General features: G+C 46.6%; 1 protein-coding gene across 1 annotated transcript; it reads right to left on the bottom strand.

Moving 5' to 3' along the window:
- Positions 1–54,795: 54,795 nt before the first annotated feature.
- On the bottom strand, positions 54,796–66,541 carry LOC123135213 (disease resistance protein Pik-2-like). Its single transcript, XM_044554287.1, has 3 exons — positions 65,480–66,541; positions 58,176–58,934; positions 54,796–57,099 (listed from the first exon to the last, which is right to left on the bottom strand). The coding sequence occupies exons 1-3, from the start codon at positions 66,524–66,526 to the stop codon at positions 55,252–55,254; spliced, it is 3,654 nt and encodes a 1,217-aa protein (XP_044410222.1). The 5' UTR covers positions 66,527–66,541; the 3' UTR covers positions 54,796–55,251.
- Between the last annotated feature and the right edge of the window lie 5,548 nt (positions 66,542–72,089).

Genomic DNA, 72,089 nt, shown 5'->3' with positions numbered 1-72,089 from the left:
GCGCAAGGTACCGACAACCAAGAGAAGAAGAGAAGAAACAATGAGCACAAGGTGCACGAGGAGCAAAGTGATGACAAGAAGCTCAAGGAACAGACAGAAGCCCCAACGCTATCTATGAACAATTATGAAACATTATGAATAAGGAATGATGTTGTATTATGAAACATTTATCACTTGACATGTTGTATTTCTGTTGGATGATGTTGGACCTATGTTAGAAGTATGTTTGACATGATGTTTAAATATCTGTTGGATGATGTTTGAATGAGCACATGGTTTTTCCTTTTTTTGATTTTTTTGAATTTTATTTTGCTCATTTAAATTCTGGTCAAACCTAACTTTGACCAAGATTTAAGCAAGTCTAAAACATCAAAATGAAAAACTAAGCCTGGATACTTCTTAGTCAATCCAAAATGAAGTTGTGGTGAGGTTTTTGAAATTTTCATGAAAAATGTGCTAAAAAGAGGGGTCCAAAGGTAGGGTAAACGGCCTCATTTCTAAGCAAGGTTTTTTTCGACCTTATCTAAATCAGTCAAATAACTTTCCTACACATATATTCTATATGTACAGACTATGTGCGCTGGTTTTTCCATTTTTTGATTTTTTTTAAATTTGTTTTGCTCATTTGAATTCTGGTCAAACTTAACTTTGACCAAGATTTAAACAAGTGTAAAACATCAAAATGAAAAACTAAGCCTGGATCCTTCTTAGTCACTCCAAAATGAAGCTGTGGTGAGTTTTTTGAAATTTTCATGTTCATTTCCCCAAAACACTTCTCTTCACTTCATACAAGGGAGTTTGAGATACTCGAGATATCATACAATACACATGAACTTATCATTTAAATGTATGTAAAGCTTGTTTATCAACTTAAATCGTTAGTATATGACATAAGAAGACTATGTGCGCAGGTTTTTCATTTTTCTGATTTTTATTTAATTTGTTATGCTCATTTGAAATCTGGTCAAACATAGCTTTGACTGCTCCAAACCCCTCCCAAACCCCGCTAACCCTAGCGCTGAATAAGGACCGTTCATCTAACCCTAGCGGTGATCAAGGGCCGTCGATCTAACCCTTCTAGAAGGAATCTGCGGGGAGGAGAGGGGCGATCCGCGAGATGCAATCTGATTGGCTGGGAGATTGTTTTTTAACAAATATCGGGCGCGCTGGATGGACCGTTGGGCCGTCTCGTTGTCTGGGCCTGAGACTGCAGTAAATAGCCCGTCTCAGCCTTTCCAGGCCTTGCATGCATGGAGGCGGCTACGTGGGTTTGCGCATGCGCGGGAGGCGGCGACGTGCATGCATGCGAGTGAGGCGAGCGAGGCGCGCTAGGCGAGCTAGGCTAGCGAGGCGAGCTAGGTGGTTCAGGGCAGTGGTTCAGGGCAGCGGTTCACATGCACTGCCCGGTCAAAGATGCATCGTTTTCGTGCAAAAATTTAAGTGTGCAAAACGTAACGGATACACACACGCGTCCGGATTCACACACGCACCGTTCTCATCCTTTCTCTCTTCCTGTCCCACCCACAGGCCTATAAATGGGGTGCCTCTCTTCCTCTCCCACCCACAAGCCAGATCCGATCCTCTCCAACTTCAAACACCCAAGCGACCGAGCCCTCCCCAAGCGAGACCAAGTGAAGAAGATGCAGTTCAACGGGCCGACCTTCAGCCGTCCGCCTGTGGTGCCGGAGCTGCGCTACCCACCGGGCGTGCTCGTGGAGAGGGAGCTCCGTGTGTGGGCTATTTCAAGGTGGAGGGGTTCCGTCGAACTCACCCGCGCCTTCCTCAGAGCCGGCTATGCCCACCTCCCACGGGGCTCGCCGAGGATGTTCACCCTCAACGAGGTTCGTGACCGCGGCGGCATCCTCCTACTGCTCACGGTCACCTTCACCAACCCATTTGACGCGCGCGAGCTCCTCGGCCAAGTCTTTTGGTGCGGCTGCGAGGCCATCTTCTTCACCGTCTACAACATCTACACCAACTACGAGCGCATCTTCCCCGCTCCAGGCCAGATGCACTCCCTTCCCTACGACGAGGAGGAGGAGGTGTGAAGATGAAGACGGTGTTGAAGGGGCGCGCGCGGCCAAGGTGGAAGAAGGAGGTCAAGATGAAGATGTTCAAGCCCGGAGTCAAGCTCGTCATGTTTGGTTTTTTATTTTGTTGCTTTTCTATGTCGTGTCGTGTCGTGTCATGTTTCATCATGTGTCCGTGAACTGTCCGTGAACTTATCTAAGTTATTGTAATGGTACGGTGTGTTCCATCTTATTATGTGTGTTAAAAAATGTCCGTGCCCAAACTTATCATTTCTTCCCTAAACAAGTCATGAAGTTCGAGAACATGTGGTTTTCGGAGGGGGTGAGAAGCCCTCTGTTTCATTCAAACAAAAAGTCATGAACTAACATGCAAATTTATTCCCTTTAAATCCTAAACCAAGTGCCACTCTAACCCTAAACCAAGTGCCACTCTGACCAAAATCATGTGGTAGTGCAACATACATTTTCAACCTTCCAACCCTCCAAAATTTAAGTGCAAAACAAAGGAAAACCACTCTCACGCGTGTGCAACATTCACGGTCTCACTATTTTTTTAAAAAAAGAAAATTCACAGTCTCACTATGTATACCTTCTTTCCCTACCCATGTCAAAGTCTTGCCATCTGTCCTAGCGGTTACCGGCGTAGCCCTAAACACCACAAACCCACGCGGTCCTGGGTTCGAGTCCCCAGGCGCACCAATTTTTTGTGCATTTTCCACCCTTCATTTTTTAGACATATTATGTTTTTCTCAATGTAATGCCCTTAAAAAATGTTCATTTATTTTGACACCTGGCGTAAACCTCTACCAGAGCTGAGGCACATTTTTCATGACATTTTGGTCTTTCATTTAAATCACGGTGTATTTGAATTGGATTAATTAACAGCTCCAAATTTTTTTAACATTAATTGTTTGGCTCCGGAATAATTCAATTAGCTTCCACAAAAAGTTTCAGCATTATGATTTACTGCCTAAATTAAATCAGAATAGAAAACAGAAAAATACGCAAGAAAACCCCTGAATGGGCCTAATTGGATGCAGTTGGCCCATTAGTCTAGCCTGCACTTGGATCTACGCTCTGAATTTGGCCCAAGAGCAACCTTTTTTTGGACAGAAAGGCAGAGCAGAGAGCTGCATTTCATTGATCAAAAGTTTCTGAATTCCTAATTTCTTCTCTTTTTTTCCAACATATTTAAATGTTGGTCACTTCTTCTCTTTTTGTTTCAACATTTAAACAACTTTAACCAACATTTAAACTAGGTGAATTTCTCAAACAATTTCAAGATTACAAATTCCTTCATAATTCATGCTTTTCCATACATTTTCAACATTACAACCAGTGCGATTACCATACCTACAAATGTCCAAAAGTATTTGCAAATGGGTATTGGTAGTGCTTGATCTTCAAGCTTCCTAACCTTCTTCTTCAACATCCTAAGCTCAATAGCTAGCTCTCTGTCAGTGCGTGCTTCGCCATCCATCTCTTCTTCCGGAGCTCGTGGTGTGGCCACTGCCGTTCGTGGCAACATGCGCAACCATTCTTCATGCTCTTCTTGCAGTTCATTCATCAGAGTCTTGGCCAGAGCATCGACCCAAAGAAAGAAGCATGTCACCTGCATGAACACTAAACAGATCAACCCATTGCTCAAACATCCCGACGACGAAAATGGTGCAATTGCCCCGATTCTTACCCCATTCTCGCTGCACACGTAGAACGGACGATTCTGGTTCCTCGGTGTCTGAGAAACCCTTCGATCAACGCCCGCCCGGCACCACGGACAGACGAAGACAGGCATGTCCACACGCGCCCGGCTCTGCATCCGCGAGGTGGCGCGGGAGCTTGAGGAAGACATGGAGCTCGGAGCCGAAGGGGATCTCAACGCCGCCGCGCCCTCCACTGCCAGCTTCCCACCGCCGCGCCCTCCACAGCTAGCTTCCCGCCGCCGTGCTCTCTCTCTCGCCGTGGTCACCGCCGTGCTCTCTGTCGCCGTGGTCACCACCGCTGTCGCCCGCTTATATAGCACACCCGCCAACGGCTCTCTGCTCAACGGCTCTTTGCTGGTCCCACAAGCCACGCGTGCAACGGTCTGAATAAAATTGGCCGTTTCTGCCGCCTGGTCCCACCTGTAAGGGCCGAGTCAAAAGGTTGACCTGACGGAGACGGCAGAGTTCACGGAACGAGTCGGTGCGCACGGACTAGGGGCAAAACTGAGCACAATTCGCATCTGAGGGCAAAACTGAGCACATGGACACCACTGAGGGCAAAACGTATTGGGATACCGACGATCGAATCTCGGGCAAGTAACGTACCGATTGACAAAGGGGAATTGTATACGGGGTTGCTTGAATCCTCGACATCGTGGTTCATCCGATGAGATCATCGAGGAGCATGTGGGAGCGAACATGGGTATCCAGACCCCGCTGTTGGTTATTGACCGGAGAGCAGTCTCGGTCATGTCTGCGTGTCTCCCGAACCCGTAGGGTATACAAACTTAAGGTTAGGTGACGCTAGGGTTGTAAAGATATTAGTATGCAGCAAACCGAAAGTTGTTCGGAGTCTCGGATGAGATCCCGGACGTCACGAGGAGTTCCGGAATGGTCCGGAGGTAAAGAATTATATATGGGAAGTCGATTTTCGGCTATCGGGAAAGTTTCGGGGGTTACAGTATTGTACCGGGACCACCGGAAGGGTCCCGGGGGTCCACCGGGTGGGGCCACCTATCCCGGAGGGCCCCATGGGCTGAAGTGGGGAGGGAACCAGCCCCTGGTGGGCTGGTGCGACCCCCCTTTGCCCCCCCTGCGCCTAGGGTTGGAAACCCTAGGGGTGGGGGCGCCTCCACTTGCCTTGGGGGGCAAGTTTCCCCCCTTGGCCGCCGCCCCCCCTAGGAGATCCCATCTCCTAGGGCCGGCGCCCCCCCGGGGTCCCTATATAAAGAGGGGGGTGGGAGGGCAGCCACACCCTGACACCTGGCGCCTCCCTTCCCCCCTTGCTACACCTCTCCCTCCCGTAGTCGCTTGGCGAAGCCCTGCCGGATCCCTGCTGCATCCACCACCACGCCGTCGTGCTGCTGCATCTTCATCAACCTCTCCTTCCCCCTTGCTGGATCAAGAAGGAGGAGACGTCACACTGACCGTACGTGTGTTGAACGCGGAGGTGCCGTCCATTCGGCGCTAGGATCTCCGGTGATTTGGATCACGACGAGTACGACTCCCTCAACCCCGTTCTCTTGAATGCTTCCGCTCGCGATCTACAAGGGTATGTAGATGCAGTCCTCTCTCTCGTTGCAAGATGAACTCATAGATTGATCTTGGTGAACGTAGAATTTTTTATATTTTATGCAACGTTCCCCAGCAGTGGTATCATGAGCTAGGTCTATGCGTAGTTCTCTATTGCATGAGTAGAACACAAATCTGTTGTGGGCGTAGATGTTGTCAACTTTATTGCCACTACTAGTCTTATTTTGCTTCAGCGGTATTGTGGGATGAAGCGGCCCAGACCGACCTTACACGTACGCTTATGTGAGACAGGTTCCACCGACTGGCATGCACTAGTTGCACAAGGTGGCTAGCGGGTGTCTGTCTCTCCCATTTTAGTTGGAGCGGATTCGATGAAAAGGGTCCTTATGAAGGGTAAATAGAAGTTGACAAATCACGTTGTGGTTATTCGTAGGTAAGAAAACGTTCTTGCTAGAACCCTATTGCAGCCACGTAAAAGATGCAACAACAATTAGAGGACGTCTAACTTGTTTTTGCAGCAATTGCTTTGTGATGTGATATGGCCAAAAGTTGTGATGAATGATGAATGATATATTGTGATGTATGAGATCATGTTCTTGTAATAGGAATCACGACTTGCATGTCGATGAGTATGACAACCGGCAGGAGCCATAGGAGTTGTCTTAATTATTGTATGACCTGCGTGTCAATGATTTAACGCCATGTAATTACTTTACTTTATTGCTAAACGTTAGCCATAGTAGTAGAAGTAATAGTTGGCGAGCAACTTCATGGAGACACGATGATGGAGATCATATGATGGAGATCATGGTGTCATGCCGGTGACGAAGATGATCATGGAGCACCAAAGATGGAGATCAAAAGAGCTATATGATATTGGCCATATCATGTCACTACTATTTAATTGCATATGATGTTTATTATGTTTATGCATCTTGTTTACTTAGAACGACGGTAGTAAATAAGACGATCCCTCATAATAATTTTAAGAAAGTGTTCCCCCTAACTGTGAGCCGTTGCTAAAGTTCGTCATTTCAAAGCACCACGTGATGATCGGGTGTGATAGATTCCTACGTTCATATACAACGGATGTAAGACAGTTTTACACATGCAAAAACACTTACGTTAACTTGACGAGCCTAGCATGTACAGACATGGCCTCGGAACATAGAGACCGAAAGGTCGAACATGAGTCGTATGAAAGATACGATCAACATGGAGATGTTCACCGATGATGACTAGTCCGTCTCACGTGATGATCGGACACGGCCTAGTCGACTCGGATCATGTAACACTTAGATGACTAGAGGGATGTCAAATCTGAGTGGGAGTTCATTAAATAATTTGATTAGATGAACTTAATTATCATGAACTTAGTCTAAAATCTTTGCAAAATATGTCTTGTAGATCAAATGGCCAACGCTCATGTCAACATGAACTTCAACGCGTTCCTAGAGAAAACCAAGCTGAAAGATGATGGCAGCAACTATACGGACTGGGTCCGGAACCTGAGGATCATCCTCATAGCTGCCAAGAAAGCGTTTTGAGCAACACGGTGCATATGAGATGTTCGAGGAGCTGAAAATGGTTTTTCAAGCTCACACCCGGGTCGAGAGATATGAAGTCTCCGACAAGTTCTATAGTTGTAAGATGGAGGAAAATAGTTCTGTTAGTGAGCACATACTCAAAATGTCTGGGTTGCACAACGGCCTGTCCCAGCTGGACATTAACCTCCTGGACGAGGCGGTCATTGACAGAATCCTTCAGTCGCTCCCACCGAGCTACAAGAGCTTTGTGATGAACTACAATATGCAGGGGATGATGAAAACTATTCCTGAAGTATTTTCAATGCTGAAGTCGGCAGAGGTAGAAATCAAGAAAGAACATCAAGTGTTGATGGTCAATAAAACCACCAAGTTCAAGAAGGGCAAGGGTAAGAAGAACTTCAAGAAGGACGGCAAGGATGCCGCGCCCGGTAAGCCAGCTGCCGGGAAGAAGTCAAAGAATGGACCCAAGTCTGAGATTGAGTGCTTTTATTGCAAAGGGAAGGGTCACTGGAAGCGGAACTTCCCCAAATACTTAGCGGACAAGAAGGCCGGCAACACTAAAGGTATATGTGATATACATGTAATTGATGTGTACCTTACCAGTACTCGTAGTAACTCCTGGGTATTTGATACCGGTGCCGTTGCTCATATATGTAACTCACAGCAGGAGCTGTGGAATAAGCGGAGACTGGCGAAGGACGAGGTGACGATGCACGTCGGGAATGGTTCCAAGGTCGATGTGATCGCCGTCGGCACGCTGCCTCTACATATACCCACAGGATTAGTTTTAAACCTCAATAATTGTTATTTAGTGCCAAGTTTGAGCATGAACATTGTATCTGCATCTCGTTTAATACGAGATGGCTACTCATTTAAATCCGAGAATAATGGTTGTTCTTTTTATATGAGAGATATGTTTTATGGTCATGCCCCGATAGTCAATGATTTATTCTTAATGAATCTCGAACGTAATGTTACACATATTCATAGTGTGAATACCAAAAGATGTAAAATTGATAACGATAGTCCCACATACTTGTGGCACTGCCGCCTTGGTCACATTGGTGTCAAGCGCATGAAGAAGCTCCATGCTGATGGACTTTTAGAGTCTCTCGATTATGAATCATTTGACACATGCGAACCATGCCTCATGGGCAAAATGACCAAGACTCCGTTCTCCGGAACAATGGAGCGAGCAGCCAACTTATTGGAAATCATACATACTGATGTGTGTGGTCCAATGAGCGTTGAGGCTCGCGGAGGATATCGTTATGTTCTCACTCTCACTGATGACTTAAGTAGATATGGGTATGTCTACTTGATGAAACACAAGTCTGAGACCTTTGAAAAGTTCAAGGAATTTCAGAATGAAGTAGAAAATCAACGTGACCGAAAGATAAAATTCTTACGATCAGATCGTGGAGGAGAATATTTAAGTCACGAATTCGATACGCACTTAAGGAAATGTGGAATCGTTTCACAACTCACGCCGCCTGGAACACCTCAGTGTAATGGTGTGTCCGAACGTCATAATCGCACTCTATTGGATATGGTGCGATCTATGATGTCTCTTACCGATTTACCGCTATCATTTTGGGGATACGCTCTACAGACAGCTACATTCACTTTAAATAGGGCACCGTCTAAATCCGTTGAGACGATACCGTATGAATTATGGTTTGGGAAGAAACCTAAGCTATCGTTTCTAAAAGTTTGGGGATGCGATGCTTATGTCAAGAAACTACAACCTGAAAAGCTCGAACCCAAGTCGGAAAAATGCGTCTTCATAGGATACCCTAAGGAAACCATTGGGTATACCTTCTACTTTAGATCCGAAGGCAAGATCTTTGTTGCTAAGAACGGATCCTTTCTGCAAAAAGAGTTTCTCTCGAAAGGAGTAAGTGGGAGGAAAGTAGAACTCGATGAAGTACTACCTCTTGAACCGGAAAGTAGTGCAGCTCAGGAAAACGTTCCTGTGGTGCCTACACCAACTGGAGAGGAAATTAATGATGATGATCAAGGTACTTCGGATCAAGTTGCTACTGAACTTCGTAGGTCCACAAGGACACGTTCCACACTAGAGTGGTATAGCAACCCTGTCCTGGAAATCATGTTGTTAGACAACGGTGAACCTTCGAACTATGAAGAAGCGATGGCGGGCCCAGATTCCAACAAATGGCTTGAAGCCATGCAATCCGAGATAGAATCCATGTATGAAAACAAAGTATGGACTTTGACGGACTTGCCCGATGATCGGCGAGCGATAAAAAACAAATGGATCTTTAAGAAGAAGATGGACGCGGTTGGTAATATTACCATTTAAAAAGCTCGACTTGTTGCTAAGGGTTATCGGCAAGTTCAAGGGGTTGACTATGATGAGACTTTCTCTCCCGTAGCGAAGCTGAAGTCCGTCCGAATCATGTTAGCAATTGCCGCATACTATGATTATGAGATATGGCAGATGGACGTCAAAACGGCATTCCTTAACGGCTATCTTAAGGAAGAACTGTATATGATGCACCCGGAAGGTTTTGTCGATCCTAAGATTGCTAACAAGGTATGCAAGCTCCAGCGATCCATTTATGGGCTGGTGCAAGCATCTCGGAGTTGGAACATTCGCTTTGATGAGATGATCAAAGCGTTTGGGTTTATGCAGACTTATGGAGAAGCCTGCGTTTACAAGAAAGTGAATGGAAGCTCTGTAGCATTTCTCATATTATATGTAGATGACATACTTTTGATGGGAAATGATATAGAACTTTTGGACAGCATTAAGGCCTACTTGAATAAGTGTTTTTCAATGAAGGACCTTGGAGAAGTTGCTTACATATTAGGCATCAAGATCTATAGGGATAGATCGAGACGCCTCATAGGTCTTTCACAAAGCACATACCTTGATAAGATATTGAAGAAGTTCAATATGGATCAGTCCAAGAAAGGGTTCTTGCCTGTATTGCAAGGTGTGAGATTGAGCTCGGCTCAATGCCCGACCACGGCAGAAGATAAAGAAGAGATGAGTGTCATCCCTTATGCCTCAGCCATAGGATCTATTATGTATGCCATGCTGTGTACCAGACCTGATGTAAACCTTGCCGTAAGTTTGGTAGGAAGGTACCAAAGTAATCCCGGCAAGGAACACTGGATAGCGGTCGAGAATATCCTTAAGTACCTGAAAAGGACAAAGGACTTGTTTCTCGTTTATGGAGGTGACGAAGAGCTCGTCGTAAAGGGTTACGTCGACGCTAGCTTTGACACAGATCTGGATGACTCTAAGTCACAAACTGGATACGTGTATATGTTGAATCGTGGAGCAGTAAGCTGGTGCAGTTGCAAGCAGAGCGTCGTGGCAGGATCTACATGTGAAGCGGAGTAAATGGCAGCCTCGGAGGCAGCGCATGAAGCAATATGGATGAAGGAGTTCATCACCGACCTAGGAGTCATACCCAATGCGTCGGGGCCAATCACTCTCTTCTTTGACAACACTGGAGCTATTGCCCTTGCCAAGGAGCCCAGGTTTCACAAGAAGACCAGACACATCAAGCGTCGTTTCAACTCCATCAGTGAAAATGTTCAAGATGGAGACATAGATATTTGCAAAGTACATACAGATCTCAATGTCGTAGATCCGTTGACTAAACCTCTTCCGCGAGCAAAACATGATCAACACCAGAACTCTATGGGTGTTCGATTCATCACAATGTAACTAGATTATTGACTCTAGTGCAAGTGGGAGACTGTTGGAAATATGCCCTAGAGGCAATAATAAAAGGATTATTATTATATTTCCTTGTTCATGATAATTGTCTTTTATTCATGCTATAATTGTATTATCCGGAAATCGTAATACGCGTGTGAATACATAGACCACAATATGTCCCTAGTGAGCCTCTAGTTGATTAGCTCGTTGATCAACAGATAGTCATGGTTTCCTGACTATGGACATTGGATGTCATTGATAACGGGATCACATCATTAGGAGAATGATGTGATGGACAAGACCCAATCCTAAGCGTGGCACAAGATCGTGTAGTTCGTTTGCTAGGATTTTCCAATGTCAAGTATCTTTTCCTTAGACCATGAGATCGTGTAACTCCCGGACACCGTAGGAGTGCTTTGGGTGTACCAAACGTCACAACGTAACTGGGTGACTATAAATATGCACTACAGGTATCTCCGAAAGTGTCTGTTGGGTTGACACGGATCGAGACTGGAATTTGTCACTCCGTATGACGGAGAGGTATCTTTGGGCCCAGTCGGTAATGCATCATCATAATGATCTCAAAGTGACCAAGTGTCTGGTCACGGGATCATGCATTACGGTACGAGTAAAGTGACTTGCCGGTAACGAGATTGAACGAGGTATTGAGATACCGACGATCGAATCTCGGGCAAGTAACGTACCGATTGACAAAGGGGAATTGTATACGGAGTTGCTTGAATCCTCGACATCGTGGTTCATCCGATGAGATCATCGAGGAGCATGTGGGAGCCAACATGGGTATCCAGACCCCGCTGTTGGTTATTGACCGGAGAGCAGTCTCGGTCATGTCTGCGTGTCTCCCGAACTCGTAGGGTCTACACACTTAAGGTTAGGTGACGCTAGGGTTGTAAAGATATTAGTATGCAGCAAATGGAAAGTTGTTCGGAGTCCCGGATGAGATCCCGGACGTCACGAGGAGTTCCGGAATGGTCCGGAGGTAAAGAATTATATATGGGAAGTCGAGTTTCGGCCATCGGGAAATTTTCGGGGGTCACCGGTATTGTACCGGGACCACCGAAAGGGTCCCGGGGGTCCACCGGGTGGGGCCACCCATCCCGGGGGGCCCCATGGGCTGAAGTGGGAGGGGAACCAGCCCCTGGTGGGCTGGTGCGCCCCCCCTGGGCCCCCCTCTGCGCCTAGGGTTGGGAACCCTAGGGGAGGGGGCGCCTCCACTTGCCTTGGGGGGCAAGTTTCCCCCCTTGGCCGCCCCCCCCCCTAGGAGATCCCATCTCCTAGGGCCGGCGCCCCCTGGGTTCCCTATATAAATAGGGGGGTGGGAGGGCAGCCGCACCCTGACACCTGGCGCCTCCCTTCCCCCCTTGCTACACCTCTCCCTCCCGTGGTCGCTTGGCGAAGCCCTGCCGGATCCCTGCTGCATCCACCACCACGCCGTCGTGCTGCTGCATCTTCATCAACCTCTCCTTCCCCCTTGCTGGATCAAGAAGGAGGAGACGTCACGCTGACCGTACGTGTGTTGAACGCGGAGGTGCCGTCCGTTCGGCGCTAGGATCTCCGGTGATTTGGATCACGACGAGTACGACTCCCTCAACCCCGTTCTCTTGAACGCTTCCGCTCGCGATCTACAAGGGTATGTAGATGCACTCCTCTCTCTCGCTGCTAGATGAACTCATAGATTGATCTTGATGAACGTAGGAAATTTTTTATTTTATGCAATGTTCCCAACAAACCCCTACAGTATAATTGGTGCAACAAACCCAAATTGCAAGTACCGTGCCTTGAACCTTGGTGGGTGGGAAGGCATCAGCCCCTTCCTAGCACTAGGCTATGTCTTAGTCTGCACCTTCTCCTAGCTTTCGAGGCTTCGTCATCAGGATATCTAGATGATGCATTCTGAAGCTCAGTTCGAGCTCCAGTTTGAGTATTGTAGGCATCTCGTAGACCTTCCTGTGGGGCTGCGTGACTTCCCTTCCCTCAAGAGGTTGAAGATCTGAAGTTGTAACCACATCTCAGAGCTTCCGAAGGAGGGTCTCCCACCTTCGCTGGAAGAACTGGTGCTCCGCCATTGCAGCGTCGAGTTATCAAAACGGTGCAGGTTGCTAGCAACTAGCAAGCTAGAGGTTGAAATTGGTCGGCAGTGTGTGGATTGATTACCGAGTATCTTTCTACAGTATACCCGGTTATCTTTCACCTAAACACCAAAATTGTACAGTTATATACTATTGAGGGATTGCCCGGGCCATCCATGTCCTGGCTCACCTGTTGCGGCACTTATATTTGAAGGGAGGGAAATTGCTTAACACATTTTTTCTTGTGATGTCAATAGGTTTGGTTTCACTTCCGAACCTTATTCTCGCGTGGTCATGATTACGGTGTCGGCAAAGACTAGTGTTTTCTCTGTCATATCGAAAACCAAAAGTCACGAGGTAAATCATGTCTTTCTGTTGTCTATACACTCCCTTCGTCCCGAATTATTTGTCGCAGAAATGGATAAAAATGGATGTATCTAGAGCCACAATACATCTAGATATATCCATTTGTACGACAAGTAATTTCATCTCATGTTCTGAATCAAAAGAGATGATTGTTTCTCGGGTCCTTGACTAGATGCAGAAGTTCGGTCCACATATGCTGGGAGTTCACTTTGATAATCAGACCACATGACACGGCCCCGCCAGCAGACCGCAAATTTGAATTTAGGCATTTACATGTGTGGTGCTGAAACCCGACCAGGGGTATTTTGCTTCAGCCGGTGATGGTGGTGGTTGCCAGCGATGGTGGCGGTGGCTGAGTATAAGTTGCTGTTATTTTCGATTTTGTTTTTTTGCTGGAAGCATGTTATATTTTTGCAGGAACTGCTTGCTTTTCTGTTGCAACGGGCAGATGATGTGCTCGGCGGCGAACGACATGGCCGCCATGATGTTTGTTCTTTTTTATTTTCTTGCTGCAACTAGCAAACTCTTTTGCTGGAACCAACATTTTATTTTGCTACATCGGAGAAGACTACATGCTGGGAATAAGCTGCATCCAGGGAATTTTTTTGCTACATCCGACCTCAGTTTTTGTTGGAACCAACACGAGCGTCGGCTACTACCCGTCGACGCGGCGGAGCTACAACCAGAGCGGGAAAATACTACAAAGGGTGTATCAAATTGTTACGGCCGGCATTTTTTTTGCTGGAACCACTCGAGAGTCGTAGCGGAGGAGCTGCATCTAGCGGCATAATTTGCCACATCCGGCACTGATTTTTACTGGAACCAGCACGATCGCCGGACGGCCACACGACGCCACCAGACTTGCTTCCACGGGCATCTCGGATGCTGCAACCGGCGACCTAGGTTGTGATGACCACACCGGCGGCACTACGACGTCAGGCGATGCTCGGGGACGGCGATGTTTTTTGTATTGCATTGGATGCAGCAGGGGATGCTAGTAACGACGGAGACATGTTGAAGGGCGAGAGCGGACGGGGCCTGACCGCCGGTGGCGGGAGCGACGAGCGTGGGAGGCGCCATTGGCCGGCAAGCGTAGGCCGTAGGCTGCAAAGGACGAGCGCGGGCGGCCGCGAGAAGGAGTCAGCCATGTTTCCAAGATTTTGGTCAACGCGAGATGAGACGTGGCCTTGGGTTCCTCCATTTGACAACCCCCTGCTCCCCCGCTCTAGGGTTCCTCCCTCCCTCCCCCCACCACCGCCGGCCTTCCTAGGCCCCGCCACCACTGCCGGCCGCCGGCCATACCCGCCCCCCTTCCCCCCCCCCTCTCCCTTCCCCTGGATCCGCTCAGCGCCGCCTCCCCGGGAGGTGGCCGGGGCGGCGCGAGCCCCGCCCCCTCCTTCGGCCGCCTCGTTTCTCCTCCCCTTCCTACCACCGTCGACGGGCGCCCCCGGCGCTGGCCCGGTGGTGTTGGCGGCGGCGGGGCCTGCCTGTCCCCGCGTGTGCGGCTCCCTGCCCGGGGCATGGGGGCGGCGGCGGTGCTCCTCGACTTGATGACGGCCCGGCGTCCCTGCTGCGGTGACCGGCGGCACGCGCGGTGGTGGTGCGGCTCCTTGGCGGCGTGACGGCGGGGTAGCGCAGGTTGGCCGGTGGCGCGCCCCCGGCCCAGATCGGGGCCCGCGGGGCCCATCTGGGTCCTTGCGGGCCAGCCCCCGGCGTGGCTTCGTCGTCGTCTATGTGGTGAGGAGGAGGAGCAGCTCGGACGGGGTGCAGCAACGCCGACGGCTTGCCAACTGCGGCGCAGAGGTGGGAGTTGTCCGGGCCTGTGGGGCCACGGGCCCGGTAGGCTCCTGCTTTGACGTCTGGTCGGCTACCGTCGTGGACGGTGGAGGTCGGGCCCTCCAGTATGCTGACGGTGCTGCTGCCCTAGTCCCGGCTTCCCTTCCTCGTTGTGCAGCCATCTTCGCAGTGCCGTGGTGAGACAGCGTGGGATGCTTCGTGTCCGTGTTGGCACAGGGTGGTGGTCGGTTTGGTGGCGAGCTCCGGAGTGCCTGAGGTGGAGGATGGGATAGGGATAAATCCCTGTTGGCTTGGCCGACACCGACGCGGTGGCGCCTGAGGGTACCACCGGACCTTCCTGGAGGGCGTCGGGGCTACCCTTCCTCTCTCCTCACCGCGTACCGGGGGAAACCCTTGGCAGCAGCGTCGTCATCGTCGCGTCCCTTCTTGGAGGTGTTGATGGGTACCGGCGCTTCGGAGTCTCGGAGCTTGGGGGGCGATTTCCGGTGGACGCAGCGGTCGCGAAGCTTCGTCGTTTTTGTCGATTTGCAGTTATCGGCATTTGTTTCTTTTCTTTTTTTTTCTTTTTCTTTCCTTTTGGGCGTGATTGTGCTGCTTCCGCCCCAGCACCTATCGTTGGTTGTATCACATGGTTGCTTTGCAATACAAAGCGGGGGGAAGCGAGATGAGACGCGAAGGGGATGCCTGATGTGGGGAAATCAATGGCAGGAAGTGGCCTAATCGAACGGCTGCGGGCCGACCGGTCAAAATTTCAGCTGGCGGACCGGCGCCTATCACTGGCCTAAAAGGAATGACTACTCTTTTCCCACAAAACATAAAAATAAACAATAAGGAGCCATAGTAACTGAGCTTTAGGCTTTATAAATCCATAATTATTTTTCCGCACTCTTTTCTGGCGAAGCAGAACTTCTATATCTAACAAACACACATAACTCAGATCAATTGTAGTCGGTCCCATAATATAATAGTAGGTGTTAAGCCAACATTTATTCACCACTCGTTACCAATGACTAATGTATTACAGGTTCGAGTATTATTGCTAATGAGGAGTGAGAAATGTGTAAGGCAAAAAAGAAATTTGTTCAAAAAGGAAAAACAACGATAAAATAACTTTATTCACCACTGTAGCTTAATTGCAATAAGTTGTCGTCGAAAGAAATTACACACATAAGATAAGCTACAAACACAATTCAGAAATTTACATGCCATACTCCCACTAAAAGGAACTACGTACATTGCCTAGTTCTTCTATATAAGCAAGCGTAGGGTAACTGACATGCACCTGACGAGCTTAGTAAGCAGATGATCATCCCACTGGGTGCTTCGCTAGCGTGGAAAGCTGGCCGATTTCAAAAACTCTTGCTCCAGACTGTACTTTCCGGAGCTGCATGTAGGTGTTAAGCCAACATTTCTGACAATGTTGTTGCTCTGTGCATGAGAGCTAGCACCATTTAGGTACCCAAGTGATTTGATCTCTCCATCATTTATGGGAGGAAGTTGACTTCTTAATCTTCTAGTTCTTAGGAATTGCAACTTCATTTCTACCTCTTTCATGGTAGGTCTTTCTCTTCCTTTGGTTTTCAAGCATGCTTCCGCAACTGAGGCAATATCATCAATTTCATTCTGGTTCGCTTCTTCTGCAACTTGGGGATCAATGATTTCCATGAGGACTCCCTGCTGAAGTCCTTCCACAAAGTAATGAGCCAAGCTTTGTTTTATACCTTTCTCATTAATAAAAATTGGCTTCTTTCTCACCAGAAGCTCCACCAATATAATTCCAAAGCTATAAACATCACCCTTCTCACTTAGCTCCCCGGTGTGGTAGTACTCGGGGTCTAAGTACCCAAAAGTTCCTTGTACAATTGTCACCACATGTGTCTGATCAAGTGATAAAGACCTCGAAGCACCAAAGTCAGAAACCTTGGTAGTAAAGTTGCTATCTAGGAGTATATTGGAAGATTTGGCATCTCTGTGGAAAATTGGTATTGCAGCAGCTGAGTGTAGATAAGCAAGAGAGACTGCATCATCTCCAGCTCGTCCGTGACGAAGGCCTTGTCCCGCGGTACTCCCAGTTGCAGGGCCACCTCCTCCGCAACGGCGGATTTGGTGTAGCTGAGCGCTCCGCTCAGCGCGGACTTGCCAATGCTCAACGCAGTTGCCTCCATCGGTACCGATCAAGCTTCCCTCTCTCGCTTTCCCGTGGATGGATCTGAGATGCAGGCCTCGGACTCTCAGGACATGGTTAGGTAATCACCTTGCTGATTGATGGCGATTAGTGGCCTGCTCACTCACAACTAGATCTTTTAATCAGGACTTTGCTGCCCTTAATTCCTTGCACATTAGTTTTTGACAGCGGACTCATTACAAGGCCGGCTCTCATTACAAGGACATATAGAAAGCGATGCCTCAACGCACTCTCATATTGTTAATTTCTATTTGGAGCATTGATAATGAACTAAGCCGTCCTCCATCCAACATTAACAACCCACATCACAGCTAAAAATTTAGTGAAAATACATACAGCGCTTTGATGCTAATAGTTGTCGAACTGAACAGAATATACTCCTATGTACTAACAAAAAGTTTAACCATTTATAAGTATCAGTTGAGATGGATTTGAGAATTGAGATGCAGGTTCAAGGCTCTTAGGTTCTGCTTAGACAGATAATGGAAGTTACTCTTTTGCAATCAAGACTTGCCCGGTCTCCATCGCATTACATATTAGTTTAACAGTGTGAACCCATCATTAACGCTTTCTAATCAAGGGACTCGTCATTAGTTAGGCATTATAGCGACACCTCACCACACTCATAGAAGTATATGTTGGCAGATAATGGAAGTTACTCTGAGGTTCAGCGCTTTGATAATAAAAGTTTAACGCCGTCCGCCCCGCGCCACCCCGACGCCGTCACCTCACCGCGCCGCCCCGACGCCATCACCGCCCCGCGCCGCCCCTGCCCCGATCGACGCCGTCGCCGCGCCGCCCCGCGCTACGGTCCGGCGGCCTTTCTTTGATGTTTTTTTGTTCATATGATGTTCATATGATCATATGATGTTTCTTTCCATATATGTATTAATTTTTTTATTTAGGTTGTTAATTGGTAGACATCGATTTTAGGTTAGTGCATAGGTTAGTGTAGAGGAAAAAGTAAAATAAGGAAAAGGAAGAAGAAGAGGAAGAAGAAGAAAAAGAAGGAGTGAAAAAGGAAAATAAAAAGAGGAAGAAGGAGAAGAAGAGGAGAAATAAATAAGAAGAGAAAAAAAAGAAAAAAAGAGGAGACGAAGAAAGGAATAGAAGAGAAGAAGAAGAAAAATAGAGTAATTTCTATTTATTTTTTTCTTCACCTCTATTCCTTTTTTCTTCTCCTTTTTTTTTCTTCTTTTTTTCGATCTTCTCCTCTATTCCTTTCTTATTATCCTTTTTTCTTCTTCTTCTTCTTCCTCTTCTTATTTTTTATCGGGTATGTCGTTGTCGATATACCACCTCCCTGATAACTTCGACATGAGGGGGGGGGTCGATATACCCCCTCCCCGATAACTTCGACATGAGGAGGGGGGAGGGGGTTGAGGGGTCCAGGGTTCGCGGGTCGAGGGTCGAGGGTTCGAGGGTTGTCGAGGGTTCGAGGGTCGAGGTTCGTCGAGGTTTCGAGGGTCGTTTGCCACTAATATATCCATCTGTCATGTTTGTATAATAATTGACATGTAGTAATATTTGCAGAAACTATGGAGCACGGCCAAGACGAGGAAGCATAACAGGTGTTGGGGGACATAATCGCAAACGGAGGTGATGTCATGTCGTATCTGAACGAAAGCGATGGTCTAGAAGGAGAGGGTAAAGCAGGCTACGGTTATCGAACAACGGAGGAGGAAGGACATGATTATGATGGCTCCGGTGACCGAATGCCGGTGCAAGAAGGAGACCACATGATGACGGCTCCGGTGACCGAACAGAGTCGGGATCAGCTGTTGCAAAGTCCGGCGAGGTATATATATTAACTGATTCTGTCAGTGCCCATATCTGTAGTTTTAATTTCCAAGTGCCACATAGTGAACCCCTTTGTCGTTGCTCACTAATAGAAGTCTGTTTGGGCAGATCACATGGGCGTCCATATAGTTCTTTTTATCGACGTAAGGTTTACCTGGTAGCTGGGTCATGTCTTATTATGCCCCCCTCCGTGATGCGTATCATAATGATGTTATTCTACTATAGCAATGTAGTATAGTGACCTCCGCCAGTAATCAGCTGATTTTCCATATTATTATATCAATGGGGTACAGTCACAATGTCGTAGAGGTGCCCGGGGGTGCAACGCCTTGGCACAAACTCCAAGCTTGCCCATTCACTCGTCTTCGAAGAGAACACGAGTATTGAGATCACCTTGTCCTTTGTCTCCTCATAGCAACTCTATCAGACCCCGCATCCGTCCGGCCCGCAAAACGTGTTTGCAGTTCGCGAAAAAACACCTTTGCGGGCCGGTGCGCACGGCCGTGAATGTAGACCCCGCAAAGCCACGAATATGCTTTTTTACGGGTTGGCTTTGCGGGGTCTGATCTGGCGCAGCTTCTTTCGGCCCGAAAAATTTAAATTTGCACTTTGATTTGATCCAACATAATGTATTTCTTTGCTTTTTCAATAACATTGGATACATAAAACAACACCAAATCTTTGCTAGAATAGCAAGACCAAAGAAAACAAGAATCACAAGTATGCATTTTAGAAGATTTCCAACTTCCATTACTACTCTCACTTGTTGAAGCAAAATCTTCTCCATGCACTCATTGTTGATTTGCGGATTTTTGATCTTGCATTCTTCATTCTTCATCTTTGGTTCGGAAGAAGTAGACGTTGCTTCCACTCTAGTTGCAAATGCAGCCTCATCATTGATTTCTACTCTACTAAGGAGTGCATCAACATCTATTAACTTTCTTTCTATTAATAAATCAATATATTTGCCTTCCCAAAACCAAAATGAGCATCCATCTTCCTAACAAAAGAATGACCATGTTTGGGATGAGGATCCGCAATTGAACCAAAGAATGAGCTATCAAAACGAGCTACCGCAAGTGCACGTACCCCGTCGTTTTCGCATTTGAAGAACACCCATCCAGGGTGCTTCGACGTGGCCGAAGTAAGCCGCAGCACTGTCTGCGTGCAGTCGTCGCACTGTATGAGCGGCAATGGCGAGCCACAAAGCCGTTGCGCGAGCTCCGAGCCCGGTGGACGGCCGGACGAATCCACGGCCGCAAATCGGCGGCGGCACTGGGAGGGCGAACCCGCCCCTGCATGCGGTGATGCGCCCTTGCCGGGGCTGCGGGAGATGCTCCCGGACCACTCCATCGCTTGGCACCAGCCACCGGCGGCCGGCAAAGCCAAATCCGGCGGCCATGCGATGAAGGTCCGCAGATCCGTAAATCCGGCGACCCACCGGCGCAGGGGGAGAGGGGGAGACGTCGTGCGTGCAGCGGCCTTTCGGCGAGCTACTGTCGGTTGTTCTCGCCGGAATCTTGGGCAACGGGGTGGCGGCGGCGCGAGGTGGGAGAGGGGAGGTGGTTGGTGGGGGAAAGCGTGGGCTGAAATGTGCCCCACCAACCGCTTCCGCTTTTGTGCAGGGCATCGCAGCAGCGAGGGGGAACCTGCGAATGCGCGGGTCGGGACCGAGATTTTGCCGCGCCCCCTAAATTTTTTTGCGGACCGTGGCGGAATGCGGGGTCTGGTCGGGCTGTTTTTTCCGCCCCGACCCGCATTTTGGCGGTTATTTTCCAGATCGGGTCGGGATGCGGGGTCTACTAGAGTTGCTCTCAGCCCCTGGCACATGCGGGATGCTTCTTTTTTACTCCAGCGGCGAAACTTCGCTTCGTTGTGACGACACTGGCAAATCAGCAGCCAACACATCCAATTGCGGCAATATGTAAAACTCGCTCACATGATCAAAATGCTCTTTGATGTCTATCTCCTCTTGGTCTTCTTCAGATGATTGCTCTTGGATCAATGTCGGGTTGGATCTTTTCTTGTTGGATATTTCCTCTTGGAAGGAGGAACACCTCGTGGTGCAGTGACACAGCTGGGTCGAAGTCAAGCCCAAGGAACATGTCCTCGCCGAATAGCTGCAGCTACCCCGACAGCCATGGCAGGTGAGTGCACCGTACCGTCGCCAGGTTCCATACATAGCGATTGAACAACTTGTCCTCGAGGAGGAGGAGAAGGCCGTTGCAGCAGCCGTGCTCGAAGAGAGGACGCGGAGCGCAGCGTCGCCGAAGGGGCGAAGAAGGAGGACCTGTTATAGAGCCCGAAGTTGTTGGTGAAGACGCCGGGGAAGGGGTATGGGAGGAGGTGCCTATGGGCGTCCACAAGGTTACCCCTCGCCAGGCATATGCCCCGGGACTTGGTGAGCATGTGGCAAGGAAGATGGCGGAGGATGTCAAATAGGACGTCATAGGGGAACCACATGCGGTTGTCGTCGCCGTCGGTCCCGTCCATCTGGCCGACCGGCTGGCGGTGGTGCAGATTGTCAGGTCCATGTTGATCTAGTAGCCATGGTCCGTGATTCGAAGAAGAATTGTATGAGATCATAAACAGCTCGGAGTAATTCTATATGTTCTATATAAGAGCATGGTTAATAGTATAGCCAGCTGCTGGCTATAAGCCAGTGCCATGTCATCTACCACCCATCTTATAGCCAACATGTATAATAGTAAATCAAAAGAGTGTACTACTTTTTCATTATGTGGCCCATCTTTCATTCTCACAAAGTGCCTAGGAGCATGTGCTAGAGCTGGCTCTTCACGAAGAGCCCGCTTACCTTCTCTCTCCTCTTCTCTTTCCTCCAACTAAGCAAAAATATACTAATTTATTCCATATAGCCTGCTGACTCATCTCTATTATACTTGCTCTAAGGGAGGAGAGCAGCGATAGCGCGGACGAGCTCGCGCGCTCCCGCTTCGTGGTCCAATGGAACAGCGAGGCGTGGGTGGTCGCATTTAGTGCTGATGGAAATACGGCCGAAGATATCAGGTGAAGCAGTTCGCGTAAGGTGTGTGTAAGCGCATGACCTGGCAACCGGTAGAACGGCGCCGTGACGGTAATCGGCACAGAAACAGCATGACCGTGACGGAAAAAATAGATGTAGGGTCCACCATAATAAGGGTGCGAACAAAATATCTCTTACTCTACGGTGTGAGGCCGCTTGCGGAAGGGATTTGAACCATGGCGACGACGGAGACGGCGATGGATCCGGTCGACAGGTACGCCCGCAGGCTCGGTTGATCTGGCGTGATGTTGGTTATTTTTGTATAGTCCTTCTTAGCCGGATCTGATCTGGACAGGTTCCCGTTGCCAGATATCGGAGACGGTGTGTGCACGCCGAAGCCAAATCTGCTGTACGCGGCCGCCGAATCCACCATTGGTGATGTGGGCGACACTGCGCCGACTCGCCATGTGGACGTGAACAGCGCCTGTGATCGCTTAAGCTTGTCGGCAGCGCCCGACTCGGAACTGTCGACGGGCAAAGACGACCCACAAGCGCCGGGATGGACAAAGAGGTAACTCAAATCATAAGTTGTTCGCGCTGTAGAATTGACACAACATTGGAGTGATATTGTCAAGCTCAATACATTTTGTTTTCTCAATAACCTAATTTGTAGAAACTTCTGAGACTTATGCATACTTTCAGCTTGAACTTTGTGCTTGTCGGTAGAAAAACAACTTTGATGCGTATTACTGAAAATGTTGGCGTTGCTGCAGGGTTCGTGTTGGCCGTTTGCCTACTGAACCACCACCTTGTGTTGGTAGAGTATGCGCCCTAGAGAAAACACAGGGGATATGCGGAGAAGACTGACACAGCGGTAGTGCCTAATGTTAAGAGCAGCTTTGATTCGAGGGGACTTACGTCGCCCTTGCATTACCTAATCTGCTAATGTATCTCAGTTGGAAAAACAGCTGATTATGTTGCTTGTGTGATGCTCATTTCAGGGCAAAGCCGAAAAAGACAAATATAGGATCCTGCCGTTGCGAGTGCCCTGCGGTAATACGGCTGCTCAGGTCCATGCACAATGACCGGCACATAAGCGAGCGCAGGCCATTCCACAACCACTCCCTGACTGATAAGTGTGGCGAAAAGGTATACTAGCCTTCACACAGACATATCAATATATACACCCGGAGGCAAGTGAAGAAAGGCGTACAAAAATAGTACTCTCTCCGATCCATAATAATAATAATAGTTATTTCACTTTACTAAGCTGGTTGCATGTTTTGAATTCTCTGCCGTGATAGTGGACTAATGAATGTAACATGTACACAGTCATCCCTGGTGAGGAAAAATGAACACACCTTTGGAGTTGCATGCTAGCAAGATCTACACTCGCGCCATGTTTGAGAAATTTGGTGAGGTACTATATGAGGAGGCACTTGTAGAAAAAGGGCATATTGTCCCGGTTGATGAAGGCCTTTAGTCCCGGTTCATGAACCGGGACTAAAGGGTCAGTACTAATGCCCTGGCCCTTTAGTCCCGGTTCAATCCAGAACCGGGACAGATGGGCCTCCACGTGGCCTGTCCGCTGAGCCCAGGTAGGAGGGCCTTTGGTCCCGGTTGGTGACACCAACCGGGACCAATAGGCATCCACGCGTCAGCATTTCTGTGGCTGGGGTTTTTGTTTTTTTTTTGAAAAGGGGGGTTGAGGGTTTTGGGGGGTTAATTTAGGTGTTTCATATATTGTGTTAGCTAGCTAATTAATAGAGAGAAGTGTCCTCTCTTTTGTCCATGCTTGGTCGACGCTACGTACTATACATACGTGTAGAGAGGACTAGCTAGACACGCTAGCTAACTAGTAAGCAAACGAGGGAAACAGAAGATCGTCATGAACATATATGCATACAGAGTGAAGTGATATCGACCACCTCTCCTTCTCCGAGAGATTGGTCGAACAACAAGTTCTCATATATCTATCAGACACTACCGGCTACATATATATATAATAATTATCTTTTACAAATATAATCTCCTAACATACGGACGCGTGGTCCACATAGTATTCTCCGTCTTCAGCGATCACGTGGTCAAGAAAGAATGCCGCCAATTCCTCTTGAATTGCTCGCATGCGATCTGGTGCTAGGAGTTCATCCCGCATCTGAAACATCTAATTTTAAAAAGGGGGTCAATACATATATATATATATATATATATGAATGAATGAAACTCAACACAAATGATGGTAATAAAATAAAATTGTGAATATTGTTATTTACGCACTTCATATTGTTTGTCAGAGTAGCCCCGCTCACAGGTCGTGTGGCGGATGGACTCGCAAATGTAGTATCCACAGAAATCATTCCCTTGTTCCTGCCACAACCACTTTACAAGAAATAGAGGTCAATCAAACTGATAATTAGCAAGCATGCTAAATGGTATTGATGAAATTAGCGCTTGAATCACTAGAAGATGCGTGGAATATGCTACTATAGTACTTACTTTCGGGTGTCTAAATTGCAGCTTCTTCGGCAGTCCCGGAGCTTTTTAGTGAATTTTCTCCAAGCCCCGCCATACAAAGAAAACAATTACTTGATATCAGAAATGAAAAAAGTTGCTGATATGGTGGATAATGATTGATTTAAATTACTTCTCGAGCATTTCAGTCATGTCCGCATACTCCTTGGGATCTTTTCGTTTGGAGTCTAAGACAGTTACTACTCCCTGCTCAAGCTTAATCTCTAGGAGAATATAGTGGTACCTGCGCACGCATGCATAACTCATCAATATTACATTACTATAACCTGGACTAATAAGGGAAACCGAATATGCCACAAGACAGTAACACTCACTTGAAGTTGTAAGGAAAGAGTATTATATCTTTGTGTTCATTTATTACCAACGATTGTAGCAAGTTGGCCTCGGTATTTTCGGCATGATATTTAACCTCAGTTGCATCTATGAGATATGTGTTAATGAACCCAATATCATCCACTTGTCTTTTCTTCAATTCGGCAATCTTCAATCTGCATAATATAGTGAGGATAATTATAAGTACATGCAATGAAAGAGCTGAGTTATATAGAGAGACTTAATGACAGAAGTAGTAGTACTTACAGACAGTAGCAGGTGACCGTTGCTTTATCGAGGGCCAATTGATTGAAAAACTGATAGAACTCCTCAAATGGAATAGGCAACAGTTCAATTCCAAGGAGGTCATGCTCCTTTTTAACTCTCAGATACAAAGTACTCCTCCCCTCAGACTCTCTGCAGGTTTTCATGTACCAATCATGCAATCTTCGCATCATCGTTGATAGAGAACTTTCATCTTTGACGAGAGGCTTCCCGTACTCGTATCTTTGTATCTGCACCTCCAAGAAATCATAATGTACATCGTCGGGCAGGTAATCTGCAGGATTGCCATAACCGGGCACCATCCTCGGATCGACGATGTCACTAGCAGGCACCTTGAGCGGGGGGCACGATTGCTTCGCTTGTTCACCGAGCTGGGCAATTTGTTTCCCAGCTCGTCGTTCTTTCATCCTTTGATCACTTTTAGTACTTCCCGACCTCTCTGCTTCGGCAAATGCCTTTCCAATAATGCGCTCATAGTTGCCTTTCCGCGGAGACTTGGGTGGTTTTGTCAGGGCAGCCAGAGTGCGCTTCGCTTTCACCGAATCTACCTTCCGCCATAAGGTGGCAATTTTGAGACTCTGTGGTAGCATCCACGGGATAGCTGGCAGGAGCCGTCAAGGCATGCTCCGGCTGTAGCAGCTTGGTGGAAGCCACGCTGCTTCTTCGCTGAGATGGCGGGGTAGCTTCGGGGGAAGCTTCGGCAGGTCGTTTGCTGCGATCTGCTTCTCGTTCCTCTAGCCCCATTACCCTTTCGTGCAGCGCCTGCAGTTCGCTCTGCTCCAGTTTCTTCCTCCTCTCCTGGGTTTTGTAACCCCCTGCGTCCAGAAATCCAGCCTTCCATGAAATGGAGCCTGACGTGCCTCGTGTCCGTCCAGGGTGCTCTGGATTCCCGAGGGCCATTGTGAGCTCGTCCTTCTCCCTGTCTAGAACGAACGTCCCTTGCTGCGCTGCTTCGATATATTGCTGAAGCCTCTTGACTGGTATGTCCAATTGTTCGTCCGTCCAAATGCACTTCCCTGTTACAGGGTCCAAGGTTCCGCCAGCCTCGAAGAACCAAGTCCGGCAACGGTCTGGCCAGTTCACTGTCTCTGGTTCGATCCCTTTATCAAGCAGATCATTCTCAGCCTTGGCCCACTTAGGCCGGGCTACGAGGTAGCCACCTGACCCCGTGCGATGGTGAAGCTTCTTCTTCGCAGCATTTTGCTTGTTTGTCGCCGACATCTTTTTACTCTTTTCCGATGTCTTGTGGGCCACAAATGCAGGCAGTCATTTCTGATCTTCTCATATTTGACCTTGAATTCTGGTGTCTCATTTTTATCGACATACCTATTCAGGTCTTTCTTCCAATTCCTGAATAGGTCTGCCATCTTCTTAAGAGCAAAGGACTTGATTAATGGCTCTATAACTGGCTTTTCTGGATCATCCTCTGGCGGTAGGGTGAAATTTGACTTCACTTCAGTCCAAGGATCATTTTTCTGCATATCATTGACATAAGACACCTCAGGGTCTTCGTTCTTAGGCTTATACCATTGGTGGATGCTGATCAGGATCTTGTCCCTAACCAGAACCCCGCACTGAGCAACAAATGCCTTCTTTGTCCGGTAGGGTTCAATCGGTTGGCCGTCGCGCGCGATTTCTATGATCTCAAACTTTTCATCCGAGCTCAACTTTTTCTTCGGGCCTCGTCTCTTTACCGAAGTTGTGTTCGATACGGAGGGCTAGAAAAAAGAACAAAGATGAGAGTTAATTAATATGTGTACATACCAAAACAATGAATGCATCAATTAGCTAGTCAGCACAGGCTTAACTAATATATATACCTGGCCGGACTCGGTTCGGTGATCACCGGAGCCGTCCTCACGGTCTACTTCTTCACCCTCTCCTTCTTGCACCGGCATTGGGTCAACGGAGCCATGTAAATCATAGCCAGCTTCTTCTTCACCCTCTCCTTCCAGACCATTGTTGTCGTTGAGAAACATCAACGAGCAGACGGCATCACTTCCTTTTGCGATTATGTCCCTCAACAACGCTTCTTGTGCTTCGTCTCGGGGCGGGGTGTCCATAGTTTCTACAATATTTACAACATGGCAATTATTATTCAAACATGACAGATAAGGATATATTAGTGGCAAACGTAGAACTAGCTAGCTAATCACAATAAGGAATCATATTAATTAGTGGCCTCGACGCTGCTTCTCTAGGGTTTCGGGTGGCCTCGACAACGCTTCAAGGGTTAGGGGTGGCCTCGACAACGCTTCAAGGAGGGGGTAATATCGACCCCCCCCACGTGTTGAAGCTATCGGGAGGGGGTATATCGACAACAACGATGACGACACTACATCTATGTCCCACAAGTGACGTGGGCATCGACGCCCGCGTCACTTGTGGGACGTGGATGTAGTGTCCGACACCGACGGCCACATGTATCTCACACCGACGATACTTGCTATTTAATTAGGGTTTCCTCTACTGCTCGGCGACCCTCGACGACCCTCGTTCCCGATAAAAAAAAGAGGAAGAAGAAGAAAAAAAAGAGGAGAAGAAAGAATAGAGGAGTTCTTCTCCTCTATTCTTTCTTCTCCTTTTTTTTCTTCTTCCTCTTCTTTTTTCTATCAAGGGGTCGAGGATCGCCGAGGGGTCGAGGGTCAGGGGGTCGAGGATCGCCGAGCGGTCGAGGGTCAAGGGGTCGAGGATCGCCGAGGGGTGGGGAGGTTGCCTAGTGTCAAAGGATTCAACAAAACCATGTCTTCATCATTAAGCGAAAGTAACAGGTGCATGATGGTACGAAGTTCTCCAAAGTTATTTTGGAACGGAGTCCCAGATAGGATAATTCACTTTTTGGTACAAAGTTTAGCAAGAACCTTCCGAATATCATTATTTGGAAGGTCTTTGCTGAAATTCGTACAAAAAGGCAAATTATCCTATCCGGGACTCTATTCCAGAATAAATTTGGAGGACTTCGTACCATCATGCCCTGGTTACTTCCGGCTAATGATGAAGCCATGGATTTCTTCAATACTTTGACACTAGGAAACCTCTCTCGACCCCTCGAACCCTCGACGACCCTGGAACCCTCGACCCCTAGATGACCCTGGAACCCTCGACCCTCGATCCCTCGACCCTATAGAACCCTCGAACCCTCGACCCTGAAACCCTCGACCCTTGACCCCTTAACGACCCTCGACCCTCTACCCTAGTTCCCGACCCTCGACCCCTCGGCGATCCTCGACACCCTCGTTCCTGATAAAAATTAAGAAGAAGAAGAAGAAGAAGAAGAAAGAGGAGAAGAAGAAAGGAATAGCTAGAGGAGAAGATCGAAGAAAAAAAAAGAAGAAAAAAAAGAGGAGAAGAAGAAAGGAATAGTGGAGAGGAAGAGAAAATAGAATATCGAATAGTGGAGAGGAAGAGAAAATAGAATATCTATTCTATTTTCTCTTCCTCTCCACTATTCCTTTCTTCTTCTCCTCTCTTTTTTTCTTTTTTCTTCTTCTTACTTATTTCTCCTCTTCTTTTCCTCTCCTCTTCTTCTTTCTTTCCTCTTCTTATTTTCTTCTTTCCTATCCTTCTTTTTCTAAAATTGTAACTTTTGCATATATAAAACTTTTCTAAAATTGTAATTTTCTATATATGAACAAAAAACTTTCTATGAACCAAAAAAACATTTTTAACATATATATTTAGCAAATTCTAGCCACATACATCACATACACATATACATTATAGCCACATACACATATACATCACATACGAACAAAAAAATAAACTAATAAAAATAAAAAAAACATATTGCAACATATGAACAAAAACATATAGCCACATACATACACATACATTATATATATATATGAAAAAAAATTAAACTAAAAAAATAGGGGCGTGGCGACAGCGGTGGCGCCGGCAGGGCAGGGCAGGGCAGGGGCGCGGGAGCGATGCAAGGTGCTCACAGGGGGGCGGCGGGGCACGGCGGGCGGCGTCGGGGCGCGGGGAGCGGCGCCGGCGTCGGGGCAGATGGCGTCGAGGGCGGCGACGGCGTCGGGGCGGGGCGGGACGGTGTCAGGGCGTGGCGCAGGGGCGCGGCCGCCGACAGCGTGGGCTCGAGGGCGGCGGATGGCGTCGGCGTGGGCTCGGGGGCACGGGCGACGGCGACGGCGGCGGGGCAGCCTGGCGGCGTCGAGGAGGTCGGCGTTGTCGGGCGGCAACTAGCGATGAAATCTGAAAAAATGCTAAGTGTTTGCTTATATAGAAAAGGCTTTGGTCCCGGTTCTTGGCACAAACCGGGACTAATGCTCCCCTTTAGTCCCGGTTGATGCCACCAACCAGGACCAAAGACCAATTTCAGCAGCCCAAAGGGCGGGAAGCGGCAGCCTTTGGTCCCGGTTGGTGGCACCAACCGGGACTAAAGGGGGGCATTGGTCCCGGTTGGTGCCACGAACCGGGACCAATGCCCCCTTTAGTCCCGATTGGTGCCACCAACCGGGACCAAAGGCCTTGTGCTGCCCCGCTCCCAAAGTTTAGTCCCACCTCGCTAGTTGAGAGGGAGCCGCACCTGTTTATGAGGTGCGGTGCGCCTTCCCTCTCGAGCTGCTCTCTAAAGCAGGCTTTCGGGCCTAATTGTGAATCTGTGCCTGTGGGCCTACTGGGCCTTCCGCGGGCCTGAATCCTGGCCCATGGTAGGGTTTCTAGTCGTATTCAGGCCGTGGGGGCCAGTAGGTGGCACTTTTTTTGTTTTTTGCTTTATTTTTTATTTCCTTTTGCTTTTAGTTTTAGAAAAATTATAAACTTTCTGTTAGTGCCATTAGTTTTCAAATTTGAAAACACTTTTTTTGTTTTCTTTGTTGCCTTATTCATCTTATTTTGTTTCTACTTACAACAAAATACTTATTGTTGCTATTTTTATTTTTTTCCAGTTTTTTTGATTTGTTTTCTGCATTATTTATTTTCTTTTGGTTTTTTTCTTTATTTTTTAATTCTTTTTGCTTTTAGGTCAGCAAAATTATAAACTTTCTGTTAGTGCTTTTAGTTTTAGAAAAAATATAAACTTTCTGTTAGTGCCATTAGTTTTCAAATTTGAAAACACTTTTTTTGTTTTCTTTGTTGTTTTACTTATTTTATTTTGTTTCTACTTACAAGAAAATACTTATTGTTGCTATTTTTATTTTTTTCAAGTTTTTTGTTTTGTTTTCTGCATTATTTATTTTCTTTTGGTTTTTTGCTTTATTTTTTAATTCTTTTTGCTTTTAGGTCAGCAAAATTATAAACTTTCTGTTAGTGCCATTAGTTTTAGAACAATTATAAACTTTCTGTTTATGCCGTTAGTTTTCAAATTTGAATAGTTAAAATTTGAATTCTTTGAAATTTGTGTGAATCACAAGTTTTTGAGCTCAACAAGGCGTAGAGGGACGGGCTTATAAACCGCTGTGAGCGCCCTTCGGTTGGCAAGGTTTTCAAATTCATAGTTTTCAAATGAACTCTGAAAAAGTTGGCATAGCATGTGCATGTACAAAACGGACAATGGTATCATACTCGTCTGTTACAAAGTTGGCATGGTATCATCATAATAATTGCGGGAGAAAGTCTTCACTTTTTCTTCGCTTGTGTCATTTGCTTATTACACCGTAACCATGGATAATCTTCATCGTTTATCAGGATGCTTGGGTCAGCCTTGACTTTGAAGGGGGGAATTTCATGAAACTTTTCATACTCTTCAGACATGTCTGTCTTGCCCTCCACTCCCAGGATGTCCCTTTTTCCTGAAAGAACTATGTGGCGCTTTGGCTCATCGTATGATGTATTCGCTTCCTTATCTTTTCTTTTCCTCGGTCTGGTAGACATGTCCTTCACATAGATAACCTGTGCCACATCATTGGCTAGGACGAACGGTTCGTCAGTGTACCCAAGATTTTTCAGATCCACTGTTGTCATTCCGTACTGTGGGTCTACCTGTACCCCGCCTCCTAACAGATTGACCCACTTGCACTTAAACAAAGGGACCTTAAAATCTACTCCGTAGTCAAGTTCCCATATGTCTACTATGTAACCATAATATGTGTCCTTTCCCTTGTCGGTTGCTGCATCAAAGCGGACACCGTTATTTTGGTTGGTGCTCTTTCACTACAAGAATCATGTCAATCCATGATGGATACAATCTGTCACAGACGTGCGCAAAACTATCACAAAAGGGCATCCATGACGGATTCGAAATCCGCCATGTATATCGCGTCATAATTAATGATTGTACACTTCATGACGGATTTTGACCGTCATAAATTGCACTTAACCGAAGTGCTCATAACAACGTTAACTTGTCTGCCACATCATCCGCTGACATGGATATTACGTGGTAGCCCATTAACTTAGTGGCCCAATTAGAATTGCAGCCCACCAAATTTCAACTACATCTAAGAATCAATGGCCCAATTAGAATTTCAGCCTACTAAATTTCAGCTCCATCTAAGACTCAGTGGCCCAATTAGAATTTCAGCCCACTATATTTCAGCTCTGTTTAGGACACACAACCCATGTGTCGTAATCAACCAAATTGAAATTTTAGTCCATTAAATTTCAAGGTCGGTCCAAGGCCCACTAATTTCAAGCCGAGAGATTAGCTCATCTCATAATAAAAACAAATAAAGTTAGCCAATATTTTTATTCAAAAATATATGCTACAGTATGTCATTAAATAAATGATAAACATACTACAAAACAACACTTTATACAAATGGAAAAAAGACAAGAACACTTTATACAAATGGAAGAAAGACAACAACAATTTACGAGATAACTCTCAACAATATTGTAGCATATCCCACATATTCAATCTACAACATGTCCGAGATATTCTTCAGCGGAAGAGCAGCGACGCCATATCCACCACCATATTGCCTCTCTTTTTTGCGAGGACACCACCATATCGCCTCTACCCATGCTCCTGAGTAGTCGATCTCCAGCGATGATAACAACATGGAATAGTCGTTGCCTGCGCATGGACAACCAAATACTGTCTCAAAAATTGAGAAATAAAAGACAGTGAATTCGTGATGGTGGGGAAAGCCACTGACATCCCACGAGGTCAAGGGAGAAGCCGGGGGTGAGGACGCCGTCTGCCACGGACGCAGACACATGGCATTGAAGGGACTGCAGCATCCCAGCACAGTAGAGTCGCATCCGCCAGGCGCATGTGCTAACTCGATGCGGCTTCCTCGGTGGTTCAGCGCATCAGACAGAGATGGCTGAGTTGCTGCTGACTCCACCTGCACACGACGTGAGGTGAGATTAGAGAAAGAAACCGGTGGTTAGGAGCATGCGTCTGGGAGGGTTGCCGCTCATGTACCAATTGCGTTGGGGGCATAGAGTATGCACATATCGAGCACACACGGAGAACAACGCTTACCAGGGACAGTTTCCTCTGCCGCGGCTCGACGAGCCATCGCGCTAGCGCCATATCCTGTCGTCCGCCGCCGCTCGGGCAATGGATTCGTCGCTTCCCTTCGCGTTCTGTGTCAACGTCCACGGCGACGCGGCCCCCCAAAATCCAAGCGCACACCACCGCACGGTGTGGGTCGGCCTGGACGTCGCGCCCTCGGTGCTTGCCCTAGTGTGGACTCGGAGCCGGGAGAACAAGCTAGGAGGGGATGGAAGGCGGCGACTGGAGAAAGGAAGGCACTGGAAGCCGGCGACTGTGTGGTGGGGGAGAAAGAAGAGATGGATCGGGAATTAGGGATTGTGTGCCAACCATTGGATCTCGGAAAAATCGAACGGTAGAGACGCTTGATCCATGTGCGGGTAGGCTCAGCCAATCAAAACGCACGGTTTGTCTCACGCAGGATCGCCCCCTCGGCTAAGAACCATATGGGTTTTTGCTGATTCCAGCCCCGCGTGAGTGAGGCTGCCCAGATTTAAAACTTTTTCTATTTTTCAAATAACTTTTTTAGCAACATTTTTCAAATAATTAATAAAGCCTTCCCCTAAAAAAAACTAATAAAGCCACCTTTGTCTCAAAAATAACCTTGGTCAAGTAACTTGCAACAATTATATTATAAATATATCCCAATAAAGAATTACATGCGATATAAAAATTATTATTTAAAAAATAAACCAAGAACCCCAAGTTTGTGCTCGATTCTTGCCATGTCGATCCTTGGAATTTCTTTTCATTCATTTCATAGGGCCTAATATAAACATAGAGTGAGGAAGGCAAATATGTTTTTTAACCCCTTTGTTCATATTTTAAAGTGATTGTAAATAGGATTTATCTATCAAATGCCTAGAAATGTTGTAAATGACTTTGAAATAGCAAACAAAACTTGAAAAATATCGAAAATTGACATATGATATGTGATGGTGTATGTAAGGTGTCCAAAAAGATTCAAGGATAAAGGATTGAACAAGTATCATTTCTCCTTCAAACCTGACGGATTCTCTCTGGAGATCGTGATTCCTCCTTGCAGATTCTTCGACTTCAAAGGAGTTTGCATGATTTTTTGTGTGAAATATTTTTGATTATTTTACCAAAGAATCTAGATGTCATATCATTACACCATGCGAGATTCCATGTTTTACACACTTTGTTCGCATTTTTTCCTAAATTTAAACTACTTTTCTTGTTATCATGTTCCATGTTGCTGCTCGAATCCTGGCATAATCCTATAGTAAATACCACCAATAAGATCTTTCAACCCAATACTGAAAACTATTTCATGTGTTTTCAACTTAAATTTCAATTGTTTCCATCAAATTTAGTGTTGTATGTCGAGCATAGAACAAGTTTCAAGGCCATTTAATGAAGCAGGTTTCAAGGTTCATATTTATTTTCTGTTAAAAAAATCCCATTTGAATAATAAATGTAAGAACAAATATATTTGCCATGAAGTGTTAGGAAAGTGTTTGTGCATTTGAAAATATGTTTGGAATGCATTTGAAAAATACATTTCTAGAATTATTTATTAGTACACAATATTTTTCATACAGATTGTCAATTGTTCCATAATTGTATTTTTAGAAAAATACAGTGAATATACACAATAGGTGTGTGTGTGTGTGTGTGTGTGTGTGTATGTTTGTGTGTGGTCTGTGTGTGTGTGTGTGTGTGGTGTGTGTGTGTGTGTGTGTGTCTGTGTGTGTGTGTGTGTGTGTGTGTTGTGTGTGTGTGTGTGTGTGTGTGTGTGTGTGTGATCTTCAATGAATGTACGTATTGTTCTTAAATGTTCATGTTTACCTCTTATTTTCTAAAAGAGCGTTGAACATTATTGAAAATACGTACACTTGATGAATTAAATAAAACAGATGAACCCCAAAAATGCCAAATTTTGAAATGGAACACGTGATGATGTATGTTGAGCGTGGAACGAATTCAAGGTCAAATGATCAATCAACCAACACCTCGCCTTCAAACCAGACCCGTTCCTTCCCAAAATCACAATTCTTTCTCAGAGATCTTTTGGCTTCCAAACAATGTACATCACAACTTTTTGCGAGTAAAATCACACTTGCATTTCAAGAAACATGTTGACATTTTATACTAGTTAAGCTATTTTAATGCATTTCAAGAATTTATAATTAATGCAAATACAATGAAGATTTAAAATACACAATAATTGTGTATTAATAACCATTCTTATTTTTTCTTAAATTTAATTTTTAGTAGTAAAATCTAAAAATAAAAAAAAACGGCGACTTAAAAAATAGTATTGCGTGCTTCTGGTCCCTAATGAAGATACAAAAAAAATTCCTTATATTTTTTTATTTAAATCATATAAATTTTATAAAATGTTCATGCTTACCTCTTCAAGGTACAAAATGATGAAAATAGAAACGAAACAAACTCATTTTTGTATGAAAAGTGAAATTTGGAAATAAACACCAAGTTAGAAATAAACACAAAGTTGGTAAAATAAAATAAAATAAAAACAGTAGAATACGCATCAGGAAAATAGCTTGAAGATTAAATAAAAGGTTGCTACACCACTGGGCCGGCCCAAGTGCTGTTTCAGGCGAGCTATGCTCTCTCTCAAAAGAAAAGTTAACTCCTGTACTCTCATGTTCGTGGGCTAGCCTATTTCTCGCATTAATATTGGGCCGGCCCCTCGCTGATGGGAACGCTAGTTGGGCTGGCCCACGCGCGCGGGAAACACCAGGCTGTTTTCTCTTTCGTTTTTTGCTTACATTTTTTCCTTTTTTGTTTACTTTTGCTTATACTGTTGAATATTATAAATATATATATATATATATATATATTACAAAAACAATCTTCAAAAAATATTTGAAAAATGTTGAACAAGCATTTGAAAAAAAACGATCACGTGTATCAAAATGTTGAAGAAGTGTTTGAAAAAATGCGAGCGAGCTGGGGTGACCGGCGCTCCGGCTGCAAACGTTTTCCTTTTTAATTACAATATACTATATGTTATAAATTTTGTACCGTACAAACAGTAGGAGTACAACTTATTACATATAGAAGTGAAGAGACCCACGTCCTAAACCAAGATTCTTCTTCGAAGATCATCCGGTTTCTAAATAGCATATGTCACAACTTTTGCGAAACCTTCTAAAAATTTACCACGGCCTCCGGGTGTCATATTTTTTGAAATCGTGAATATTTTTTGTAATGGCAAATATTTTCTAAATTTACGAACAAGTTTTGAAATCACTAACATTTCTAAGCAGCGTTTGTCACAACATTTGCCAAAGCATCTCAAACTTCTACCACAGCCTTTGGATGTCATATGAGGGCATCATGCCAAATTTCATGTTTTTCAAACTCCGTTTGCATTTTTCAGAATTTTAAAAGGGGTAAATTTCATGGTCGGGGTCATGTCTTGGCACCCTCATGTTTATAATTCCTTTCCTTCTCTTGGATAAGGCCTAAACAAAAACTTGCTAACACAAATATGATTTTTCAAACCAATTTTGTGAACTTTTTCATGCACTTGCAGTTCAAAATTAAATTATATTTTCCTATTTTTCTGAAATCATTTGTTAATGTTTTGGTAATAAATGATTTTCTAGCTATAATCAATTTCTAGCTATAAAGTTTCGTGGATGTCATTTGTTCCGTTTTGCTTTAAATCAATTTATACACTTTTATTTATTGAAAAAAATGGATTTCCCATTCAATCGGGCTGAAATCCCCAGGTCCAAGCTCACGGTTTTATTTTATTTATTTTATTGGTTTTATGTGTATTTCTATAGGTTTTCATCGACTTTTTGGTTTTTTTCCTGTTTGTTTTTTCTTTTTATTTTTTATTTTTCATTTCCTTTTTTAAATACATGTCAACTTTATACAATGGATATTCTACATTTCTAGTATACACATGTAACATTTTATGATAAACGTTTAACATTTTTCAAATACACGATGAACATTTTTTCAAAACATGTTTGAACATTTTTTGAACAAATGTTAAACATTTTTTAAGTACAAGTTTGACTTTTTTTTAATCGTACAAAACATTCTTTATCACAAATATGATTTTTCAAAGCTAAAGGTCCCTGGTTTGATCCGCTGCCTTAAAATTGTGATTGTATATACTTTACTAATTAAAAAAGTTCTCACTCATATAGCAACAATATAGTTGCCCAGTGGGAAGGAGCTAGTCGTTTAAAATTCATGTCTCGGGTTCGAGTTCCATTCATGTGCGGTTCTTTTTTCAATTAAAACACGCGGCATACCCTTATAGAAGTGTTACATGTAATATAATACATATATTTTGTTTTGTACGAGTTTCAGTAATTATAGAGATGATTTAATATTTTCTATAGTTTAAATGAATTTATGTGTTCTTATTGGACGTAATTCCATTTTGATGTATCTATTGGAAAAAATGATAATAATATCAAAATATGGAAGAAAATTCTTATAATTGGGCATGGAACAATATTATTGATTCATAAGATTGGCAAAAATTTGTTAGGTGATTTCGCGAATGTTTGCTATACAGTGACGTACATAACTATTGTTATTTTTTTCGCAAAAAAAAATTATTGTTGCCTACGCATGCAAATTTTTAAAACAATTACGTTCAGGTATGGTCGGTCTGTGACTTTAGCCGACCTGGCAAAATAACATAGGGGTTAGTGCTACATGGTTTGATTGTCAGTTCGATCTCATTTTTTTAACTAAAAATCTCGGCTGGTCATATGTAAGAACTGAGAAAGACGTTTAACGCAGACTTAGACATTGCCCACCGGTAGCGACTAAGGCATATAAGCGGGAGGTCGCAGCTTCTCATTCTTTTAATTAAAAAACCAAATAGCTTTCTGTAAAAAAGACCTTACAGCGGCCCAACGACACAACACCAGCAGCAGTCCGTCCATTTTTTCCTTAAAAAAAGAAGCAGCATTGGGACGACACAACAACAGCAGCATTCCGTTTCCCTGAAAAAAAAAGCACCAGAAGGCCGTGACGGTTTGAACAACTTAAAAAGAAAAAGCTAAGCCTGATCAGTGTGGGTCGCACGCATGACACATCAGCACAAGTCATCCATGACGGTCTGGGTGATGTACAGCTGGTTGATTCGTGACGGTATCCATGACGGTCTGTCCTAAGGGCGCCATTGCCATTCGGCTTGTTCTCATCTCACTGATCCGTGACGGTTTTCGTGACGAGCTAGACAAATCCGTCATCGATAGTGACGGATCTTGAGAACGTCACCAGAAATCCGTCATGGATTAACGTATTTCTTGTAGTGTTTTCATCTTGGTCAATCGTGTAAAATGTATTCCCATTTATCTCGTATCCTTTCCAAATCATTACAGTCGAAGATGGTCCCCTGGAAAAGAAGTATAGCTCATCACAAACAGTGTTGTCAACTCTGAGACGTGTTTCCAACCAACTGCTGAAAGTCCTGATGTGTTCACATGTAATCCAGTCGTCGCACTGCTCCGGGTGTTTGGAGCGCAGACTGTTCTTGTGTTCATCGACATACGGGGTCACCAAGGTAGAGTTCTGTAGAACTGTGTAGTGTGCTTGAGACCAAGAATATCCGTCCTTGCATATTATTGAGTCCCTTCCAAGCGTGCCTTTTCCAGTCAGTCTCCCCTCATACCGCGATTTAGGGAGACCTATCTTATTAAGGCCAGGAATGAAGTCAACACAAAATCGATGACATCCTCTGTTGGATGGCCCATGGAGATGCTTCCTTCTGGCCTAGCGCGGTTACGAACATATTTCTTTAGGACTCCCATGAACCTCTCAAAGGGGTACATATTGTGTAGAAATACGGGCCCCAGAATGACAATCTCGTCGACTAGATGAAGTAGGACGTGCGTCATGATATTGAAGAAGGATGGTGGGAACACCAGCTCGAAACTGACAAGACATTGCGCCACATCACTCCTTAGCGTTGGTACGATTTCTGGATCGATCACCTTCTGAGATATTGCATTGAGGAATGCACATAGCTTCACAATGGTTAATCGGACGTTTTCCGGTAGAAGCCCCCTCAATGCAACCGGAAGCAGTTGCGTCATAATCACGTGGCAGTCATGAGACTTTAGGTTCTGAAACTTTTTTTCTGGCATATTTATTATTTCCTTTATATTCGACGAGAAGCCAGTCGGGACCTTCATACTGAGCAGGCATTGAAAGAAGATTTCTTTCTCTTCTTTCGTACGAGCGTAGCTGGCAGGACCTTCGTACTGCTTCGGAGGCATGCCCTCTTTTTCGTGCAAGCGTTGCAGGTCCTCCCGTGCCTCAAGTGTATCTTTTGTCTTCCCATACACGCCCAAGAAGCCTAGCAGATTCACGCAAAGGTTCTTCGTCACGTGCATCACGTTGATCGAAGAGCGGACCTCTAGCTCTTTCCAGTAGGGTAGGTCCCAAAATATAGATTTCTTCTTCCACATGGGTGCGTGATTCTCAGCGTCATTTGGAACAGCTAGTCCGCCGGGACCCTTTCCAAAGATTACGTGTAAATCATTGACCATAGCAAGTACGTGATCACCGGTACGCATGGCGGGCTTCTTCCGGTGATCTGCCTCGCCTTTGAAATGCTTGCCTTTCTTTCGACATTGATGGTCGGTCGGAATAAATCGACGATGGCCCAGGTACACATTCTTCCTGCAGCTTCCCAGGTATATACTATCGGTGTCAAGTAAACAGTGCGTGCATGCGTGATATCCCTTGTTTGTTTGTCCTGAAAGGTTACTGAGAGCGGACCAATCGTTGATGGTCACGAACAGCAACACCTTTAGGTCAAATTCCTCCTTTTTGTGCTCATCCCACGTACGTACACCGTTTCCATTCCACAACTGTAAAAGTTCTTCAACTAATGGCCTTAGGTACACATCAATGTCGTTGCCGGGTTGCTTAGGGCCTTGGATGAGAACTGGCATCATAATGAACTTCCGCTTCATGCACATCCAAAGAGGAAGGTTATACATACATAGAGTCACGGGCCAGGTGCTGTGATTGCTGCTCTGCTCCCCGAAAGGATTAATGACATCCGCGCTTAAAGCAAACCATACGTTCCTTGGGTTTTTGCAAACTCATCCCAGTACTTTCTCTCGATTTTTCTCCACTGCGACCCGTCAGCGGGTGCTCTCAACTTCCCGTCTTTCTTACGGTCCTCACTGTGCCATCGCATCAACTTGGCATGCTCTCCGTTTTTGAACAGATGTTTCAACCGTGGTATTATAGGAGCATACCACATCACCTTCGCAGGAACCCTCTTCCTGGGAGGCTCGCCGTCAACATCACCAGGGTCATCTCGTCTGATCTTATACCGCAATGCACCGCATACCGGGCATGCGTTCAGATCCTTGTAGGCACCGCGGTAGAGGATGCAATCATTAGGGCATGCATGTATCTTCTCCACTTCCAATCCTAGAGGGCATACGACCTTCTTTGCTGCGTATGTACTGTCGAGCAATTCGTTATCCTTTGGAAGCTTCTTCTTTATTATTTTCAGTAGCTTCTCAAATCCTTTATCAGGCACAACATTCTCTGCCTTCCACCGCAGCAATTCGAGTACGGTACCGAGCTTTGTGTTGCCATCTTCGCAATTGGGGTACAACCCTTTTTTGTGATCCTCTAACATGCGATCGAACTTGAGCTTCTCCTTTTGACTTTCGCATTGCGTCCTTGCATCGACAATGACCCGGCGAAGATCATCATCATCGGGCACATCGTCTGGTTCCTCTTGATCTTCAGCAGCTTCGCCCGTTGCAGCACCATCGTGCACATCGTCTGGTGCATCTTGATGTTCAGTAGCATCACCGTATTCAGGGGGCACATAGTTGTCATCGTACTCTTCTTCCTCGCCGTCTTCCATCATAACCCCTATTTCTCCATGCCTCGTCCAAACATTATAGTGTGGCATGAAACCCTTGTAAAGCAGGTGGGTGTGAAGGATTTTCCGGTCAGAGTAAGACTTCGTATTCCCACATATAGGGCATGGACAACACATAAAACCATTCTGCTTGTTTGCCTCAGCCACTTCGAGAAAATCATGCACGCCCTTAATGTACTCGGAGGTGTGTCTGTCACCGTACATCCATTGCCGGTTCATCTGCGTGCATTATATATAATTAAGTGTGTCAAAAATCATTACAGAACATCATGAATAGATAATTAAGTGACCAAATTAATAGAAGTTCATCATCACATAAAAACCAAAGTACATACATAGTTCTCATCTAACAACATAAAGCTCTGCAGAGCAACTAAATTAATTAAACCATACATTGAAACTATGTAAAACATTTCAATGCGAAAACAAATGCGATCATAATCGCAACCAAGGTAACAACTGATCCAAAGGCATAATGATACCAAGCCTCGGTATGAATGGCATATTTTCTAATCTTTTTCATCTTCAAGCGCATTGCATCCATCTTGATCTTGTGATCATCGGCGACATCCGCAACATGCAACTCCAATATCATCTTCTCCTCCTCAAGTTTTTTTATTTTTTCCTTCAAGAAATTATTTTCTTCTTCAACTACATTTAACCTCTCGACAATAGGGTCGGTTGGAATTTCTGGTTCAACAACCTCCTAGATAAATAAAATCTATGTCACGTTGGTTGGCATAATTTTCATAAACAATAAATGAACCAATAGTTAAAAGATAATATATACCACATCTGAATCATTGACAGGACGAGGGCCGACGGGGGCGGATACCAAAACCATCGCACTATATAAGATGCAATAATAAAAGTAAGAAAATAATACAAGTATCTATCTAAACATACAAGTAAGAATATTTTTCCTTTCAGAAAGAAGATAAGAACAAGAGGCTCACCACGGTGGTGCCGGCGATGAGATAGGCGCGGGTGATCGACGGCGGTGAAGATGGGGACGGGGCGTGACAGACCGCTAAACCTAGATAAATATTGAGGAAAATGGAGCTTGGCGGTCAAGCTTGGAGAGGAGAAACCTTAAGTAGTGTGGCTAGGGCATTCCATCGAACACCTTGTGTGCATAGGAGGTGAGCTAGAGCACCATCAAGCCCTCTCCCCCTCGGCCAGAAAAAACAGAGCAGTGTGCTCTGCTCTTGCGCGAGGGGGTATATATAGGCACCACCATTGGTCCCAGTTGGTGGCATGAACCGGGGCTAAAGGGAAGCCTTTGGTCCCGGTTCATGCCACCAACCGGGACCAATAGTGGTGGGCCAGGAGCCAGGCCCATTGGTCTTGGTTCGTCCCACCAACCGGGACCAAAAGGTCCGGACGAACCGGGACCAATGGCCCACGTGGCCCGGCCGGCCCCCTGGGCTGACGAACCGGGACAAATACCTCCGTTGGTCCCGGTTCGTGGCAGAACCGGGACTAATGGGCTGAACCTGCCTGGGCCATTGCTCCCTTTTCTACTAGTGAGGGGCAAGACCAAGTAGAAGAAGTCGAGACAGGTGGAAAAATACTTTGTGTGATGGTGCCATCCAGAAAAGCATGACAAATGGTGCAGGGTGGTGTACCAGGTAGAAATTTTGAACCAAGGCGAGGAGCTTAGTGTGAGTGGTAATTTTGAGCACACAGGGTTACTGAGTGGTAATTTTGAGCACACAGGGAGTCCTCCCTTTTCGAAAAGAAAAAAGAAAAAGAAAAAATAGGGTTACTCTGTTGTCACGCTGTTAAGGTAAATACGGATTGTCATGAGTAGGGTGTTAGCTGTGGCACTGTTAACAAACAGGGATGACTAATAACATCTTCCGCCGGCGGGTTCTCGATTTTCCGACCATAGATCAGATAGCAGCAAAGCACATTCTCAAGCGGTGGACAAAAGATGCAAGGCGCACCTACAACAGGGACCAGATTTCAATTTACTCCATAACATGTAGAGTTTCAAACCTGTTCACCCATGCCATGGAGGTTGTAAGACTTGATAACGCAAACATGAGTGCATACTACTGTGCAATGGAACTGCTCATGGAAGCAATGCAGAAATTGAGATCTATAGCTGCTACGCATGAAGTGATAAGGTTGGAAGACAGGATGCAGGCAAACGAGCCGAAGGGTAAAGAGCTTGATAGTACACATGAACCACACAGTGCATGTGGAAACGGCACTGAAGGTAATGTAGTTGGCAATTTCAGGGAGCTGGTGGCTCCAGACCGGAAGAGAAAAGCTGGTCAGCTGACCAGCAGCAGAGACAAGCCTCCATATGACGACCATGGCGCAAAGAGCAGAAAGTTGAAGCCAATTACAAAAGCAAGTGCTGGTGGGGAATGCAGCAGCAGCAAGCGTACATGTTTCTATAGTATATGTTGACAACCAGGACAACCAGGGCACCACGTGTCCACAAAGGGGCGACCTTCCTCAAAAGGCAATGAAACGAAATGCTCAATCTGCGAAGTTGGGGGGTCATCGCAAAAACACTTGCAACAACCCTAAGGCTGTGCTACATGTTGTGGACAATGGAAACCATCAACAGGCTCCATCCGTGCGAGTGACAAGCTTTATAAACTGTTTCATTGCTGTCTGAATTTTCTTTCCTTTATGTTGAGGGCTCGGTAGCCATGGATAGAACTGAATTATGTGTTTTCTAAATAATAGTTATGCAAATGTACTTCTAATGTACCCACCTTCGGTCGCACTGTTTTCATGTTTCCATTCATTTTGATTTGTCTTCAGACATTAATTTGCATGTTGTGGAACATAGACCAGAGATGTATTTTCCATTTACTCCCTGCTAGGTTCAGGATCGTTTTTCCTGGACTATTACTGCTTCGATGTATGCCCAGGAGAAAAAAAATCCGTGATATTTTGCTAGAAGGCATGTTGAGTGTTAGGTTTTCTTCTTACACACATGTGCTTTGGGTGGTTCTGCGGAGTCCAGTGAAAATTTATGAGGCTGTGATTTATTTTTACCGCTAGGTACTCACTCCTATTGAATTAATGCTCCAGTCAACTCATCTAAAAGTCCGAATTGATGGAGGAAGGTGGGCAATATATTTCAACACTCCCCCTCACATGTAGGCTATTTTAGTCCTTAGCCGTGGGATCGATGTAGGCCTCAGGATCGTGTTATTTAATACTGCGTTGGCAGGGTCTTGAACTCAACTGTGTGTCACCAGACCAGATGTAGTCCTTAGACGTGGGATCGATGTAGGCCTCAGAATCGTTTTATTTAATACTGCGTTGGCAGGGTCTTGAACTCAACTGTGTGTCACCAGACGAGATGTCTCTTATGCAGTCAACCATGTGTGTCGGTATCTTCATGCACCCAGGACATCTCATTGGTCAGCTGTGAAGCGTATTCTGCGTTATATCTGTCTCACTACCTCTTATTGTTTGCTTCTTCAGCCTACACCATCTTGTGAGCTCTCGGCTTTCTCAGATGCGGATTGGGCTGGTAATCCTGATGACAGGCGATCCACGGGGGGATATGAAATATTCTTTGATCCTAACTTGATCGCCTGGAATGCTCGAAAGCAAGTTACAGCATCCCGCAGCAGTACTGAAGTTGAGTACAAGGCAGCTGCTGATGCCACAGCTGAGATCGTATGGATACAGTCCTTATTGCGAGACTTGAGAGTCTCTCCCAGTCAGCCTTCAGTCCTTTGGTGTGACAACATCGGTTCTACATACCTTTCATCTAATCCGGTATTTCATGCTCGAACGAAACACATTGAAGTTGACTATCACTTTGTCCGGGAACGCGTTGCACACAAGCTACTCCGTATCAAGTTTATCTCCTCCAAAGATTAACTTGCTGACATCTTCACGAAGCCTCTTCCACAACCACAGTTTGTAGGTTGTAGGTGCAATCTTAACTTACTTTGTACTTCAGGCCATAGTTAAGATTGAGGGAGGGTGTTAGACTATGTATACGTAGATTCTGTATACACCTTGTATTGTACCTCTTGGTACCTCTATATATATGAGATAACCACACCCGGGTGTCGTGCAGTTTCCCAAATCATATGTTTTACAACTCCGTCCGAAAAAAGCTTGTCCCTCAAATGAGCTTTTTCAGACGAAGGAAGTAGCTGCCAGCTACAAGTCCGGATGCCAACTAACAGGTGTCGTGTCGACACGATCTTGGTGTAGACCTTGGGCTCACTAGAGTCTAGTTTGAATTCTGAACGGGTTGAGGTCTTGAGGGGGAAGCAATGGTACTCTGTATTGGATCGCCCATCAGAAAAGTACAAGCTCTCCTACCACGATGTCCATGCGAGAGGTCAAGCTAGTAGAGATGTCTGCGCTTGCTTCCGGTGGGAGCTCTGTTCGCCATGGCTCCTGAGGTTAGAGCTTGTCTGTTCAAGTGGTGGGCTCCGAAGATCATGTGCTGCCGCTGCTCTAGCCCATGGCGGTGTCTTGGCACTACAAGCAATGCTCGAGGTTCGTCGTACCAATATTGTTGCCGTTGGTCATCCAGGACGATTCCGGCCACCTGAAGAAATCCGCGAGCAACCGGCTGCCAATGATTCAAAAACCGATTAGAGATTCGGCAGATGGAATTTCCTGTTGGGGAACGTAGCAGAAAAATTTTCCTACGGGTCACCAAGATCTATCTATGGAGAAACCAGCAACGAGGGGAAGGAGAGTGCATCTACATACCCTTGTAGATCGCTAAGCGGAAGCGTTTAAGAGAACGGGGTTGAAGGAGTCGTACTCGTCGTGATCCAAATCACCGGAGATCCTAGTGCCGAACGGACGGCACCTCCGCGTTCAACACACGTACAGCCCGGTGACGTCTCCCACGCCTTGATCCAGCAAGGAGAGAGGGAGAGGTTGAGGAAGACTCCGTCCAGCAGCAGCACAATGGCGTGGTGGTGGTGGAGGAGCGTGGCAATCCTGCAGGGCTTCGCCAAGCACCAAGGGAGAGGAGGAGGAGGAGAGGCAGGGCTGCACCAAGAGGGGAAGAAACTCATGTGTTGGCAGCCCCAAAACCTCAAGTATATATAGGGGGGAAGGGGGCTGCGCCCCCTTTAGGGTTTCCCACCCCCAAGGGGTGCGGCCAGCCCTAGATCCCATCCAAGGGGGGCGGCCAAGGGGGGAGGAGTGCCTCCCAAGTCAAGTGGAGGCCTCCCCCTTTAGGGTTTTCCCCTCCCTTGCGCATGGGCCTTTGGGGGGGCTGCTGCCCCTGGCCCATTAAGGCTAGGGCGCCCCCCTACAGCCCATGCTACTGTATTGAACATGGTGGAACAATTTCCGAACCTCCGGACCCCTCCGGAATCCTCAGGAACCTTCTGGAAGCTTCCCGGTACAATACCGAAAAAACCCGAACTTTTTTCGGAACCCGAACAACAACTTTCCATATATAAATCTTTACCTCCGGACCATTTCGGAACTCCTCCTGACGTCCGGGATCTCATCCGGGACTCCGAACAACATTCGGTAACCACATACAAACTTCCTTTATAACCCTAGCGTCATCGAACCTTAAGTGTGTAGACCCTACGGGTTCGGGAACCATGCAGATATGACCGAGACGTTCTCCGGTCAATAACCAACAGCGGGATCTGGATACCCATGTTGGTTCCCACATATTCCACGATGATCTCATCGGATGAACCACGATGTCAAGGACTTAATCGATCCCGTATACAATTCCCTTTGTCTAGCGGTATTGTACTTGCCCGAGATTCGATCGTCGGTATACCGATACCTTGTTCAATCTCGTTACCGGCAAGTCTCTTTACTCGTTCCGTAACACATCATCCCGTGATCAACCCCTTGGTCACATTGTGCACATTATGATGATGTCCTACCGAGTGGGCCCAGAGATACCTCTCCGTCACACGGAGTGACAAATCCCAGTCTCGATTCGTGCCAACCCAACAGACACTTTCGGAGATACCTGTAATGCACCTTTATAGCCACCCGGTTACGTTGTGACGTTTGGTACACCCAAAGCATTCCTACGGTATCCGGGAGTTGCACAATCTCATGGTCTAAGGAAATGATACTTGACATTAGAAAAGCTTTAGCATACGAACTACGATCTTTGTGCTAGGCTTAGGATTGGGTCTTGTCCATCACATCATTCTTCTAATGATGTGATCCCGTAATCAACGACATCCAATGTCCATGGTCAGGAAACCGTAACCATCTGTTGATCAACGAGCTAGTCAACTAGAGGCTTACTAGGGACTTGGTGTTGTCTATGTATCCACACATGTATCTGAGTTTCCTATCAATACAATTATAGCATGGATAATAAACGATTATCATGAACAAGGAAATATAATAATAACTAATTTATTATTGCCTCTAGGGCATATTTCCAACAGTCTCCCACTTGCACTAGAGTCAATAATCTAGTTCACATCGTCATGTGATTAACACTGATAGGTCACATCGCCATGTGACCAACACCCAAAGAGTTTACTAGTGTCTGTAAACTAGTTCACATCATCATGTGATTTAGACTCAATGAGTTCTGAGGTTTGATCATGTTTTGCTTGTGAGAGAGGTTTTAGTCAACGGGTCTGAACCTTTCAGATCCGTGTGTGCTTTGCAAATTTCTAGGTCATATTGTAAATGCTGCTTCCACGCTCCACTTGGAGCTATTCCAAATGGTTGCTCCACTATACGTATCCGGTATCTCTACTCAGAGCTACTCGGATAGGTGTTAAAGCTTGCATCGACGTAACCCTTTACGCCGACCTCCATAATCGAGAAACATGTCCTTATTTACTACAAGGACAATTTTGACCGCTGTCCAATGATCCATTCCTGGATCATTCTTGTACCCCTTGACTGACTCATGGCAAGGCACACTTCCGGTGCGGTACACAGCATAGCATACTGTAGAGCCTACGTCTAAGGCATAGGGGACGACCTTCGTCCTTTCTCTCTGTTCTGCCGTGGTCGAGCTTTAAGTCTTAACTTCATAACTTACATCTCAGGCAAGAACTCCTTCTTTGACTGATCCATCTTGAACACCTTCAAGATCATGTCAAGGTATATGCTCATTTGAAAGTACCATTAAGCGGTTTTGATCTATCCTCATAGATCTTGATGCTCAATGTTTAAGTAGCTTAATCCAGGTTTTTCACTTGAAAAACACTTTTCAAATAACCCTGTATGCTTTCCAGAAATTCTACATCATTTCTGATCAACAATATGTCAACAACATATACTCATCAGAAATTCTATAGTGCTCCCACTCACTTCTTTGGAAATACAAGTTTCTCATAAACTTTGTATAAACCCAAAATCTTTGATCATCACATCAAAGCGCACATTCCAACTCCGAGATGCTTACTCCAGTCCTTAGAAAGGATCGCTGGAGCCAGCATACCTTTTAGCATCCTTAGGATCGACAAAACTTTCTGATTGCATCACATACAACCTTTCCTTACGAAAACTGGTAAGGAAACTCATTTTGACATCCATCTGCCAAATTTCATAAATGCAGCTAATGCTAACATGATTCCGATGGACTTAAGCATCGCTACAGATGAGAAAATCTCATCGTAGTCAACTCCTTGAACTTGTGAAAAACTCTTCGCCACAAGTCGAGCTTCATAGACGGTGACATTACCGTCCACGTCCGTCTTCTTCTTAAAGATCCATTTATCTCAATGGCTTGCCGATCATTGGGCAAGTCCACCAAAGTCCATGCTTTGTTCTGATACATGGATCCTATCTCGGATTTCATGGCTCCTAACCATTTGTCGGAATTTGGGCCCACCATCGCTTCTCCATAGCTCGTAGGTTCATTGTTGTCTAGCAACATGACATTCAAGACAGGATCACCGTACCACTCCGAAGCAGTACGCGTCCTTGTCGTCCTACGAGGTTCGGTAGTGACTTGATCTGAAACTTCATGATCACTATCATAAGCTTCTACTTCAATTGGTGTAGGTGCCACCGGAACAACTTCCTGTGCCCTGCTACACACTAGTTGAAGTGACGGTTGAATAACCTCATCAAGTCTCCACCATCCTCCCACTCAATTCTTTCGAGAGAAACTTTTCCTCGAGAAAGGACCCGTTTCTAGAAACAATTACTTTTGCTTCCGGATCTGAGATAGGAGGTATACCCAACTGTTTTGGGTGTCCTATGAAGATGCATTTTATCCGCTTTGGGTTCGATCTTATCAACCTGAAACTTTTTCACATAAGCGTCATAGCCCCAAACCTTTAAGAAATGACAGCTTAGGTTTCTCTAAACCATAGTTCATACAGTGTCATCTCAACAGAATGACGTGGTGCCCTATTTAAGTGAGTGCGGTTGTCTCTAATGCCTAACACATGAACGATAGTGGTAATTCGATAAGAGACATCATGGTACGCACCATATCTAATAGGGTGCAACTATGATGTTCGGACACACCATCACACTATGGTGTTCCAGTCGGTATTAATTGTGAAACAATTTCCACAATGTCTTAATAGCGTGCCAAAGCTCGTAACTTAGATACTCATCTCTATGATCATATCATAGACATTTTATCCTCTTGTCACGATGATCTTGAACTTCACTCTGAAATTATTTGAACCATTCAATAATTCAGACTTGTGTTCATCAAGTAAATATACTCAACATCTACTCGAATCATCTGTGAAGTATAACGATATTCACTGCATGCAACAGCACTCATTGGACTACACACATCAAAATGTGTTACTTCCAAAAAGTTGCTATCTTGTTCCATTTTACTGAAAAACGAGGCTTTTAGTCATCTTGCCCATGTGGTATGATTTGCATATCTCAAGTGATTCAAAATCAAGTGAGTTCAAACGATCCATCTGCATGGAGTTTCTTCATGCGTATACACCAATAGACATGGTTCGCATGTCTCAAACTTTTCAAAAATGAGTGAGTCCAAAGATCCATCAACATGGAGCTTCTTCATGCGTTTTATACCAATATGACTTACATGGCAGTGCCACAAGTAAGTGGTACTATCATTACTATCTTATATTTTTGGCATGAAAATGTGTATCACTACGATCGAGATTCAATAAACCATTCCTTTAGGTGCAAGACCATTGAAGGTGTTATTCAAATAAATAGAGTAACCATTATTCTCCTTAAATGAATAACCGTATTGCGATAGACATAATCCAATCATGTCTATGCTCAACGCAAACACCAAATGATAATTTTAGGTTTAACTCCAACCTCGATGGTAGAGGGAGCGTGCGATGCTTGATCACATCAACCTTGGAAACACTTCCAACACATATCGTCAGCTCACCTTTAGCTAGTCTCCGTTTATTCCGTAGCTTTTATTTCGAGTTACTAACACTTAGCAACCGAACCGGTATCTAATACCCTGGTGCTATTAGGAGTACTAGTAAAGTACACATTAACATAATGTATATCCAATATACTTCTATCGACCTTGTCAGCCTTCTCATCTACCAAGTATCTAGGGTAATGCTGCTCCAGTGGCAGTTCCCCTTATTCCAGAAGCACTTAGTCTCGGGTTTGGGTTCAACCTTGGGTTTCTTCACTAGAGCAGCAGCTGATTTGCCGTTTCATGAAGTATCCCTTCTTGCCCTTGCCCTTCTTGAAACTAGTGGTTTCACCAACCATCAACAATTGATGCTCCTTCTTGATTTCTACTTTCGCGGTGTCAAACATCGTGAATACCTCAAGGATCATCATATCTATCCCTGATATGTTATAGTTCATCACGAAGCTCTAGCAGCTTGGTGGCAATGACTTTGGAGAAACATCACTATCTCATCTGGAAGATCAACTCCCACTCGATTCAAGTGATTGTTGTCCTCAGACAATCTGAGCACAAGCTCAACGATTGAGCTTTTCTCCCTTAGTTTGTAGGCTAAGAAAATCGTCAGAGGTCTCATACCTCTTGACGTGGGCACGAGCCAGAAATCCCAATTTCAGCCCTAGAAACATCTCATATGTTCCGCGACGTTTCGAAAATGTCTTTGGTGCCTCTACTCTAAACCATTTAGCTGAACTATCACGTAGTTATGAAAACGTGTATGTCCGATTATCGTAACATCCACAAATGACGTTTGGGGTTCAACACTCTGAGCGGTGCATTAAGGACATCAGCTTTCTACTGTCCGCATAATCGCTACTGTCAACTTTCAACTATATTTTCTCTAGGAACATATCTAAACAATGGAACTAAAGCGTGTGCTTATGACATAACTTGCAAAGATCTTTTGACTATGTTCAGGATAATTAAGTTCATCTTATGAACTCCCACTCAGATAGACATCCCTCTAGTCATCTAAGTGATTACATGATCCGAGTCAACTAGGCCGTGTCCGATCATCACGTGAGACGGACTAGTCATCAGCGGTGAACATCTTCATGTTGATCGTATCTACTATACGATTCATGCTCGACCTTTTGGTCTCTGTGTTCCGAGGCCATGTCTGTACATGCTAGGCTCGTCAAGTTAACCCTAAGTGTTTCGCGTGTGTAAATCTGTCTTACACCCGTTGTATGTGAACGTAAGAATCCATCACACCCGATCATCACGTGGTGCTTAGAAGCGACGAACTTTAGCAACGGTGCACAGTTAGGGGAGAACACTTCTTGAAATTGTTGTAAGGGATCATCTTATTTACTACCGTCATTCTAAGTAAACAAGATGCATAAACATAATAAACATCACATGCAATTATATAGTAGTGACATGATATGGCCAATATCATATAGCTCCATTGATCTCCATCTTCGGGGCTCCATGATCATCATCGTCACCGGCATGACACCATGATCTCCATCATCATGATCTCCATCATCGTGTCTTCATGATGTTGTCTCGCCAATTATTACTTCTACTACTATGGCTACCGGTTAGCAATAAAGTAAAGTAATTGCATGGCGTTGTTTAATGACACGCAGGTCATACAATAAATAAAGACAACTCCTATGGCTCCTGCCGGTTGTCATACTCATCGACATGCAAGTCGTGAATCCTATTACAAGAACATGATCAATCTCATACATCACATATCATTCATCACATTCTTCTTGGCCATATCACATCACATAGCATACCCTGCAAAAACAAGTTAGACGTCCTCTAATTGTTGTTTGCATGTTTTACGTGGCTGCTATGGGTTTCTAGCAAGAACGTTTCTTACCTATGCAAAACCACAACGTGATATGCCAATTGCTATTTACCCTTCATAAGGACCCTTTTCATCGAATCCGTTCCGACTAAAGTGGGAGAGACTGGCACCCGCTAGCCACCTTATGCACCAAGTGCATGTCAGTCGGTGGAACCTGTCTCACGTAAGAGTACGTGTAAGGTCGGTCCGGGCCGCTTCATCCCACAATACCGTCGAAACAAGATTGGACTAGTAACGGTAAGCATATTGAACAACATCAACGCCCACAACTACTTTGTGTTCTACTCGTGCAAAGAATCTACGCAATAGACCTAGCTCATGATGCCACTGTTGGGGAATGTAGCAGAAAATTTTTCCTACGTGTCACCAAGATCTATCTATGGAGAAACCAGCAACGAGGGGAAGAGAGTGCATCTACATACCCTTGTAGATCGCTAAGCGGAAGCGTTCAAGAGAACGGGGTTGAAGGAGTCGTACTCGTCGTGATCCAAATCACCGGAGATCCTAGTGCCGAACGGACGGCACCTCCGCGTTCAACACACGTACAGCCCGGTGACGTCTCCCTCGCCTTGATCCAGCAAGGAGAGAGGGAGAGGTTGAGGAAGACTCCGTCCAGCAGCAGCACAATGGCGTGGTGGTGGTGGAGGAGCGTGGCAATCCTGCAGGGCTTCGCCAAGCACCAAGGGAGAGGAGGAGGAGGAGAGGCAGGGCTGCACCAAGAGGGGAAGAAACTCATGTGTTGGCAGCCCCAAAACCTCAAGTATATATAGGGGGGAAGGGGGCTGCGCCCCCTTTAGGTTTTCCCACCCCCAAGGGGTGCGGCCAGCCCTAGATCCCATCCAAGGGGGGCGGCCAAGGGGGGAGGAGTGCCTCCCAAGTCAAGTGGAGGCCTCCCCCTTTAGGGTTTTCCCCTCCCTTGCGCATGGGCCTTTAGGGGGGCTGGTGCCCCTGGCCCCTTAAGGCTAGGGCGCCCCCCCTACAGCCCATGCTACTGTATTGGACGTGGTGGAACAATTTTCGGACCTCCGGACCCCTCCAGAATCCTCAGGAACCTTCTGGAAGCTTCCCGGTACAATACCGAAAAAACCCGAACTTTTTTCGGAACCCGAACAACAACTTTCCATATATAAATCTTTACCTCCGGACCATTCCGGAACTCCTCGTGACGTCGGGATCTCATCCGGGACTCCGAACAACATTCGGTAACCACATACAAACTTCCTTTATAACCCTAGTGTCATCGAACCTTAAGTGTGTAGACCCTACGGGTTCGGGAACCATGCAGACATGACCGAGACGTTCTTCGGTCAATAACCAACAACGGGATCTGGATACCCATGTTGGTTCCCACATATTTCACGATGATCTCATCGGATGAACCACGATGTCAAGGACTTAATCGATCCCGTATACAATTCCCTTTGTCTAGCGGTATTGTACTTGCCCGAGATTCGATCGTCGGTATACCGATACCTTGTTCAATCTCGTTACCGGCAAGTCTCTTTACTCGTTCCGTAACACATCATCCCGTGATCAACCCCTTGGTCACATTGTGCACATTATGATGATGTCCTACCGAGTGGGCCCAGAGATACCTCTCCGTCACACGGAGTGACAAATCCCAGTCTCGATTCATGCCAACCCAACAGACACTTTCGGAGATACCTGTAATGCACCTTTATAGCCACCCAGTTACGTTGTGACGTTTGGTACACCCAAAGCATTCCTACGGTATCCGGGAGTTGCACAATCTCATGGTCTAAGGAAATGATACTTGACATTAGAAAAGCTTTAGCATACGAACTACGATCTTTGTGCTAGGCTTAGGATTGGGTCTTGTCCATCACATCATTCTTCTAATGATGTGATCCCGTTATCAACGACATCCAATGTCCATGCTCAGGATTTCGTAACCATCTGTTGATCAACGAGCTAGTCAACTAGAGGCTTACTAGGGACTTGGTGTTGTCTATGTATCCACACATGTATCTGAGTTTTCTATCAATACAATTATAGCATGGATAATAAACGATTATCATGAACAATGAAATATAATAATAACTAATTTATTATTGCCTCTAGGGCATATTTCCAACATTTCCCTCATGATGACGTGATCTTTTATTTGTTGGGATGAACCGGCTGCCAATTGCTTAGTGTGTATGGTTGTGTGGACCCACCACCGCCCTACCGCATCGACTAGTAGGTGCCTCCCTTTAGACGTGTCACATTACGGGACGCTTCCACGCGATGACGGTATAGACTGGTACAGGTACACCGTCCATCCGTGCGCAAGCGATGGTCCGCTGTCTAGCTGTGTCGAATTGTCATATCTGTGTCGAATCGTCACCGTCCATCGACTAGTGATTTTGGTGCGCCTGTACAACAAACAATACCAACTGCAGCCCACGTCCCGAGGCAAAGTACTGGCTACCGATTCCGTGAGCAAGCGCACTCGTCCTCGCCTTTGAATTTCCGAGCATGAGGAACTATATATAGTGTCTCAAGTGTAAGCCATAAAGATGTGGATCACAACCACAGCCCGTTAGTTATGTGGGCAGATGTTTTACAGCCAACAGTAAAGAAGGGAAATGAGTGTAACAACGGTAAAGTTGATTACATGGTTGGGATGAGTCTCGGACGAAGGAGCCCTGTGAGCCGTCGGATCTGCAGAACTAGTGTTACAGGTTCCCCCCCCCCCCCCCCCCCCCCGATAAAGGGCGTTTTAATATGTAGCACCAAGCAGATATAACACATCATGAGCGACATCGGGCCTCTGCATATCCAAGATGCACACAACCAAACGTAACGAGTCTGACTAAAAAATAAACAACACGACAGATAGGCGTTACTTCAGCATTATGATTTACAAGTCAAGCTGAAATACTGAAATTACAGGTTATCAATGGGATGATATGCATTGCGATTTTACTCGTTAACCAAATGGAAAAATCGCTTCCACATTGCCATCCTCACACAAGGCGATCCATATGCCGCAACCTGCCAACCAAATATTAATAAAACTGGATTATGTACTCATACAATATCCCAGGGTAACCCATCTCAGCTAGCAGCTAGAAGCCTAGAACAGTATATAAGTAAACTGCAGAGCCTTTGCTCCGGGCTTTTCTGAACTCAAATTACCAGAATCAAATGCTGTAGAGATCATAGGCCCTTCTAAGTAGAAGGAAGAAGTAAGGTCCACCACTCATGTCAACTAGGAAGGTTATTCTCACTCTCCAGGATAGCACTAAGCTGTAAAAGCAACAAATATACATAATGAGTTCTCCATTTTTTTTGACAAAGTTGAATTGAAAAAAGAAGTTAGAAAATATTGTACAGATTACCATGCTTTTATCAGTGTTATATACATATGGCTTGATGCACAAATGTCACCTGGAATAGCTTTGCCTTTCAGGCTCTCCCGTCTGTAGCTTCAGAAGACCAAAAACATCAGGTGTTCTACGCCCCGACACAACCGACGAGCTGAGAACTGCTGATTACAAATAACCTTCAGGAAGACACTTCTTCAGAGAGCAGAGTAGGCAATGTTTCCCACAGATCATGGATGATTATATTCTTTTGCTCATACTACATTACAGAGGCAGATCCTTCTCTTCCACAGTTGATTCTACCTAATGGCAAGCCGGACAGATCAATGCAAACAAAAGCAGTACTGTTTATTGCTAGGGAGTGCAATGTTACTGCCCGAAGGCGAAAACGACTGAAAGTTAACAAGCTAGTACATAGTAGGAACTGAAAACAAAGAATTACAGAGCCGACTGCATGCCCACACCCATATCAGGACATAAGTGCCCGGGCAACAATCGCTAACCTTGAGACTCTATGCTCATACTTCCTCAAGCTCATCCTCCTGTAGGTTTGTTTAAAAAAGATAAAGGAAAGCAAGTAGTTCTTCCACCTAGCTCATCAGTCCACCTTCAAAATTGGTCTGTTTCCATTTTGATTGGCAGCAAGCTGCTTCGTAATGTCTTCCTTGGCTTTGTCTTCTCTGCGTTTTGCTTCCTTTTCTACCTCTTCTTTCGTCATATTTTCATAAAAAAGAACATTCACAGAGAGCCGCACTTCCTTGATGCTTGGGAGAAATTTCAGCCCAGATAAGTCAGCTGTAGATTCTAGAAGATACAGACTCAGCACCTCAAGTTTTGGCATTGATGTTGCCTCAAACTCCAGTGAGATTTCCATGATCAGATAAGAAAGCTCAAGGACCTCGAGGCTTCTGAAAAGTCCACCATGGAAAGTGATAGGTCCATTGGTTTGACACGATTCCTCCATGATATGCAGAATAGATAGGTTTGGTAGGTTCCCAAGGACTTGTATGGTTTCACCGTCTCCCGATAACTTGGTAAGTGTTAGATCAAGCTTCGTGAGATTCTGGAGCCTCTGGATCCATTCCGGCATTTTTTTCAGGTAGCCGGACAACTTGAGGCTCTGGAGGTTTTCCAGAGGGGATGACATGCCATGCAAGTGGTCATATAAATTTCCTTCTTGTGACTCTACTGACAAGGACTCAAGGCGGCTGAGAGCAGAAATGGCTGAACAAACATCCAGCCCAATTTTTGTGTTGATGCCAAGCACTACTCCTAACTTGCGCAGGCTAGTGAGACCTTTTATCTCATTTCCCCATGCAAGGTGCACACGATCCAGCGTGTGCAGGGTTTTCAATTTCCCGATCCCTCTTGGCACATTCACAGCAAAAGAATGTACCTCGTCAATGACGTAGCAAGAGAAAGGAGCACATGCACCACGATGACAATTGACATGCATTCGGTAAGGTACACATGGTAGTGCTGGCCAATCGACTGGATCTTGTGAAATGTTCGAGGCATGCAGAAAATGCAGCTTGCTAAGATTGGTGATAGTTTTCGGAAGTATCAATATACGTGTACCTCTGATGTCTAGTGTCTCGAGCTGTCTCAGGTTACCCATTGAATCCGGGAGGTAAGAGATGTTGTGACACCCTCTTAGAGAAAGGTATCTCAGATGAAGATGCTTCCCGATGTGCTCAAGGTGACGATCAGCTAGACCTTCAGTATCTTCTAGGTCTAGCACCCGAAGAAACCTCATCTTTTCAGAAATGTAAAATGGCATCCACTTGCCAAACACTGTCACTGACCTTATACGGGACAGCTCCACTGTGCTCTCCAACTCACGCTCATCTCCCTCCCAATTGCTGCTTATCGCAAGGTGACGAAATGCACCATGAGTGTTAGAACTACACCCTTCCTCCAACCTGAACACGAGATTTTCCTCCATTGACTTTGCAATGCTGATATCACGGATGAGATCATGTAGCTGGCAGGAGTCAAATCCTTGTATGCTACAAACTGATTGCTGAGTTGGTAATATCATGCTTCTCTCTATGAGTTCCACGAAGTATTTGTCCGCTACGGATATGTCCTTCGAGTAGCCCTCCGCAATCCATCGTTCCACCAAACGTCTCCGGCTAACATTGTGATCTTCAGGAAAGATGGAGATGTACAGAAAACAAGACTTGAGGTAATATGGGAGACCATCATAACTTTGCATGAGCACAGTGTAAATGGTCTCAAACTTTGGATTCATCTCCAGCTCAGCGCTCATACGCTCATTCAGTTTCCTCCACTCCACAACAGTTTTTGTTGGTTGGTCTGCCAAGAAGCCACCTATGCTTACTATCGCAAGAGGAAGTCCATTACACTTCTTAAGGATCATATTCGCTGGTTCAACCAACTCTGGATAATGCTTAGCCAAATTTGTGGTTTTATCCTTAAATACCTGTGATTGTGCAAGATATAATCAGTTCTTTTATATGCTATAATTAGTGATGAAGCAAACAAGTCTTCCTAGTTTATTTATTAACTAGCATGTGCCAGTTTCGGTGGTGAGTGTACAATAGGATTGATGGCACCTTGAGGCATGGTTATGACCTATGCCCGATCTTATCTAGGGATCAATTAATGCAGGCAACTGGCTACTTTACTAGAAAAGAGGAAAGGCGGCAAAGCGCATGCGGAGCAATAGATCGGTTCCCGTCGTGAGTTGCTTCTAGCATCCAGTAACTTAACAGATCACCATTTCTGTGCCGGGAAAGCACATTGAAGGAGCAGAAGTCTAGATGCGGGTAGCCCTAGGGGAAGATAAAATGGGCCAACTGGATTCTTGCTAGCCCAGCTTGCTATAGCCATGGTGCATGGCCTGGTGCGCAACGCAAAGCACACACAATAGTAAATGGTACACAGAATCACTCAAAAAATAATGCAAGACTAAACAAATACCCTCCCCCCTGCCAATCATGTACACCAGCGAAGCACAACCTAGCTGAAAAGTCACATGATCATGTTTCTACCATTCTTTGCATGCATGAGATTTTTGCAAATTTTAGAACTTCAAGTAAGTGTTTTTTCTAAAAAATAAAATAAAAAGCAAATATATAGAAATTCTAGTCTAGTCCCATGTTACATACCGTGTACTTTTCAAAAATTTGGAAACAAATTCATAGAAATGACACTCACCGTAACTACATGAATTTTTAAACCTAAATCCGATATATATAACCCCATATGAGAAGAAGCGATGAGGTCATGCATTATTGTTGGGTCTTCTTACTACTTGCTGAAATGATTGGAAGTGCATTATTCATGCACGATAACCCTATAATATCGGTCACAATGGTGGCTAAATCTTATGTATTTGCAACCCACTGTGAAGTATCCCCTCCAAATTGAGGGTGCTCAAGCTGTATACTAATTTTGAAATGACCCTTTTAACAAAACAAAACTGAAATGAGATAAAGTGAATACAAGTATACAACTCTAGATGGTTCCATAGAAAAAGGTAATACTCCTCAATACCTTTTTAATGAAGACGTCACATGCATCCTCATCTCGTAGACCACTAGGCAAGTATATGCACTCCTTTTGTTTACTCTCCGAAAAAGATGGTGATTGTGCTGGCCTCTGCATGCACTCTAGTTTCTTACAACAATGTTTAGCAATATCCTCACGCCTTGTTGTGATCACAATGACATTCATGGAAAGTAAACTAGGCACCATTTTATCCCATTCTGTGGTAGAAGAGAAGTCATCAAGAACAATCAAGCATTTCTTTCCTTCCGAAAGCATACCCAAAACTCCATTCAACTCTTCAACTCCCATGGAAGCAATATCTTTTTTGGTATCCCCTGCAAAGTCTTGGATACTCTTCGTTGCAACTAGTTGATATATTAAGCTGTGAAGCTTAAAAGGCCGCAAGACTGTGACAAAAGCATGTCTCTCAAACATGCCAGTGACCCCATGATTCTGGTAAATATCTTTGATCAGAGTGGTTTTTCCAAGACCACCCATCCCCCACACACCAATCACCTGAAATTGTTGGGTGCTAGCTTGTTCTCCAATTAGCTTAATAATATCTAATTTTTCTTTCTCACGCCCAATAAGCTGAAATTCCTCGAGAACACCCGCCATCGTGTTGGTGCGTGCAAGTCTCTCTTGCACTACCATCTTTCTATCAACATCAACATTACATTGGACTTCTTGTATCTCGTTTTCATCAATATAGTGTAGCTTTGAGCTAGACGTTGGCTTCGATGAATATGTATCGTCTTGAGAATTCTAAGCACAAGCAAACAATAGTAAGATATATATTTACTGATAACTCAGTCGAGACAATAATGACTAGTCAGCTGGGCGCAATTCCTATTGGTACACACCATTTTTATAGTTACAATGAGCCAAAAATAGTAAATCAAGTTCGAATGGCATGTATTCAAGTCAATTTTGCAGAGATGGCATGGGGAGGCTGCACTTTGGCAGAAATAATGAATGCACAAACACAAATTATTCACGAGTCACATAAAAAGTTGACTAGTACTACACAAGAACATTAACTTACTGAAAACCTTAGCACACAACATTGCATGACCACCTACAACACTATGAACATCATGGACAATTGCTTAATCAAAGCATTGCAAATTTGCAATATCACTTTTATCAAAGCATTGTTGGATCTGACCCACGGTCCAATTAATCACATAAAAAATATTATGAATACATGCACATACAAAACTTGTCGCCGAGGACGTGTACTCTTTTTTCTCTATATTTCTGTTCAGAAAATCGCCTTTACAATCTCATGACCTGGGCTGCGCTTATATACTGCTAGTGCTCGACATGCATGTACTAACTCTAACACTAATCAGACTCTGTTATGACCGGCCAGGTCTATGGCCGCCGTAGGCCCACCGGGCAATCTTAGCCCACAAGTTATCTTAGGTTAATTTTTATGCAAGTTAACTTAGGTTAATTCTTATGCAAGTTATCTAGGTTATAAATATAGGTTGTAAGACTCTTTTTGAAAGCAAGCAATAAGACTATTCTATTGCCCGGCTCCCAGAGGAGCCGGAACCCTAAACCCTAGCCGCCTCCTCCTCCTTGCGCCGCCGCCCCAACCGCAAGGACGGCGCCTCGCCGCCGGCCGCCGCGCTCCAGCCCTCGCCCACCTCCCTCCTTTCCGTATAGTCTACGCCCTAGGCAGGGCAAAACCCTAGCTCCTAACACCTTGGTATCATCAAGCTCAGGTTCGACTATGTCATCACCACCACCATCGCCGTCGCTGCCGCTGGCCACCACCACCGCCGCCGCGTCATCACCTCTCGCCACGGGACCGCTGGATCTCCTCCCCGGCGCATCCACCGGCCTGCCGCCGGGCACCACCACCGAACCGCCGCCGTCTACATCAACGCTGCCGGCCAACTACACCCCGGAGGCCATGGCAGGGGTCCTCAACGATCTGGTGCTCGCGGTCCAGGGCATCCGGCTCTTCCTCGCCAGCCCGTACGGGCCGCCACCGCCACCCCAGCCACCCGCGCCCTCCCCACCGGCGCTTCCGTGGTACTCGGTGCCCGCCGCCCTCGCCGGCGGCTTCCCGGTACCCCAGCAGTCCGCCGCCCCAGCGCCGGCTTGGCCGCACTGGGCCGGCCCAACAACCGCGGCATCGGCCGCGCCCCCAGCGCCGGCCTGGCCCCACTGGCCCGCCCCAGCAGCCGCGGCATCGGCAGCGGCCGCCCCGGCACCGTGGCCGGCCTGGCCTGCCCCGGTCCCCTCCGCGCCGGCCGCCCCGGCTCCCACGCCACCGCCGCCTAGCACCGGCCCGAGTCAGGTCCCTACCGGGGGGCTCCCGATTCAGCACGTGCGGTTTCCCTCGTCGCATTCTCCGATTCCTGCTTGGCTCACCGGCACGTCCTCACCGCCGGTCTACACGGAGGCCGGAGACCCGTCGGTACCCATGCTGCAGCACGGTGCGCCGCCCTCGGCTCTCCGCATCGACGAACCGGTGGCCACTGGCGCGTCGACCCCGACACCACCGCGCTTCGCCAGGATCGACTTCGCCACCTATGACGGCTCGGAGGACCCCCGTAACTGGTTAAACCAGTGTGATCAGTTCTTCCGGGGCCAGCGCACACCGGCGTCCGAGCGCACTTGGCTCGCGTCCTACCACCTTCGGGGTGCCGCCCAGACATGGTACTACGCTCTCGAGCAGGATGAGGGCGGCATGCCCCCTGGGATCGTTTACGCGAGCTGTGTCTCCTTCGCTTCGGACCTCCACGGTGCGGCAGCCGCTTGTCTGAGCTGGGCCGCCTACCCTTCACCTCCACGGTCCAGGATTTCGCCGACTGCTTCCAGGCTCTGGCATGTCACGCTCCGGGGGTGACGGCACTACAGCGGGCGGAGCTCTTCGTCGGCGGCCTTCCCGACCACATCCGCGTGGATGTCGAGATGAAGGGCCCCCAGGACCTACAGACGGCCATGTACTACGCTTGGGCGTTCGAGCAGCGCGCCCAGGCCTTGACACGGCCCGCGGTACCTCGGGGGAGCCGCGTGCCTCCACGACCGTCGCCAGCCGTGCCCGCTTCTTCAGCCGTCTCACCGACGACCACACCGGCCGCAACGCGGCCCTTCCGGCGCCTTTCGCAGGCCGAGCAGCTCGAGCGCCGCCGCCTGGGGCTGTGCTTTAACTGTGATGCGCCCTATGCCCCGGGCCATGTCTGCCCGCGCCTCTTCTACTTGGAGACCGCCGATGAGACGGAGGACGTTGTCACCAAGGAGGGACTCGGCGACCCAGCCGCCGCCAAGGTCGCGCCGGCACCCGCGCCCGCGCCGGCTACGGCCCTTGTCATCTCCCTTCACGCGTTGGCCGGCATCCGCAATGAGCAGACTATGCTTATCCCGGTCACGATCCACGGCGAGACTCTGGTGGCTCTTTTGGATACGGGTTCTACACATAACTTCCTCCCAGAGTCTACTATGCGGCGACTTGCACTACAGCCCGCGGGCGGGGAGCAGCTGCGTGTCACCGTCGCTAATTGTGACCGCCTCCGCTGCCATGGGCTCGCTCGGGACGTTCCCATTACTATCGGTGACGAGCACTTCACCATCACTTGTGACGGCATCGATTTGGGCTGTTTCGACTTCATCCTCGGCGTCGACTTTTTGCGGACTCTCGGTCCCATCCTTTGGGACTTCGACGCCCTGACGATGACCTTCTGGTGCATGGGCCGCCGTATCCGGTGGGCGGGCGTTGGAGGCACCCCGGCGTCGCCCCCACTCCAGCTAGCCGCGGCGACCACGGAGGCAGAGCATCCGCTGCTGGATCACCTCCTGCAGCAGCACGGTGATCTTTTTGAGGAACCCCGGGGCCTTCCACCGGCCTGGGTCTACGACCACCGTATTCATCTCCTGCCGGGCTCGGCTCCGGTGGCAGTACGGCCCTATCGGTACCCTCAGTTGCAGAAGGACGAGTTGGAGCGGCAGTGCGCACTCATGCTTGCCGCAGGTATTATCCGGATATCGACATCACCCTTTACGGCACCGGTCCTCCTCGTTCACAAGTCGGACGACACTTGGCGCTTCTGCATCGACTACCGTGCCCTTAATGCTCTCACACTTAAGGATAAGTTTCCTATCCCGGTGGTCGATGAACTCCTGGATGAGCTACACGGGGCGCGCTTCTTCACCAAGCTGGACCTCCGGTCGGGGTATCATCAGGTGCGCATGCACTCCGACGATATCGCCAAGACGGCGTTCCGGACTCATCACGGCCACTTCGAGTTCTTGGTGATGCCCTTTGGCCTCTCCAACGCCCCGGCGACATTCCAGGCCTTGATGAATGATGTCCTCCGGCCCTACTTACGTTGGTTTGTGCTCGTTTTCTTTGATGACATTCTTATCTACAGCGCCTCTTTGGCAGAGCACCTCCAGCATGTGGCCATCGTCTTCAACGAGCTTCGGGCGCATCATCTTCATCTTAAGCGCTCGAAGTGCTCGTTCGGGACACCTTCGGTCGCTTACCTTGGCCACGTCATCTCGGCCGAGGGTGTGGCCATGGACGCCGACAAGGTGGCGGCCGTCGCCGCTTGGCCGATTCCGCAGTCTCCGCGGGCTCTTCGTGGGTTTCTTGGCCTTGCGGGGTACTACCGAAAGTTCATCCGGGAATTTGGGCTCATCGCGGCCCCACTCACGCGCCTACTCCGTCGCGACGCCTTCTCTTGGGATGAGGAGGCCACGTCAGCATTTGAGGCCCTCAAGGGGGCCCTTACGACGGGACCCGTACTACAGATGCCGGATTTCGACCTCCCCTTCACCGTCGACTGCGACGCCTCCGGTGCGGGGTTTGGTGCGGTTCTGCATCAGGGCGATGGACCCCTCGCCTTCTTCAGCCGTCCCTTTGCTACACGCCATCTTAAGTTGGCGGCATATGAGCGTGAACTCATTGGGTTGGTGCAGGCAGTACGCCACTGGCGGCCCTATCTTTGGGGTCGTTCCTTCTGGATCCGCACGGACCACTACAGCCTCAAGTTCATGCTGGATCAGAGGCTCTCGACGGTCCCTCAGCACCAGTGGATCAGTAAACTCTTTGGCTTTGATTTCACCGTCGAGTACCGGCCGGGTCGCCTTAACACCGTCGCCGACGCCCTGTTCCGGCGTGACGCCGATGTGGACGACGGTGCGGCAGAGGGGACGGCCTTCTGCATCATCACCGGGCCCTCTTTCGCCCTCTACGCCGACATCCGCCGCGCGACCGCGACCGCGGCCGACGCCCTCCTCTTGCAGCAGCAGCTGGCGGCGGGCGAGCTGGAGGAGCCGTGGCGACTAACCGACGGCCTGCTTCTCCATGGGTGCCGCATCTTCGTTCCGGCGCACGACGATCTTCGTCAGCAGGTGCTGCGTCTCGCCCATGCGGCAGGCCATGAGGGCGTGCAGAAGACGCTCCATCGCCTCCGCGCCGACTTCTACATTCCAGGCGATCGTGCCCTGGTCCGTGATTGGGTACGGTCTTGTGTGACGTGCCAGCGCAATAAAACGGAGACGCTGCGACCCGCTGGCATGCTTCAGCCCTTGGAGGTTCCATCTCAGGTTTGGGCAGACATCTCCATGGATTTTATCGAGGGCCTTCCCAAGGTGGGCGGCAAATCCGTCATTCTCACAGTGGTCGACCGCTTCTCCAAGTATGCTCATTTCATCGCCCTTGGCCACCCATATTCAGCGGCATCTATCGCACAGGCCTTCTTCGATAGCATTGTCCGTCTCCACGGGTTTCCTTCTTCGATCGTCAGTGATCGGGATCCTGTGTTCACCGGCCATGTATGGCGCGACCTTTTCCGGCTGGCGGGCGTGAAGCTCCGCCTGAGCACTGCCTTCCATCCTCAGACGGACGGCCAGTCTGAGATCGTTAACAAGGTGATTGCCATGTATTTGCGTTGTGTTACAGGTGATCGCCCTCGCGCATGGGTGGACTGGCTCTCGTAGGCGGAGTACTGCTACAACACCTCTTTTCACTCCGCCCTTCGTACTACGCCCTTTGAGGTGGTTTATGGTCGGCCGCCCCCGCCGATCCTGCCGGTGGATGCGGCCTCGGCACGGACCGAGGCGGCCGGGGCTCTTCTGAGGAGCCGTGATGAGATGCTCGCGGAGGTCCAGCAACGACTTCTCCAGGCCCAGCAGTTGGCCAAACGATACTATGATGGCCACCATCGCGAGGCGGAGTTCGCGGTGGGCGATTGGGTCTGGCTGCGTCTACTTCACCGCTCTACGCAGTCGTTGGACCCAAGCGCGCGGAAGAAGCTCGGTCCTCGTTATGCCGGTCCCTTTGCTATCCTGGAACGCATTGGGAAAGTGGCGTACCGTCTTCAGCTTCCGGCCGGTGCGCGCATTCATGATGTCTTCCATGTCGGGCTGCTCAAGCCATTCCGCGGTGATCCACCCGCGGCACCGCCGGCCCTTCCGCCGGCCTCGGACGGACGTCTCCTTCCTGCACTGGAGAAGGCGCTCACGGCCCAGCTGCGCCGAGGCTCCTGGTACGTGTTGATTCGGTGGGCTGGACTACCAGAGGAGGACGCTACTTGGGAGCAGCGCGAGGAGTTCCACCAGCACTACCCCGACTTTCAGCTCGAGGACGAGCTGTTTGCGCAGGCGGGGAGAGATGTTATGACCGGCCAGGTCTATGGCCGCCGTAGGCCCACCGGGCAATCTTAGCCCACAAGTTATCTTAGGTTAATTCTTATGCAAGTTATCTTAGGTTAATTCTTATGCAAGTTATCTAGGTTATAAATATAGGTTGTAAGACTCTTTTTGAAAGCAAGCAATAAGACTATTCTATTGCCCGGCTCCCAGAGGAGCCAGAACCCTAAACCCTAGCTGCCTCCTCCTTGCGCCGCCGCCCCAACCGCAAGGACGGCGCCTCGCCGCCGGCCGCCGCGCTCCAGCCCTCGCCCACCTCCCTCCTTTCCGTATAGTCTACGCCCTAGGCAGGGCAAAACCCTAGCTCCTAACAGACTCTAACTCATCAATTCCTAATTAGACACAAGTACTAACACGGTATGCAAATCCTAACCTTACTAATACTGGACTCAAACAAGCTGCAGGCTAACTACACTAGCAAACGTTGCTAACATGACACAAAAGCTGACTCCAAACATGACTCTTTTGCTAACACAAATTAAACTTAAGATTATTTATAACAAGCATTACCCTTGGACGCTATATACTACATCAAGCGGATTTAATGTTTCACATTGGGTGGCGGTTTTGAAAATAAAACCACCATACTTTGAACTAGATGAATAACAAAAGGTTGTTCAAATTTAAGTACGTAGTACCTGCTGGTAGAAAGCATAGATGGTTTGTGAAGAAGACAACTGCTTGAGCTCAGATGCAATACTTTCTTGGCCTGAGCATAGGCTTGCAACTTCAACATGCTCCGAGGATACTATGATCCGACTCCCCAGTTTGTTTTCTGGGAAGCAGGTTTTGATCTGGTGCCATTCTTCAAGGGTCGATAGTTCAGTAAGCACAATCAGGTACCTCTTCTTGCTGACATATCCATTGTACTCACGTGACAACTCATGGCTCGTCTTCTCCCCCTCTGGCTCCAGCAGAAAATCGACCACCCCTATGGTGCTCACGCGAAACTGTTCCACTATACTCTGGACAAATTCTTTCCGGTGGAAAGGGCGCGTCACCCTAAGCCACGCTCGGCATGGGAAGTTGAGTTTGACGCTTGGATTCTCGTAGGCACCCAAGATGATGGAGGAATGCCCAACTATGCCACTCGTTCCCCACACTCCGATCACTCCAATTTGGTCTGATCCCAAGTCTTTCTTGTCGCTGAGGATCAGCTGGGCAAGATCCAACCTTGATCCTGATTGGTGCTGATCTGTACCATGCCTTGTTGCTTCATCAACTCCGAACATGGCAGCAGCGGTTGTTGTGAGGTCAGAAGAATTAGCGGGTTTTGATCCACGGTCGATGAGGCGGTACCGCACGTTCCTCTGGCTCACGTCCTCCACCTTGGCACGCAGCTCCTTCATCTGCTTGGCGACATGGCGCCGATTAAGGAGCGTGCGAGGGATGCGCCACCAGGATTTCCGATGAACACGGACAAAGAAGTCCTGGAGGCCATCTTCGACGTCGTAGGCGACGTCACGGACCTGCTTCACCCAGGTCCTGACCACCTTGTTGTGCTCGCCTTGCTCATCATGCGCCACCATCAAGAAAGACTGCATCATCTCCAGCTCGTCGGTGACGAAGGCCTTGTCGCGCTGTACTCCGAGCTGCAGGGCCACCTCCTCCGCAACTGCGGATTTGGCGTAGCTGAGCGCTCCGCTCAGCGCGGACTTGCCGATGCTCAGCGCAGTTGCCTCCATCGGTACCGATCAAGCTTCCCTCTCTCGCTTCCCGTGAGTGTTTGCGTGTGGATGGATCTGAGATGCAGGGCTCAGGCTCTCAGGTCATGGTTAGGTAATGACCTTGCTGATTGATGGCGATTAGTGGCCTGCTCGCTCACAACTAGATCTTTTAATCACGAATTTGCTGCCCTTAAGTCCTAGCACATTAGTTTTTAACAGCGGACTCATTAGTTAACTCTGCATAAGGCCGGCTCTCATTACAAGGACATATAGACAGCGATGCCTCAACACACTCTCATATTGTTAATTTCTAGTATTTCTACAGGAGCTTGCTGCACTCACTCACTGATAATGAACTAAGCCTGCATGTGAATGTCCTCCATCCAACATTAACAACCCACAACACGGCTTAAAATTTAGTGAAAACACATACAGCTTTGATGCTAATAGTTGTCGATCTGAACAGAATATACTCCTATATACTAACAAAAAGTTTAACCATTGATAAGTATCAATTAAGATGGATTTGAGATGCAGATAATGGAAGTCACTCTTTTCCAATCAAGACTTGCCCGGTCTCCATCGCATCCCATATTAGTTTAACAGTGTGACACCCATCATTAACCCTTTCTAATCAAGGGACTCATCATTAGTTAGGCATTACAGCGACACCTCACCACACTCATAGAAGTATACATTGTTCATTTCTAATATTTCTATAGACGGTAGCTACACTCGTCACCAACCACATGTATGTATACATAATGGCGAAGAATAACTTCACCATCTAATTCAGCTGCCTGAACCAAAGCCTGCATCAGGGATTGGCATTTAGTGAAAAGGCATACGGCTTTGATCCTAATGTATGGCTGTCCGCCGGCTAACGCAAAGTTTAACTACTCATTGATCTATTGTTGTCGGGTCATATATATGCAGGATCGACGAAGAGCAATGGGGCATTTGGCATACCCGGCGGCTCCATCCAGCAAGGATTTGGCGTCTACTCATCGTGTATTAGTTTAATTGACAGTGTGACTCATCACTGCGCGGGTTTTGTTTCGATGTTAGGATTAACAGTTGTTTATTGTTAATGTTGTGCTAATTGATCAGCATATTTGTTTAATTGTTAACTGTTAATGGCCTCCCTCAATTGATGCTGAACTGCTGATTCACGCGCTGCCCACTCACGACTACATAGTCTCTATTTCTAATGGACGAGTTGGTGAATCGTCTCCGCGGTTTATTTTCGCTGGTTTTTTTTCGTCTCTCCTCCCACCACCCCTCCTACCCTGGTCCGCGGTTTATTTTCGTTGGTTTTTTTCTGTCTCTCCTCCCACCACCCCCTCCCACCCTGGTTCATCGGTTTATTTTTCTCTCCACTCTTTATTACAACCAGAACTTTCCTAAAGTATAACAAATCACGGATCTAACTTCCTTAAATTATGCAAATCAATCGATTCTCTTTATTGGTTCAATTTGTCTTAGGAAACAAATAACAGATCTTCAGGAAATAAATAATACATTTTAATCTAACTTTCCTAACTTATCTAAATCAATCGATTTCTCTTATTAATGAAATTTGTTTTAGGAAACAAATAACAGACACGTCACAACTTTCCTCCCAATAAATAGTTTCTTAACATTTGCAAAATTTCCTAATCAGACACGTCACAAACGGGCAGTTACTGATATCACGTTACCAAACAGTAAAATCCCATTTGCATAGAAATCAGTTCAAAAATCTCAACTTACCTAAATTTTTATCTTGCCTTGATAACAACCAATATTTCCTATGTTTTCCACCCATTGAAAGAAATCACCCCTCCATCGATATTAGCATTTTTTTTAACTGAGATCTCCTGGTTATGATTTTTTCGCTGGTTTTTTTTTCGTCTCTCCTCCCACCACCCCCTCCCACCCTGGTCCATCGGTCTATTTTTCTCTCCACTCTTTACTACAACTAGAACTTTCCTAACGTATAACAAATCACGGATCTAACTTCCTTAAATTATGCAAATCAATCGATTCCTTTTATTGGTTCAATTTGTCTTAGGAAACAAATAACAGATTTTCAGGAAACAAATAATACATTTTAATCTAACTTCCTTAAATTATGCAAATCAATCAATTCCTTTTATTGGTTCAATTTTTCTTAGGAAAGATATAACAGATTTTCAGGAAACAAATAATACATTTTAATCTAACTTTCCTAACTTATCTAAATCAATCGATTTCTCATATTAGTGAAATTTGTTTTAGGAAACAAATAACAGACACGTCACAACTTTCCTCCTAATAAATAGTTTCTTAACATTTGCAAACTTTCCTAATCAGACACGTCACAAACGGGCAGGTACTGATATCACGTTACCAAACAATAAAACCCCATTTGCATAGAAATCAGTTCAAAAATCCTAACTTTCCTAAATTTTTACCTTTCCTTGATAACAACCAATATTTCCTATGTTTTCCACCTATGGAAAGAAATCACCCCTCCATCGATATCAGCATTTTTTGAACTGAGATCTCCGGGTTATGATTTTTTTTGCGATTCTTTCCAATTGTGACCTCTTCTTCCACTCCCGCTCCTTCTCGCATAAACAACTCCACCACAGCCAGGTGACACCGCCCCAGACCTCCTGCCTCTCTACACCTTCTCCGCCACCTCCTTCTCGTACTCCATTAACAATCCCTCCGCCACATTTGTCCAAGACGGTGTCGAGGGCATGGCGCAGTAGCGTACCAGCGGTAGAGCAGTGCATAGTAGCAGGAAGCAACACGCAGCAGGCGAGGCGAGTGGCCGACGGTGGAGGGCAGAGATGCGGCCGGCGTGGCTGAGGGGGCGGTCGGCAGAAGATGGCTACGACTGGAGGCGGCGCGAGGCAGGGGCGCGACAGCGGGGCGAGCTAAGGATAGGCGGCAGCAGACGGGGCGAGCGTAGCCAGCGAGAGTGTGGCGCGCAGCCAGGGTGTGTGTCGCGCGGGGACACAATGGTGCGGTGGCTGCGGCGAGCGCGACGGCAGCGGCGAGTGCGACCGACGCAGTGTAGTATGGGCGTGGGCATGGAGAGGGAGTGGCCCCGCGGGCGCAAAAGAAGAGCGGCAGGCTCGGGCACAGGCGTGCATAGGAGCGGGCATGTGCCACGGGGTCACTCCGAGGAGCTCGGTGGCTACCCCTGCAATGGCCATGGCGGACGGTGGTTCTCGGCCATGGCGAAATACCTAACGAGAGCAAACGAAAGGGGAAATAGGGGAAAGGCAAGAGGAGATCATGGCGGTGTCAATGGCGCCCTAGGGAAAGACATGGGAGCTCGGGGCGGCGCGGATCGAACGACAATGTCGTGGTGGCCCAAGGTTGAGGAAGACGGCAGCGACGTCGATGCGGGGGTGCTGGACTTGATCTCGTTGGCGTAGACGAAGTAGCGAAGGCGTTCGGAGCTGCTCGATAAGCTCCTAGCCCGCAGGGAGGGCAGTGGCCATGTGGACGGGGTCGGTTATGGTGGTCGTGGCGTCTGACTTCGTCCAGGTCGACGGGATCGAGCGAGCGAGGAGGAGAGGTGGATTTGGAAGGGGACGTCGAGGAGGAGTGAGGCCATGGGGGCAGGGAAGGAAGGGTGTCACCCTTATCCATTCCCCTTCGATGCCAGCGAGGTAGTCGGGCGGGAGCCCGGCTCTCTAGCGACGCGGCTCGGGGAACAGGAGAAGACGACCGCGCGGGGACTGGACCACTGAGTCGATTCGATGGCAAGGCCCGGGGGGCAGGGCGAATCCCCTTTTACATCGTCCTTTTGGTTCTTCAATGTATTCTAATCTGTTTCTCCTTTTTAACACCGTTTTCTATTTATTCTTATCAACTAAATGATCTCTACCCCTAATGTCTCAGTTGGTAGTCTCCGTTCCGGGTTTATTTCATCCCACCTTCCGAGCACTTGTGCAGAACCGGCCTTTAGTGCCGGTTCTACAACCGGCACTAAAGAGTGGGGACTAAAGGTCCCCCCCTTTAGTACCGGTTCGTCATGAACCGGCGCTAAAGTGCGAACACGTGGCACGGGCCAGGCCCGGGTGCGCGTAGGGCTTTAGTACCGGTTGGTAACACCAACCGGTACTAAATGTTTGGGTGTGTTTTTTATTTTCCATTACAATTTTTTTGTTTGCTGATATTTCACGATACTACAAATTGTACACGTTATGCATATATATAAATAGATTTTCTCGTACATATAGACCGCATATATATATATATATATATATATATATATATATATATATATATATATATATATTTATATAGGTAAATTGTTTGAGGCACCTAGGTGCCTGGGCACCTAGGCCCGTTATGGCAGGTCATTTTTACTAGTGCATGTCATGCAATTCATTAAATACTAGCTTTCCATTTTTCGTTTGCATGCACTATATCCTCAACGATCAATGATTGCTTTCCAAAAAAACATCATTATGTTGATTTCCTAGCAATATTTCCTTTCTAAATATTATATCAATGCATTATACCTATTGAAAATATACACATAAGAGGGCTATTATATCTTATAAATTATAAACATACCATAAGTATTATACTTAATGAAAAATATACATATACTAATGGTATTACGTGTATAAGAATATATACACATACCCGAGGTATTATACCAAATAAAAGTTATGGATATACCTCGAGTATCTCAAATACCTACTAACAAGACGTAATGAATATACCCACAAACATCATGAGTATGTGGATACCTAGAAATATTATGGGTACGTATGTATATCCGGTATGTATATACCAATGGTCTACCTACTCGAAATCATTGGCACATGCCCGAGGTATCAAATACCTACCAATGAGACGCAATGTATATACCCAAAAATATCATGAGTATGGAGATACCTCATAATAAATTTGCCATGCATGTCGCAAGAATTTGTCCTAGGTATCATACTCGGTACTTGTATACTCAAAAAGAATATGATATACCCCAAGATGATAATAAATAGGACGTACCAAAAATAAATATGATATACTCATGATTTGTATCATACCCCTACTATCATATACCCAATGTATTGTATTACCTAATTTAAAAAAAACTACGTCCCACATAAGAGTACACCATACCTTTTATTAACATACGTATGAATAAAATATCTCTGTATACCTATACAAATCATGACACATTAATTTTGATTTGTCTCTCTCCTATTTCTATTAATATATCTCAAATATGCACCATTGCCATGCGTGGCATTCTCTTTCCTATTTAATACCACTACATAATTGTTACCATGCATGTTTCTCTCACTGCCTTAATTACGTTTCCAATTAGCGATTCTATCATAATTATTTCCAAATTTGTCATCACAACAACACACATCTAAATGCAATCGGGTGGTGCAAAGTCAAGGAGGATGGGCACCTAGGTGTCTCAAACTGTCGTCCTATATATATATATATATATATCATCGAATGTCTCACAACCAACACCATTATTCACACATACACATGTATATACATATACAATTTCTCCTACATATGTTGGTGCCTCCGGAGCACGATGACAAGTGGTTCATGGGGCGGTAGC

This window comes from Triticum aestivum, chromosome 6B (genome assembly GCF_018294505.1).
Source record: "Triticum aestivum cultivar Chinese Spring chromosome 6B, IWGSC CS RefSeq v2.1, whole genome shotgun sequence".
Taxonomy (NCBI): Eukaryota; Viridiplantae; Streptophyta; class Magnoliopsida; order Poales; family Poaceae; genus Triticum; species Triticum aestivum.
The sequence above is the reverse complement of the archived record's forward strand: the minus strand, read 5'-3'. Positions and strand labels throughout refer to the sequence as shown.

What these genes read in the sequence shown, in the direction of transcription:
- LOC123135213 (XM_044554287.1), bottom strand. Translation starts at nt 66,526, where the DNA reads ATGGAGGCAACTGCGCTGAGCATCGGCAAGTCCGCGCTGAGCGGAGCG. An exon ending in TCTATGCTTTCTACCAGCAG is followed by an intron (nt 58,935 to 65,479) that starts GTACTACGTACT and finishes GCTTGTGCTTAG; the next exon opens with AATTCTCAAGACGATACATA. An exon ending in GTGACGTCTTCATTAAAAAG is followed by an intron (nt 57,100 to 58,175) that starts GTATTGAGGAGT and finishes GCACAATCACAG; the next exon opens with GTATTTAAGGATAAAACCAC.